This window comes from Pseudochaenichthys georgianus, chromosome 15 (assembly GCF_902827115.2).
Source record: "Pseudochaenichthys georgianus chromosome 15, fPseGeo1.2, whole genome shotgun sequence".
NCBI classification, from domain to species: Eukaryota; Metazoa; Chordata; class Actinopteri; order Perciformes; family Channichthyidae; genus Pseudochaenichthys; species Pseudochaenichthys georgianus.
In genome coordinates, this window is record NC_047517.1 from 3,427,484 (window position 1) to 3,497,404 (window position 69,921).

The window sequence follows — 69,921 nt, forward strand, 5'->3', positions numbered from 1 at the left end:
GTCTGGCTGGATGAGGATGGGAGCAGAGGTGAACAGGGACTTGAGTTTGCGAAAAGCCTCATTAGCCTCAGGGGTCCAGAAGAACTTAATGTTGACAGAGGGGAGTCTTGAGAGGGGTGCAGCAACCTTACTGAAGTTCCTGATGAAGCGGCGGTAAAGGTTGGCGAAGCCCAGAAACCTCTGAAGCTCCCTCCTCATAGTACGGGTTGGCCACTCCACCACAGCCTTGATCTTTCCAGGATCTGCCTCCACTCTGCCTTGCCTGATGATATAGCCTAGGAAGCTGATCCGGTTCTGGTGGAACTCACACTTCTCAGCCTTGACATAGAGCTTGTTCTCCAGCAGTCTCTGAAGCACCAGGCGGACATGGTTCTTGTGTTCCTCCTGGTTCTTGGACAAAATCAGGATGTCGTCTAAGTACACAAAGACAAAGCGGTTAAGGAAATCACGCAGGACATCGTTGACCAGAGCCTGAAATACTGCTGGAGCGTTAGTGAGACCAAAAGGCATGACTAGGTACTCAAAATGACCTAAGGGAGTGTTGAAAGCCGTCTTCCATTCATCCCCTTGACGGATACCGATCAGGTGATAGGCGTTCCTGAGGTCAAGCTTGGTGAACAGGGCTGCCTCATGGAGAGGTTCAAAAGCAGAGGTGAGAAGGTGTAATGGGTACTTGTTCTTAACAGGGATGTTGTTTAACCCACGAAAGTCAATGCAAGGTCGCAGTGACTTATCCTTCTTACCAACTAAGAAGAATCCGGCACCCACGGGGGAGGAGGAAGGACGAATAATCCCAGCAGCCACTGAGTCAGTGATATATAGCTCCATAGCCTCCTTCTCCAGATGGGACAGATTGTAGAGGCGGCTGGTGGGTAGAGGAGCCCCAGGAAACAGATCTATGGAGCAGTCGTAGGGCCGGTGAGGAGGAAGGGAGAGAGCCCTCTCCTTGCTGAAGACCAATCTCAGGTCGTGGTAGGTCGTAGGGACTCCAGTTAAGTCTACAGAAGCGGCAGAGCAGAAGGCAGGGTTTGGGGAGACAGAGACAGGAGGCACGGCAGATAACAGGCAGTTAGCGAGACAGTTCTGATCCCATTCAATGATCTCTCCCTTAGCCCAATCAATGTGTGGGTTGTGGGTGCGAAGCCACGGATAACTCAATACCAGAGGTGTGGAAGGTGCAGAGATTACCTTTAATTGGATGAGCTCTCTGTGGTTGACGGAGGTAATCAATGTCAAAGGAGCTGACTGTGCTGTCACTGAGGAAATATTTGCCCATTAAGTGCATAGGCTGTTAGAGGTTCATCTAAAAGCTCCAGACAGAGTCCCAGCTGTTCAGCTAGCCCCCGGTCCAAAAAACTATCCTCAGCTCCAGAATCAATGAGGGCTTGTCATAGTGTTAACACAGATTTTGGCAGGTATTAAAAAATGACTCAAGGAAGGAGGTAAAGATGATGGCTGTGGACTCGTCAATCTCACTGACGAGCCTCCACGTTTGGGCGTACTGGACAGTTGGCAATGACATGCACGGCGTTGCCACAATACATGCATTGGCCAGCACACATCCGGCGCTGACGCTCCTCCTCCGGAGAGAGTCTAGCACGCCCCAGCTGCATAGCCTCCTCGTGAGAAGAGGTGCGCACGCTGGGCGGCGAGAAAACGAAGGGAGACTTAAACACTGAGGGGACAGGGTAGGCAGAAAAACCGGGCTTACTGTGTGAGACTGGTGGATTCCGCTGTGTCCGCTCAGCTCGGCGCTCCCGCAAACGACAGTCTAGGCGGGACACCAAGGAAATCAGATCTGGGAGATCCGCTGGAACGTCTCGTGCTGCCAAATCATCCCGGAGCTGATCCTTTAATCCTCTCAAAAACACCGCCTTGAGAGCCGCCTCGTCCCAACAAGCCTCTGCAGCGAGTGTGTGAAACTCGATGGAATACTCGGCTACAGTGCGGTTTCCTTGTTGTAAACTGAGCAGCTGACTCTCGGCGGAGCCAGAATAATTGGGATGATCAAAAACAGCAGAAAAACGATCTGAGAAGCATTCAAAACGCAGAGAGTCATAATCCACTGAAGAGCTCAAAGCCTCTGCCCAGGTTAAAGCCTTGCCACGGAGCAAACCCAGAACGTCATTAATCCTGGTAACATCAGCGGCAAACGAAACAGGACGCTGGCGAAAATCTTGTTGCACTGAAAAAGAAATCCCCTGCATTTCTCTACCTCTCCGTGGAATGGCTCAGGGTTGGTGATGGGGAAATCCTGGCGTGGAGTAGGGAAAATAGCTGGATTGGGATTGGCATGAGAAGCTGCAGCCGAGGTAGTTAGAGCTGAGATCTGGCAAGCTAACTCAGAGACATGATGAGCCATGGATTGATTGCTCTCTACTAACGCCTGAATAATCTGGTCGTGTTGACCAAGAAGGGAACCCTGACTAGACGGGGCATGATGGACTGTGGCGGGATCCGCTCCAGTGCCTGCGGGGTTCATTATTGGCCAGTTCTTCTGTTAGGTTTCCCGAGAAGTGACTGGAGATGAGAACCCGCTATGCAAGCACTACAACTGAGACTGTGGTGAAGTGTCAAAAAGGCTTTATTTTGTCCACAACACTGACAAGGAGTTGACGAAGCACACATAGAGGGAAGACGTGGAGCTGGGTTGCTCAGGAGGGGAGGCTGGGCGTGGCAGGCAGAGCGGCTGGAGGGTGTGGATCTGGAACAGGAAGAACAAGCAGGATTAGGAAATGATCTCCCTTCACTAGGAGCATCAGAAAGTCACTAGGAAAAAACACTAGTAGGCCTGGACGATAGTTTACCACTGAAGAATAAACGAAGAACTGGCGAAGTCTGAAGATGGGAACCAGGGTTTTAAGCAGGTGCACGTGAGTAGTGAGATGAGCAGCAGCTGAGGAGGTGAGTTGGCGGGAATCGGAATGTAGGTAGCCACGCCCAGCCAGGGAGACAGACACACAGACAAAACAAACACAGAAAGGGGAAAAAGAAGGAGGAAGTACTGCAGATCCTCACATGTATATAATGAGTGTGCAAATGTATCTAGTATCCTATCCATGTGAACCTGTTTTATTTGTGTGTGGACCTCACATCCTCTAGGGGTGTCCGGGGGCATGCACTCATCTTTACATTTAAGTTAAATGCATCAATCTGGTGGACTCTCCCTCTCCTTATTGTTGAAACAGCTTATAATCTCCGTTAGCTCCAAGCTAGCACCAGATGCTAACAACAAACCCCGTAACTGGTGCTTACTCTCGCTCGCACACTCACACAAAATGCGCTCGTGCCACACACACAGGCGCTGTGTGCTCCTCCGTGCGTAAAGTGGGAGGGACATGTCCCCCCTGTCCCCAGTGGAAATTACGCCCATGTGTGAACATATAAGAAGGTCCATGCAGGGACACATGCTATTTTGATTACCATACTGACCCAGGTATATAGTATTGCAACAAAGACAAAAGCTGCTAAGAATCAAATTTGATGAATGTATTCCACAATAACTAAATATGTACATGTTCTAGGCATTGTAATAGTCACACATTTTCTTTTGTTGAGGCATTTTACTTACTTGAATCTGATAAAACCAGTCCAATAAAACAAAGAGATGTTGCTCGATGAAGATTCGGAAGTTTTGTGAGAATGTATGGCCAGAGTGCGGGACCTATAAACACATTTAATACCCAATAACATTGTGCGGCTGAACAAAAGGACCTTTTGACTATGTAAATGTAGTATTTAACTGACTTTTTTACAACATTACTTAAAGTAATGTTGTAAAATAACAACAGGGGGCCTTACAGGGTTAATGTAAAAACTATATTAAAAGTTGAGTCACTATCCTGATAGTGTTTAGGCCAGAGAAGGCCTTGCTAGAACTTCCGGCCAACCACTGTTCAAAAGATGGACCTTTATTGATCCCACGACGGGGTGTTTTCCACACACACGCACATGCATTTTTACAGGTACAGGCACTTACAAACACACACAGCTACATGTGGACACATGCACATGAGTATCCAGAGTGGAGAGGCAGCCAGTCAGGAAGCAGTTGGTGGTTTGGTGCCTGGCTCAAGGGCACTTCAGTACTTTTTTGGTCTGATCAGGACATGAACCAGCGACCCTTCGATCCAAAGTCCATGCCCCTACAGACTGAACCACTGTAGCCCAAAGCCTAGTTTCCATCTGCACATGACAAGCAAATTAAACACTTTATCTTAATTTAATTTTGTTTAGAAACCAATACATTCCATGGAATGTTTTAACCTAGAATATTCCTGTAATTTTTTAACACATCTGAATACATTTTCACTCAAAGTCTATTTATTGGCTTTTTCCATATCTTTAACTTTCATGATTGCATTCATTAAGATGGAGTTGCTAGCACTGATACCACTATGTGAACCCTCATTCGTCCTGATTGGTCCCAGCTAAAAGTGAAAATGTTTTTGTTCTTGTGTGTCTTTATGTTTTCAGCTGAGTGAAAACTACACATGGGGCCGAGTCAAAGACCTGGTCAGGAAAACAAAGCTGAGGAACCAGAGCAGGCTGGCCCTGATCCCCAGCAGGCTGAAGATGTCCTGCCCACAGCTCTACATGTGAGGACACACTGCACTACACACAAGGCCGGATTTGTACCTCCAGGGGCCCCTGGGCACTGAGAGCTCAGGGCCCCTCAATCCACGTACCAACACGCCTACCCAACATGACCAATATTTTACATTTACATTCAATCTGGCATGTCAATCGCACACCTATTTGTCAAAAAAAAATAATGTATGATGTCCTTTGTTGTTTTATGTTTCATGTGGAACCTATTTGCTGCAGGTCTCCCTTGAAAAAGAGTTCTATGGGCTCAATGGGACCAATCTGGTTAAATAAAGGGTTGAAGCTAGATAGTTCAACCAAAGTAGGTCTAGCCTTTTGCCCTTTCAGTCAAAAATCTCAAGACAAGGATACAATGGATAAGATCTCAAGACAGTGTATGGCTCAAGAAGACCTAGGTAATATCACTCAAAACCTCAGAGCAGCACCCCACTTCAATTGCCAAAATATGACTGGCTGGCTGTACAAGTACACGAGGAGTTATATTTGTCAAAAACATTGAGAGTTACAAAAGTAAAACATGTATTGAAAGTATGTGGTTGCTCAACTAAGTGACCAGTATATGTGATAGAAGATATTATTGTGTGTGTCTGTGTGTGTGTGTGTGTGTGTGTGTGTGTGTGTGTGTGTGTGTGTGTGTGTGTGTGTGTGTGTGTGTGGTGTGTGTGTGTGTGTGTGTGTGTGTGTGTGTGTGTGTGAGAGGGAGAGAGAGAGAGAGTGTGTGTGTGTGTGTGTGTGTGTGAGAGAAAGAGAGTGTGTGTGAGAGAGTGAGTGCGTGTGTGTGAGAGAGAGTGAGTGTATATGAGAGGGTGTGAGTGTGTGTGTGTGTGTGTGTGTGTGTGTGTGTGTGTGTGTGTGTGTGTGTGTGTGTGTGTGTGTGTGTGTGTGTGTGTGTGTGTGTGTGTGTGTGTGTGTGTGTGTGTGTGTGTGTGTTGCGAGCGTGCGTGTCTCTGAGAGGGAGCGCGCCTTCGTGAGTCTGTGTGAGAGAGAGAGAATGAGTGTGTGTGTGTGTGTGTGTGTGTGGTGTGTGTGTGTGTGTGTGTGTGTGTGTGGTGTGTGTGTGTGTGTGTGTGTGGTGTGTGTGTGTGTGTGTGTGTGTGTGTGTGTGTGTGTGTGTGTGAGAGAGTGAGTGTATATGAGAGGGAGAGAGAATTAGTGAGTCTGTGTGAGAGAGAGAGAATGAGTGTGTGTGTGTGTGTGTGTGTGTGTGTGTGTGTGTGTGTGTGTGTGTGTGTGTGTGTGTGTGTGTGTGTGTGTGTGTGTGTGTGTGTGTGTGTGTGTGTGTGTGTGTGTGTGTGTGTGTGTGTGTGTGTGTGTGTGTGTGTGTGTGTGTGTGTGTGTGTGTGTGTGTGTAAGCAATAATAATAATAATAATAGCTTGGATATATATAGCGCCTTTCATGTGACCCAAGGTCGCTTTACAAGGTTGATTCTAGCTTCATGTCGAACAGTAAGTCAACATTTCCCAGAGAGATTTCTTTGAAATCACCAGGTAACGGTAAAAAACATTACATTTATATTGTATTACAAAGTGTTTATTTAATATATCTGGCTAGCTATACCTACTTGCTAACGGTTTAGCTTACCCCGCGATTCAAAGTAACGTCAATGTAGCTGTAATTTATGCTTTGCTTACATGTTCGCATAGCTTGGAAGTTTAATGACATTTACATACCTTGTTTACCTGGCTCAAGTGGTGACTCTGGGGTTGTTGTGCGAGCCACCACTTGAGAATTGTTGTCTTTTTTAAGAAATAATGTTCTTATGTCCATCTTCAAAAACTCTGAGTCCGACTGACAGTTTATTTTAAACATTGTCACAGCTCACAGGGTAGGTACCTGTCAGCCAATAAGACGGATGTTTATTTCCATTCAACTCTCTGGTTGGTCTGGTGTCTTGCCTCTGTTGCATTCACTGAACACGGGAAATTACAATCCTGCCGTCCTCTCTAGTGTCATGATGAGGTTCAGGTAAAGCATGGTTAATGTATTATATTATTGACTCAATAATATAATACATGACTTTGAGAGTAGGCAATCTAGGCATATTAACACAATTAATTAAACATACTTATCACGGCGACGGGGTACTGAGATTTTATTTTTTCATTTATTTATTTTTGCTAGGGGGCCCCTTAGTGGCTGCGGGGCCCTAAGCGTCCGCTTATGTCGCTTAATGGGCCGGGCCGGCTCTGCCTTGAACTGTATGAGATTGAGACGAGCACAGGATGAACTCGTATGAATCCTGTTAAGAGCAGTGTCCCACCAGTGATCACCCAAGTTCACACCTAGCTCAGCCTCCCAGGCAGCCTTGATTTTAGTGGTGTGTGAGCTGTCATCGGTCAGGAGTTTGTTATATATTTTTGAAATAAGTGACTTTTGAAAGGGATCAGAACAAAGAAACTCATCCCATATTTGATTAGGGGGTAGAGAGGGAAAGGATGGAAACAGGGATTTGGTACAGTGTCTAATTTGGAAATAACGAAAAAGGTGAGATGTTGGGAATTTGAATTCACTTTATAAATCAGTAAAACTACGAAAGGTATTATCCTTATAAAGCTCTCTCAAGGCCCTGACACACCAGGCCGAAATCGGCTGTTTTCGTTAGTCGGAGGACGAAGCGTGCCCTGTCGCCCAAACTCAATTTGGTGTGTCCCGCACCATCGGCCGTGAAACGCCTTATTTGGCCTTTCATGGCTGACGCATCGCAATGCGTCGGCCATAGGCAGTCGGCCAAAGAAATCACCACTTCGATCGCTTCCGCCTCTTGAGAGACTGTTGCTTGAGAATGTCCCCGCATGCGCAGTTCGTACGTGCTCGGCTGAAGTCTTTGCGGTGTCTTCCAGTGCAACACATGGCCAAGACGCAGGAGAACAAGGTGACGGCGTCACAGTCGGCGTCGGCGAGTTCTCTGGTAACTGCTTGGTGTGTCAGGGCCTTAAAAGTCCTCAGGCCATTCTCATGCCATACAGAGAAAGTAGGGTCAGATAAGGCAGGTCGGAATAAATGGTTTCCCAATATCGGAGCTAAAGTGGATGCAGAAGTAAACTTAAAATGCCTCCTAAATTGGTACCAGATTTTAAGAGTAGAACTCACAACAGGAATATTTGTATGTCCAGAGAGGTTGGTGGGAATGGAAGAGGGAAGTAGTGCCATTGCGGAGGATGAGCCACAACATTCTGGGTGCCTTTCCATTCCATAAAAAGCCAGAAATATCCTGATCAAGAGTCTTAAAAAGTTGTTTAGGTAGGAATAGAGGGAGACATTGGAAAATAAATAGGTACTTAGGAAGAATGTTCATTTTAACCGTGTTAATTTTACCTACAGTATAAGCGAGCAGAGACAGTTTATTCGTTTATTCACAAATAACCCTCTCTGTAAAATCCTAAATTGTAGGATAGTTTGGCCATTAAAACACTTTTTGATTAGATTTCAAGAGAAGTGTAAATTGTACTTTTAGAATCCACGTCCAGTCGATATGTACGATCTATAGTTTGGTAGATATTACGAAGATGATTTGAGGTATGCGGCAGCCTCCATTTGAAGTTACGGGTTGAAAACAGTATTTCCGGTCTCGACGTTTTCATAATAAAACCAATGATCAAATGATTTAACAGTGATATCTGCAGTACTCATCCACTAAAAAACATCAGTTTATCCTTGTTAATTATACGACATTAATTGGTTTAAATTGTGGACAATGCTTTTGTGTTTTTCCTATAGGTTTTTCTCTTTCGATTCTGAGAGACACCTTTCTTTTTTATAAGGTTTTGATAGGCTAAAACATCCCCGCAATGCATGTCGGGATATGGTGTTTATCCGATATGAAATAGGAAAAACATTTTTTTTAAATAAAATAATACTTTATTCTGAGTGTTCTTGCTTTTCTCCTTGGAAGTCATCACATAACGGCATTGTAATACACGGTTCGACTGCATTAAATATTACATCATCTACTGTAGATATTTATTTATAGAGCCCTGATCAGAAGACCTTTTGACAAACTGCAAGAAATGCCGCCAAAACTGAATACGTGATCATAAATATATTAACAATTAAACAACATCTTCCATTTCATTTCACACAATACGTCTCCTTGCAGTATCAACACTAATTCGGCTGACTTTTATATTTGATCCAATTGGTATATAGGTTATATTTACACCATAACGGTGCACAGCTGATAGAAAGGGATTTTTTTGTAGTTTTTAAAGATATTATTTACTACCTTTCCAACTCCTCATGCAGTTGACTGTTACAGGTCTATACAGGTTCATGGTACAATGCATAAGCTTCAAATCGAGAGACTGAAACTGTATTGTCCTTTACCGTTCTGTTTTCATTTCACAATAAAATTAATAGTCATATTATGTTTGATTTATTATGTTTTATTAACTACACCACTGTTTTTTAATCCGCACCGCCTTGTGGTTAAAGCACGTTATTGAATGTTGTTGTTGAATACGTTTTATTTGATGAAAACATTTAAATATTAAGAGTAGCCTACATACACAATTGAAAATATCAAGAAGATACTGTAGTGATCTCTACAATAAAACACTTTAGTGCAGGACATCCAAAGATATTAACAGGAGGATGTGCAAAACAGACAAACTAATAAGGCTGTATTTAAACATTAAAGATGACTTTAACTTAAAGGTGGGGTAGGTAAGTTTCAGAAACCGGCTCGAGTGCACTCAAATTTGAAAGTACACAGCCGAAAAGAATCCGCCCCTTCCTTCAGACTTCCTTACAGAGCACCTCCTCCAACACACATGAACGCGCACATGACGTCAGCAGACTGGTGAAAGTGGCCGCCTGTCGCTGGCGAGTCATTGAAGTACTGCTGCAGCTGCAATGCACGCCCAATGAGGGCACGAGATACATTTGTGCGTGCACGAGATGGAAGGCTGACAGACAGGGCGGGTTGTACTTTTTACAGCTTCCACAGATGACATTTTTCAATGGAGTTTTTGTCAAAGCACTTAAGATATTCATTGCTATCGGGATGTTAAGAGCATTCCATGGAATATAACAAAAAGTGTATCTCGAGCCAGTTTCTGAAACTTACCTACCCCACCTTTAAGGTCTTCTTTTGAATAAGAAAAAAACGTTGGGGTTATCAACAGATAAATATGAAGTCTGACAAAGTACTTAACGTCCAATATATTGCATAGTTTATTTTGGCACTTGACAATAACCTTCCCTGAATTTGACTCAGGTGTAACTAAAGTCTGATTTAAGGGTTGTTTATATTTCACATCATGAATCAGAATCTGCAAAGTAACAAGTAAAAATACCAGGTTAACCTCTGAATTGTAGTGGAGTAGAACAAAGTAGTATGCTGCTGTAACAAAAACATTTCCCAACTTGGGATCAATAAAGTATATCTTATCTTATCTTAGGATGATCGATGGCTACTGCCATATTTGCAAAATGTGCCTCTGAACCTTGACAAGTGCATGTTTCAGGCTTATCAATGAACAACAGGAGGGGTCACAGACATAAGACCAGCTGTTAAATAAAGCTCTTCTGACCTCAGGTGTCATGTGGGTATATTAATTCACCCATTTATTAGTTATATGTTTTACATTCTATAACACCACTGTGTTTCGTATCCCCTAAACCTCCAGGGTGTACACAGTTTAATACTGGCAACTTCTAATTTTGGGAAATACGAAAACGTCTTATAAAGAGACGTGCCATAGAACATGTTGCAAAACACACAATAGCCATCATGTGTAGTTCTGGGGGGGGAGGGTCTGGAGCCGGGGTCTGGAGCCGGGGTCTGGACCCGTCCAATTCCAGTTTTGGAAAGTCTGCCGTGGTTCCATTCCATTTCAAAGAGCTGTTGACGCTCGGCGTAACCTTGTCTTACTGCCACTCCAACATACAATCACAGGGCTTGATGACTAATCACAGGGTTTATAAAGCAAGGCGGAGGTTGTAGTCCCAAACGATAGCTGGGGATTCTGGGTAGTGTAATGTCTTCGGAAACTGTACTGTCTTAAGTCCGAAAAAACTATTTGTTTCTCTGAATCAAAGGTTAAAAACACAAAAGCATTGTGCACAATTTAAACCAATCAATATTGTGTAATTAACAAGGATAAACTGATGTTTTTTTAGTGGAAGTGTAATCATTTGACAGTGAGGGGAATATATCTGGTTTTATTCAAGGGGCAAACTCTGGGGAAGAGACGGGACGCCAATACGGAAGTGCCACACACTGCAGTTCATATATTGGCCGATAGGCGATGGCTGCAGAAAGGAGACATTTCCATAGACCCCCATGTTAAAATGCCCAATTTTACAGCAGAAAAAAACATGTTTCTCTCCCTGGCTCCATACATTTTATTATCGATATAGTTAGATTCCACCTTCATGATTATGGATCTGTGAGTGAATTGTTTTCTAACGCGACCCTTTTATTTATATTAGGTCTTAACGTTTTTGCATACATTAGGGCGTGGTCACATTGAGTGACGGCTCTGTCAAGTGACTGCTGCTGCTAGCTTCTTGTCTCTCTGCTACCTGCTCCGTGAAGCTACAGGGACTCTGCCTGCTCAGCTCATCCAGGAAACACAACTTGTAGCCGGCCGTGGTTGTTTGTTCTTCATGCTTATATATCGGACTATTGTGACTCGCTCTGCGGTTAAAACAGACGGTGCATGAATGCGGTTTTGCGGTAAGTGAAATTCGAGTGCTTTATTTATGTGTTAATGATTTTAATCAGCTACGTAATGAATGTTAAGGCTTGGGTTAGCATGTAGCGAGTGGTAGCTACATCGGTGCTAACGATGCTAATCATAGCCTCCAAGTTAAAATAATACACTGTAAAACGAAATAGACGTTAAGTGGGATAATACTGTTGAACAAACGGCTTCTGTTTGAGCTTATAAAATAAGGTTACATCCTTGTAACGTAGAGAGATATTTTATTATGTAGGTAGGAACTGTATGCATCGCTAAGGTTAATTTAAATTGGCTATGGTCAAGTATGTTGACAAGTTAACGTTGAAGTAGTGCATGTCAAATCAACCTCACAATAAGATGTGTGTATATTACAATTATTAATGTCATATTTCAAGATGATTACTTAGATATTACAATATGGTTGATTGAGCTGGAGTTCATTATTGAGCTTACACGTTAACGTCACAGTCATCTGAAGAACGAACCCAAACCTTGTTGTTTTTATTAATTGCATTACCAAATGGGTATCAAATAAACAGTAAGCATTGGTAACACAACTTCCAAAGTTACAGTAAAATAAAAAGGACCCTGACTCGGACAATACACAATCCCAACATGTTCAACAGAAGAGAATCAGTTATATTGTTTGTACACATGGTACTTTACATATATATATATTAGTGCTGTCAAAATTATCGCGTTAACGGCGGTAATTAATTTTTTGAATTAATTGCGTTAAAATATTTAACGCATTTAACGCATGTGCAGAATGGCCCGCCCCATACGTGCCACCAGTGGCAGCGCCAGGGTATGGCTGGGGTAGGCTACACCCATACCAAGAAATGGCTTAGCCCCACCATGAAAAATGATGTTAAAGTAAGCAAAATAAAGTCTGCCAACTCGCGCGGAGTAAATTGCACCGACAGCAGTTAGTCAGATTGATTTCAGCAGCCACGGTTTTGAAAACTTTTGTCACGTAGTGATCGTCTTCTCAATAGAACATCTTTGATAACGGCGTGGTGTTGTTGCAGGAAGTCCCGACGGAGAATACTTTTACTGTATTACAGGGGTGCACATAACTGGTACGCAGGTTATGTGCGTAATCTGAAATGCGTACAGTCACTTGTGTCACAAAGCGCATTTGCGTACCGGCGTATTTGTGAAGCTTTTCCAGAAGGCGGTTAGAGCACCGGACGACAGAGTCGGTCTCCATGTGCACAGACAGGCTGCTGTTAACGTCGGTCTGTACAACGGACTTGTGCCAAAACTACGCCAACCGGCTGCGGAGGGAGACTTTCTCCCCCCCCCTTCACTGGAGAACTGCGCTAAAACAGCTGATCACAACCTTCACACTCTGTGGTCACGAAGTACTCCACGAGCCGCCGCCCCCCCCCCCCCCGACTTTCCTGAAGTACTCCCTGATAGAAATCAACACGTAATGAATTAAGACCCCACGGTTTGATGATTGATAGGTGTGTGGGTTGTCTTTCATTTTGACACGCAGAAAAATGTTATAATAAACATAGATACTGTATGTTAAATGGATATATCCGCCTTCTTTCATTTATCTTTCCATTCCCACAACAATATACATAAATAAATGGCATATTTTGGACATAGTTCGAATGGTGATTAATCATGATTAATTAATTTTTAAACTGTGATTAATCTGATTAAAATTTGTAATCGTTTGACAGCCCTAATATATATATATATATATATATATATATATATATATATATCTGTTTGTTTAAGGTGTCCAGGTGATGCAGGCAGGCTGGACCAGAGAGTGAGAGACAGAACTGGACTCCTCACAGCAGTGAACTTCAGCTCAGGTGCAAAGACTCTTTTTTTCATACTGTACAAAGAATCAAGAAAGATATTGGTTTAAATGAATGAAGTATTGACTTTAATACACTGATATACATTCCATTAAACAATACTAAATACTAGATCACCTACACATCAGTGAAGTTGAGGGTTTTTTCCATGCAAAAAGTTACATTTAGATGTTAACAAGCACTATGATTTTGTCAGCTTTCTAATTTAATGTGTTAAAGGCAAAGATATTTAACACAGTGAGAACTGCTACTATTTATCTCTCAATATTGTCTGTAAAAACGTGGTAAAAGTTATTCTTTCAGTGAGACAACAGAGCAAGCTTCTACAGTTGCACTACGTTTTGTAACAGTTAAATATTATTTTGATAATAACATATATTTCAATGTTGATGAACTTCATACTGTTCATTCATAATCTGATTGTCTTTGTAGCTCACTGTTGAAATAAAAAAAAAACATTACAATTACAAAATAATGATATCTACAGCCCCTACACACACAAACACACCGCTTTCATAAATAACACACTTGTTCTGCAATAATATGTTTTATGTGTCCTGTCATTTTTGTTAGGAAAGGACATGCCTGAAAGACACGACATATTCTCCTTCTCTGAGGGTCAAGAAGAGCATCCAAGAGGAACATTAAAAGCTGATGTTATGAGATTTTAAGACCAGTACAGGACATTCACAAAGAAACTACTTTTATTGTAAAAACAGTCAGCTGATCGAATGCACCTATTTCCACATCTACACTCCATCAGCTGATTATTTCTATTTGCCTCGCTTTATGAGCTTCACATCACTTGTGCCTTGTACCGCAGAGTTTGCAACGTCACAAATAAATGGGGCCAATCTTCAGTCAGATGTGAATGTGTAATCTAACATTTTCAGTAAGAATAATGGACAAAAGGAGTGCAAATACAATTTATTGAAATGTGAATCAAAAGTTAATCAAATGTTTTAAATAAAAAGCACATATGGACAGAAGGTGTAAACCTATTAAATGTATAAGTAAACACATTTAGTCAAATAACGTGACAGACTAGGTATCAGCAGAGGAAAGACCCTCAGTCCTCTCCAAACCAACAGACAGGACGTCCATCACACGGAGGTTTCTCCCTCAAGTCTCTGCTGCTCTCTGGACACCACGCTGTCTCAATCCGTCCACACTGAATATGAGAGGGGGGAAATGAAAATAATAAATGCTTTAGACAATAAGAAACATAAAGTTGACTGTTGAGTTGCTCAGTCTTTTTAGATTGTCAATACTATTACTGTATACCTAATATATCAGGTTAAGAGGCACCTTCAAATAAAGATTGGTCTTTAAATACATTTTGTCTTTTGAATTGTTTGTCTAAAGTCAAGGATCTAGAACTGGTACTTAGTTTTAATGATACAGTCTGGTTATTATGCTGTTTGGAGGAGGCCTCACAGGTAAGAGCACTAACTAGCTACCATCACATGTACCTTAGCTTGACTTAAATGTATTAAACGTATAGTTAAGTGATATCAAAATACAAATAACTAATGTCATGCAAACATATTAATAATTGCTTGATTCCAGTGTTGAATCTGTATAAACAGGTAAAGGCACGTCCCCACGAAAACCAAAGAGATCATCGTAGACTTCAGGAGGAATACTACCGACCTCGCTCCCCTCTACATTAACGGCGAGTGTGTGGAGAGGGTCCACACCTTCAAGTTCCTTGGCGTCCTCATCACCAACAACCTTTCCTGGAAGGACAACACCACAGCTGTCATCAAGAAGGCCCAGCAGCGTCTGCACTTCCTGATGGTGCTCAGGAAGAACAACTTGGCCACTAAGCTGCTGGTGACCTCCTACCGCTCTGCCATCGAGAGCCTATTGACATACTGCATCACAGTGCGGTACGCCAGCTGCACTGAGGCCGACAGGATGAGGCTTCAGAGAGTCGTAAAAGCAGCACAGAGGATCATCGGCTGCCCTTTCCCCTCCCTGATGGACATTTACACCTCCCGCTGCCTCAGTAGAGCAAACGACATTATCAAGGACAGCTCACACCCCGGCTTTCACCTGTTCAACCTGCTGCCCTCCGGCAGGCGCTACAGGTGTATCACATCCAAAACAAACAGACTCAAAGACAGTTTTTTCCCAAGAGCCATCATTGCTCTTAACACCTGAAATCATGTGAATCAATGCGACTCTGTACATATATACATATATATCATTACTATTATTGTTATTATAAATACACACTATTATTATTTATTACATTACAGATTTTATTTTTATACTCCTGGACATAATTACTGCACTTTATTCCTTATTCCTAAGTATGTATGCTGCGTGCATTTTGTTGTCTTATGTTGTGATGTTTTGTTTTTGTTTTGATGGCACCCTAGAAAGGGAGAAGCATTTATTATTATCTCATTGTACATGACATTATGACATTAAACGATTCTATTCTATTCTATCTTTATATGATCATTATAGTTATAAAAAAATAAGAGAATAAAGTAAACAGCTATAAAATACTATATGACAGTAAAAGTTGTTATTAATAAAGAAGAATACAGTTTGAAAGGGGAGTGATTTGTAATATTCATAAAGAAAAATAAATCTGCTTCCAGTTCTGTTTCATGTGGGTGTTGAGAGATGTATCCATAGATCTCCTCATGTTGCTCCCAAAGTGCACCAGATTGATGCTTTTAATTTCAACATTTAAAAAAAAATCTTCCCGGGGGAGCATGCCCCCCGGACCCCCCTAGAGGAGGTTAGGTCCCCCCCACTTAAATCATGTTCACATGGATAGGAAACTAAATACATTTGCACACATCTTGTGTCCATATCTTTATGTTTTGGTGGTCACGCCACACCGTGCACGTGCATGCATACGCGAGTCATGGTGAGATATCTGGATTAAGAGGTTGCTTTTTCTTTGCACAGAATGAAATGAATGGGCTGGGATTTTAGTTTTTTTAAGCAGAGGTCAATAATTTGTACGGTCCTCTGAGGATATTGTAAACATTGAAATGGCCCTTGAGAAGAAAAAGGTTCCCCACCCCTGGTCTATGTCATGGCGAATACAGTCGCTGCTATATGTCTGTATGACGTTGTTGTGAGTGTGGACGGAGCAGCTACAGGTTAGTTTAGCCTGGTCGATCCGATTCCGATAGGATTTACATGGAGATACGGCCCTCCCCCTCTCCTGTATGGGATTAGTTTTGTATCTTAAAGATAAAGCAACACTTTCTCAGAATAAAGCAAAACTATGAGTTTAAAAGAAAACAAAACCAAATCAAGCTAATTAAAATACATTTAAAAAATAAAACTATAAGTTGCAAACAAATCATTTGTGTAATCATGTAAACTACGAGTATTTTTTCTTTGTTTTAACATAGGTTTTTGTTTGCAGTTCTTGTTTCTTCTTTCTCAATGATCAAACTTTTGCTCTCGCTGCAGCTCTCTTTTGCACTCCCTCATTTTTTGTTTGAGATTTTGACCCAAACATCCCAGGTGGGCGGAACTTTCAGGGGTGTGTCCCCATTGGCTACTCAGTTTTTGAGTGACAGGCCACTACACCACAGATCATACAGTGCAACTCATGCAGCAAACTCCGGAGTCCACTCGGCCACGTTAGTGTCGGTGTCTCCTGGGGAGTCTTCATGAACATATCGGACTTATCTTATGGATTGCAGTGCATTATACTTGTGATGTGTAGTTCATACTTTATTCCAACTTTAAATATTTTAATACCTGAACACACTGCTGCTGTTAAATAATTTCCCAATTTGGGATTGATAAAGTGTCTGTCTATTTATTTTATAGATTAAAAAAACACATCTATGTATTTTTAAGCTAAAGGTGATACACAATATAAACTGTATACTATTATTTTTCAAAGACATGTTACATTTCAAAAGCATATATTGCTATGTTTAGCACAACAATTAAAGACTGCTTTAATTTAACAAATTCTACAATATAAAAGTGGCAGATTTGCTTTATTAAACAGACCAGACCTAGGCTGCATACCAACACAATTAGGAACATGCTCACATCTTACTATGTTGGTCTGAAGAGCTGAAGCATTCATAAGCCGCTTTCACACCGCAGGATTTGCAGTACTTTAGTGCCGGCACTAAAGTACCACTAAAGTACCACGGCACTAAATCCGCCAGGGGGCTAGTGCCAATCGTATAAAGCCCATCCGCTGTATGAGGCGTTTGTTTACTTTCCGACCTCAGACATGATGGAGTTCATAAGGGTAATTTACAAATAAAATACCCCATTATAACAATGGACTTTATCTTTATGTATTTATTATATATTACCCCCTCAGGCTGATTTTGGAAAAGGACATCAACCCTTGTTTGGTGTTTTTCCCTTATTTATCTAAAACAAATGACATGATAAATTACTTGTGTTTATGTGTGTAAGACTTGTGTTTCTGATAAATTGCTCTGCTCTCACATTCTTCTATTCTGCACATTTGGGGTGGGACACAATAAATAAAGCTTCGCCAGTTTGTTTGTTTTATTGCACAGTCAAGACATAACAATAACGGCATCATGCTGTTCCAGGTGTGTCGTATGCATGTACATTGAAGTTAAATAACAGTGTGAAATGTAAAATAAAGTGTAAGTAGTTTCAAAACAATGTAACAGTGGCAATATATATATCAGCAGACACGCCTTAGTGCAAGTTAGGTGTCAGTATTAAAAAACAGTGGCAATATATATATATATAATAACAATAGAAAATCGTTACCACTCTTATTATTGTGGTCTTTAATTTTTTTATAGTCCTGCCTGAGTTTCTTTATTTTTACCCGGCATCCGTGTGCACTGTGCACGATTCCCAGCTCAAGTAGCGAACATCGCTCAAAACATTTGGAGTTGGGAACTGCTTTCTGTAGAAGCTGCTGCATCCCGTCCTTGGAGTAAATTGCCAGAAGCATCGACACTTCCTCATCATTCCACCGCTCCGGTGTTGTAGTACGTGTGGTCATAACTGCTTTAAAGTACAAAAAAACTACTCGCTCAGGTGTGGATGTGGTTTTGTAGCGAGGAAAAAAATGGCTGCCTAACAAAACAAATTCAGAGTCTAACGGGGCGTGGTTTGCAATTCGCCCAGCCAATAGAAATAGAATAGAAATTGGCACTCTTTTATCACCAGGTTTGTACCACCTCTCTAGCAGGGACTAAAAAGTACCAAAAGAGTTCCAAAAGAGTTCCCGGCACTGAGTAGTCCCGGCGGTGTGAACGCGACATTATTGGTACTAACGGAACTAAAGAACTAAAGTACCGGTTTTATACGCAATGGATAAAACCGGTGTTGTTTCAATCTACACTTTTATTTACTATAAAATGTAAAAATTCGACATACTATTCCTAGCCTGAGGAAGATATGAATAATCAACAGATTTGAATGGAATCTCTAACATTTTCATGTAGAATAAAGACAAAAGAGTGATTATACAAATTACATTTATTGAAATTTGAACCAGAAGATGAAGTCTCAAAGAATGTTTTAAATAAAAGGACATAAAACAAAAAGGTGGATAATAATAAAATCTATATATTATGTAAAGATATTTGGTCAAATGAAAGCAAGTGATAACAGTAACGCCAGCATGGATGAAGCTGGTGCAGGTCTTTCTTCATACCCCCCTCCGAGCTGTCCCCTCAGAGGAAGTGGAAAACGGGATAAGACTCTGGACGCCACGCTGTCTCAATGATCCACACTGTTAATATGAGAGGAAAATAAATGTTTTAGGAAATGAAAAATATGAAGTTAACAAATAAAACATAGCTCATGGACGGTAGGTTTTCCTACAAAGTTAACTCAGCCTCCATTGATTTTCATATCAAATTAGCATGTTAATAAAATAAGCTATCATGGCTTATACTTGCATATCTAAACAGAATCATGAAAACCTGTTGGTAGAGTCAGGCACACGAGTCAGTTTGAGTGTGTGCGCCGGTGTCTGAACGCTCACTCACTGCTAGCTATGTAGCTAACTGTTACTTAGCTTGCATTGTTATAGATCTAAAGGTAGCACAAGCTAACTTTCATAGCACAGCTTTACTTCTCACTTACCACAATAAAGAAACAGACCGTATAGTACAGCACAAACAACACAAATGGTCAATACTTATATATATTTTCACTTGTAGTATTATAATAATTGAAATGCTGGTTCTTCTGGGGGTGTTCTATCCACGCTCAGGCAGCCACCGCACCGCAGCTGCCTGCACAATCGCAAGAGCGCAAAAGAGAGTGCTGCAGCGATATGGGCATAGATATGTCTCATAATTATTTGTGTGAACATAACAAAAATTGTGTGTAAATATGTGATTTGGAAATGTAAAACACCATCCACAAATGCATTTAAAAGATTTGCAAACTCACAAATAAATGTGCAACTGTAAAACAGATCTGCAAATACGCTAAATATTTTCACAAATAAAAAAAAGATCTGTGATGATCTCTTTAACATTGACAACTTTCGATCAGGCATTTGTGAATCCATTTTGTATTTGCCGACCAAAAATGCGCTTGCGGATCTCAAATCTCTGCTCGTGGATATCACAATTCTATCCAATCCAACTTTATTTATATAGCACTTTAAAAACCTTCAGACCAAAGTGCTGTACAGAGATATAAACTCACACAACATAATATAAATACATTTAAAATACAAGATACAAACACAAAACAAACCAGAATAAACTTAATAATTAAAAAATAAATAACAGCCATATAATAAAAACAATAGACCACTGAAAGCAAATAAAAGCAACAATCTACTTGTTTCTGAATGCCAAGGAGAAGAGGTGGGTTTTAAGACGGGATTTAAAAGCAGTCAGTGTGGGAGCCTGTCTGATGAGCAAGGGCAGGTCGTTCCACAGTTTAGGGGCGGCAGCAGAGAAAGCACGGTCCCCTCTGCACTTAGACTTTGTTTTTGGCACCCTCAGGAGCAACTGATCAGCTGACCTGAGAGTGCGAGTTGGCGTGTAGCTGTGTAACAGCTCAGAGAGGTAGGGCGGGGCCAGGCCATTGAGGGCTTTAAAAGTAAATAAAAGAGTTTTAAAATGAATCCTCAAATGAACGGGCAGCCAGTGGAGCGAAGATAAAATGGGGGAAATGTGCTCGTATTTGCGTGTGCCAGTTAGTAGCCGTGCTGCTGCATTTTGCACCATCTGCAGGCGAGCAAGGGAGCATGCATTTATCCCCATATATAGTGCATTACAATAATCCAAGCGGGAGGTGACGAAGGCATGGATTACCGTTTCAAAGAGGTCACTATTTAAAAAAGGCTTTATTTTGGCTAGCTGCCTGAGGTGGAAGAAGCTGTTTTTAACAACTGCCTTGATCTGGCTGTCAAGCTTGAGTTCAGGGTCCATCTTTATCCCAAGATTTGTGATGGTAGGCCTGGTGGAGTGGCCCAGGGATCCTAGGTCTATAGGAGTGGTCCGAGGGGCACCAAAAACCATCACTTCGGTTTTGTCATCATTTAATTTAAAAAAGTTGCATGACATCCAGGATTGAATGTCTTCAAGGCAGTTTAACAGCGGTTTAATTGAATATGAGTCGTTCTTTTTAAGTGACACATATATTTGGCAATCGTCTGCATAGCAATGGAAAGCGATACCATGCTTCCTAAGAATGGACCCAAGAGGGAGCAAATTTAATTTAATTTCAAACCTTTATTTAACCAGATTGGTCCCATTGAGATCATAGATCTCTTTTTCAAGGGAGACAAGGGAAGAACAACAGGGGGTCTAACACTGAGCCCTGTGGAACCCCACAAAGGAGAGGAGCAGACGAGGACTCAGAGTCCCCAAGGCTGACGCAGAAAGTCCTACCAGTCAGATACGACCTAAACCCACTGCTCCAAACGAGCTATCAGGATCTCATGGTCCACTGTATCAAAAGCAGCCGTTAGATCAAGGAGTAAAAGGATAATGCATTCACCTGAGTCTGTTGCTAAAGGGATATCATTACAAACTCTTAAAAGAGCTGATTCCGTGCTGGGCAAGGTTTTAAAACCAGATTGGAAGACCTCGAGTACCTTGTGCTCTTCCAGAAAAGCGAGAAGTTGACTGTATACAATCTTCTCTAGGATTTTGGACATAAAAGGTCATTTGGAAATGAGCCTAAAGTTTGCAAGAACTGTGGGATCCAGACTAGCTTTCTTACAACGGCATGTTTCCAATTTTCTGGAATAACCCCTGTGAGCAGACTGCTGTTAAAAACATCAAGAACAAAAGGTCCTATAGTGGGGAATGCCTCTTTAAAAAATCGAGGAGGGACAGGGTCGATTGGAGAACCAGAGGGGTTTATTTTGGAGACAATCTCCTGCACAGAGGACAGAGTCATAGGCTCAAAACGGTCAAAAACAGCAAAGCAGGGGGCAGAGACAGAGGTGTCTTTTGATGGAGCAGTGATTTGAGTCCTAGTTGAAGTGACTTTATTAATACAAAATTGAAGAAAATGTTCACAGACTGCAGGGGAGGTCTCCACACAGGTAGTCTGAGGGGCATTAAGAGCTGAATCTTTTGTCTGAAATAGTACACGAGGTTTGTGACAGTTTAAAAGAATGATGTCAGAGAAATGTTTTCTTTTTGCCTCTTTTACAGTTTTCTGATAGAGACGCCAAATCTGCCTCAGCATTTGAAAAGACACTTGTAGTTTGTCCTTATTCCATCTTCTTTCAGCTCTACAGCATTCACGTCGGGCAGCCCGAGTCGTGACATTTAGCCAAGGCTCGGATTTAGTTTTGGGTTGCCTTGTTTTTAATGGAGCCACAGTGTCCATAGCAGCTTTACATGTGGAGTGAAACCATAAACTAAGCTCCTCCGTAGTGTTATACATAGGCTCATGGATAACACCGTTTTTATGATTAAACACGGCCGAAAACGGACCAGCAGTGGAAGTGTTAATGATACGAGATAGCCGGGCAGCAGCGTGCGGTTTGACAGTAGTACAGGCAAGTGTAACATCAAATAAAACAGGCATATGATCTGAGAAAACAGCGTCACATATCTCCAAGTTAAGAACAGGCAAACCATATGATAAAACAATATCAAGTGTGTGTCCGCGTTCTTGCGTGGGGCCAGATACACACTGAGCAAGACTAAAAGAGTCAATGAGGTTTAAAAAATCCTTTACCATAGGTTTCTCAGGACAACACACATGAATATTAAAATCCCCAACAATAAGGACACGGTCATATTGCGGCATAATTTCAGCCAGAAAGTCAGAGAAATTATTTAGGAATTCCTTATTGTATTTAGGAGGTCTATAGACCACCGCACACAGCACTGTGTGAGAGCGGCCGAGCTCCAACACGCTCAGTTCAAAGCTACAAGGAGAGATTGACAGCGATAGTTGCTGACATTTAAAATCACTCCAAAAGACTGTAGCTACTCCTCCGCCTCGGCCCGAAGTCCGTGGAGAGTTAAAATAGCAGCAATCTGGAGGTAAAAGTTCGGTAAAGGCGCTGGACTCACCAGTACCGAGCCATGTCTCAGTGACGAAGAGGAAATCCAGTCCTTTTGAAGTGAAGAACTCCTTAATGACAAAAGTCTTGTTTGTCAATGATCTGGCGTTTATGATGCCAAACCTGGCAGGAGCCAGTGAGTCCGCGGCGTTTGAGGTCCAGGGAGCCCGACAAATACACAGCAGGTTATTCAGATTCACCCCGCGCCTGCAGGGACGAGGGGAGCAGGGCCCGCGGCCGGGATGGAAAGCTTCATCCGGGCCGATGACAGGTACCAACCAGGCATCGACAGGGTCCAGATAGCGACGATGAAGAGACAGGCGAGGCACGGCGAGGTATTCAGTCCTTGAGATAGGACAAGCTGAAAATGCCTTCATCCTCACCAGTCGACCACCGCGTTTTCCGCGGTGGCGTTTACGGCGGGTAGTTGGAGCCGGGGTGCGGCACAGGTAAGCTGGTACTCCCAATAAGAACGGGTGGAGCGTTTTATGTCCGCGATCCGAATTCACAGGATTTAATGCCGAAAAACGAAGATCCAGAAGTGTTTGGCAATCGTATACATTAAATGTTATAATATTCATTGTGTCCTTTCTACTATATATGCATATATTCATTACATTACATTATATTACATTGCATTTAGCTGAGGCTTTTATCCAAAGCGACTTACAATAAGTGCGTTCGACCAACAAAATACAAACTTGAAGAAAACAGAATCATATAAGTACATCAGGCTTCATAGAGCAAAAACATTTCAAGTGCTACTCAACTGGCTTTAGATAAGCCAGCCCTTTATTAGTATATAAGTGCTTTGTTAATAGTTATATCGCTCGAAGTGGAGTCGAAAGAGATGAGTTTTCAGTCTGGAAGGTGTGTAAGCTTTCTGCTGTCCTGATGTCAATGGGGAGCTCATTCCACTATTTTGGAGCCAGGATAGCAAACCCACGTGTTTTTGCTGATGGGAACTTGGGTCCCCTTCGCAGCGATGGTGCAGCGAGCCGTTTGGTTGATGCAGAGCGGAGTGCACGTGCTGGGGTGTACGGTTTAACCATGTCCTGGATGTAGGAAGGGCCAGACCCATTCGCAGCATGGTACGCAAGTACCATTGTCTTGAAGTGGATTCTAGCAGTTATCGGAAGCCAGTGAAGGGAGCGGAGGAGCGGCGTGGTGTGGGAGAATTTAGGAAGGTTGAAGACCAGGCGAGCAGCTGCATTCTGGATGAGCTGCAGAGGTCGGATGGCACATGCAGGTAGACCAGCCAGGAGGGAGTTGCAGTAGTCTAGTGAGATGACGAGAGCCTGGACCAGAACCTGCGTCGCTTTCTGGGTCAGCTGGGGACGTATCCTCCTGATGTTGTAAAGCGTGTATCTGCAGCAGCGGGTTGGAGCAGCGATGTTTGCAGTGAAGGACAGGTTGTTATCTAGGGTCACACCCAGATACCTTGCAGTCTGAGTCGGGGAAACAACAGAGGGGCCGATGTTGATTGTTAGGTCAAGAGTGGGACAATCTTTTCCCGGAAGGAAAAGCAGTTCAGTCTTGTCAAGGTTGAGCTTGAGGTGATGATCAGACATCCACTGAGAGATGTCAGCTAGACAAGCAGAGATGCGTGCGACGACCTGGGTCTCTGAGCGGGGAAAGGACAGAATTAATTGTGTGTCGTCAGCGTAGCAGTGGTATGAAAAACCATGCGGGCTAATGACAGATCCGAGCGAGTTTGTGTACAAGGAGAAGAGGAGGGGACCAAGAACAGAGCCCTGAGGGACCCCTGTAGTTAATTGACAAGGGTCGGACTCGGACCCTCTCCAAGTAACCCTGTAGGTGCGGTCTTTGAGGTATGAGGTGAGGAGGGAAAGTGCAGAGCCTGAAACTCCAAGTTCTTGGAGAGTGCAAAGGAGGATCTGATGATTCACCGTGTTGAATGCAGCAGACAGGTCCAAAAGGATGAGGACAGAGGAGAGGGAGGCTGCTTTAGCAGTGTGCAGTTCCTCAGTGACAGCAAGGAGGGCAGTTTCTGTGGAGTGACCTGCCTTGAAACCAGACTGGTGTGGATCCAGAAGGTTGTTCTGATGGAGATAACAGGAGAGTTGTCTAAAGACGGCGCGTTCAAGTGTTTTAGACAGGAACGGGAGGAGAGAGACCGGCCTGTAGTTTATAACATCTGACACGTTGAGAGTGGGTTTCTTTAGGAGAGGGTTTACTCTTGCCTCCTTGAGACTGTTTGGAAAGTGACCAGAAGTTAGAGAAGTGTTGATGAAATGGGTGAGAAACGGTAGAATATCAGGAGCGATAGTCTGAAGGAGGTTTGAAGGGATAGGGTCCAGAGGACAGGTGGTAGGGCGGGCAGAGGTAATGAGGGTAAGAACCTCACTTGGAGAGAGAGGGGAAAAGGAGGTCAGTGTGTGGGTGAAAGGAGGGTCTGGTGATCCAGCGGTGAGTAAAGGTGAGTCAGAAAAAGAAGAGCGAATATCATCAACCTTTTTTTCAAAGTGGTTAACAAAGTCGCTTGACAGAAGTGAGGAGGGGCTTTGGGGGGGGGGGGGGGGTCCAGGAAGGTGGAGAAGATGGAAAATAGTTTTTTGGGATTGGAATAGGAAGATTGGATCTTATCTTGAAAGAAAGTGCTTTTTGCCTGAGAGATCGAAGGAGAGAAAGAGGAGAGGAGAGCCTGATAGGTTAGGAGGTCGTCACGGTGTTTGGATTTCCACCATTTGCGCTCTGCTGCCCGAAGGACGGTTCTATTAGCATGCAGTGCGTCATTTAGCCAGGGAGCAGGAGGGGACTGACGAGCCTGCCGAGATGTGAGAGGACAGAGAGAGTCCAGAGAGGATGAGAGAGTAGAGAGGAGAGTTTCCGCAGCAGAGTTTGGAGGCAGGAGTTGGAACGAGTCAGAGGAAGGGAGGGCTGAGAGCACCGATGAGGCAAGGGTAGAGGGGGAGAGGGAACGAAGGTTACGGCGGACAGGTGCAGGATGAGAAGAGATTAGTTTGTTATGTTTGGAAATGGGTAGAGAGAATGAAATGAAGAAGTGATCGGATGTGTGGAGCGGGTTTACAGAGAGGTTAGAAGTAGTGCAGTTCCTTGAGAATATGAGATCAAGGACATTGCCAGCTTTATGAGTTGGTGGGGATGGAGACAGTGAGACAGCAAAGGCGGTTAACAGAGATGTTAGTTCGTCTATCTTCCCCGTCTGGAGGTTGAAGTCTCCGAGAAGTACAGCGGGAGGGCCAGTTTCAGGGATGAGAGGAGATGATCTAATTCCTCCAAGAAGTCTCCCAAGGCGCCTGGTGGACGGTAGAGAACAGCAAGGGTTCATTGTATAGGATGAGACGGCATGGAATTCAAAGGTGGAAGGAGTGAAGTTAGGTAGCCTGAAGAGGGAAAAGCTCCATTTGGGAGAGAGCAGGAGACCAGTGCCACCTCCTCTGCCAGTGGGTCTGAGTGTATGGGAGAAGGAATATGCTGTGGAGAGAGCTGCTGGGGTGGATGTGTTGGATGGAGTAATCCAGGTCTCAGTGAGAGCAAGGAAATCCAGAGACTGCAGGGAAGCGTAGCCAGAGATGAAGTCAGCCTTAGGAACAGCTGACTGGCAGTTCCACAGGCCGCCTGAAACTAGATGTTGGATCTCAGTGGAGCACGTGGGATAGACGAGAGCAGGCCGGTTATATCGATTACTAGATGAATTTTGACAGGAATCTGACATAAAGTCACGTGTTAGCTGGTTTAAAACACTGATATTCAAAATGCCTCACACATGGACCAATGATCAAGAAACACGTTCCACCTGACCAATCACCTGATAGCATCATTGTTTGCTCATCAATCAGGATGTTAGCACTATAAAAAGACCACAGGGGAGTACTTTTTTACAGCAACAATGGAAGCCAACATGGAAGCAAGAGCAAGCTGGGCTGAGAGTGAGAGGAGGAGGAGGAGGAGGAGGAGGAGGAGGAGGAGGAGGAGGAGGAGGAGGAGGAGGAGGAGGAGGAGGAGGAGGTAGAGCTGGAGGGAGAGGACTTGGACAAAGAAGAATACTCTCTAATGAAATCCGGGTCACTTTGGTTGACATCAACCATGGTGTGACGATGAGAGAGGCTGGACAGAGGGTTCAGCCTAATCTAAGCCGATGTACTGTCACCTCTGTAATCCGGACACTTAGACTTGAAAACAGGGTAGTTACCGGTTTGTAACTCTGCATAATTCATGATATCTCAGAGCTTATATCTTTTGTGTGAAACGTATTTACTTCATTACTGTAATTGAATTGTTGGCATGTTGCAGACTATAACTGTACAAACATCCTGCACAATGCACTGTGGTAAACTTACTTTGATGCAACACAGACACTGACCAACCACTATCTTTGTTGTTTATCTGAAGGACTGAGAAAAAGAGGTGCCGGTGGAGGGCTAAGGATTATTAATGAGGCACTGGAAGCAGCAGTTGCAAACTTAGTTTTGGCAAGCACTGCCATCACACTTAGAGATCCGAAGCCACATCACAAGGAACAACACCATTTTCAACCACATCAGGCAAGTCAGCCTGTCCACATTGGCCCGTGTTCTCCAGCGTAACCAGGTTCAGATGAAGCAGCTATACAGGGTGCCCTTTGAGATACATTCTGAAAGGGTGAAAGATCTGAGACATCAATATACGGATGTAAGTACAACATTGACTTGACCATTGATTCAGTAATCCACACATAGCACAGCATTTGTTTTGTACTTGTCTAAACCACTTTGATTGATTTTACTGTTATTTTTGTTTTCAGAGAGTACTGGAGATGGATGCTGATGTCATCAGGCATGAATTAATTTGTATTGACGAGGCTGGCTTCAACCTCACAAAGACCAGGAGAAGGGGTAGGAACATTATTGGTCACAGAGCCATCATAGATGTCCCTGGCCAATGTGGTGGCAACATCACAAAGTGTGCTGCGATCACACAAAATGGTGTCCTCCACCGCCATGCCCACCTTGGTCCATATACCACAGCCCACATGCTCACATTTCTGGACAGACTGCACCACATTTTGACCCAGGCTGACCATGTTCATCGTGCAGAGCAGCCTAGATATGTTGTGGTATGGGACAATGTCAGCTTCCATCGTGCTGTCTTAGTCCAAAACTGGTTTGTTGAGCACCAACAATTCTGCCGACAATATCTTCCACCCTACTCTCCATTTCTCAATCCAATTGAAGAGTTCTTCTCGGCATGGCGGTGGAAGGTGTATGACCGTCGGCCCTATGAGCGCATGCCTCTTCTGCAGGCAATGGAGGAGGCATGTGATGACGTGAATGTGAATGCTGGACACGTCACTCAAGACGCTTCTTCACGCGTTGCTTAGCCAGGGAAAACATCGCCTGTGATGTGGAGGAGGTGCTGTGGCCAGACCCTGCATGGCGGCGAGATGCAGCCTAAGCATTTTTTCCTTTCCTTTGTTTTTTGCTCAAAATATTTTCTGTATATTTGTTTACTCTGAGTTTTCTTTCTATCCACTGTATTTGACAGAAGCATCATTTTTGTTTTGCGTTACGGAAACAACTGTAACTATGTGCTGAGATACATGTTGCAAAATATTACTTTTTAATAAAATATGATTTTTTTCAACAACTCATTTGTATTTCTTCATTTACTGTATTTCTGTAAACTCAAGCAGTCTTTCTCTGCAGAACCCTCTCTGTACAGAGCACAGCCCATAACAGATGAGAGTGCTTTAGAGTATGCTCAGCAGTGTGTAGCTGGGTGGTCAAGCAATCTAGTGTTATGAATGAAGTTATATTTGGTGCAAAAGTTTGCATTTGGTAAGTGTTTATGTCGTTTTGAGTGCAGTTCTTCACTTAGCAGGAGAAATGAGGTGCTTTGCACTTTGGGTGTGGTTTGGAGAATTGTGTTCAGTGTTTTGACAAAATGAGCCCTGTTGTCAAAAAATGTGTTTTAGCAATTGAAACAATCTGAAATAGGTTCACTGTCATAAATCATTTCAAATTAAGTTCAATAATTAGCGGATGGGAAATGACAGGACGCTGTGTAGTGTGGGCACAAACAACACCAGTCTGTGGGATTGGCAAACACCCTAAAACAATGTTATCTTCCTCTCAATGTACATGACATCTCCCCCAGACGCCTTCCATTGCTGACCCTCAGATGAATGTTTCAGGTCAGCAGAGGTTTCATCTCCTCTGCTGCTGTGTGAAGGAGCTTTGCCCTACACTTACACTCATTACTTGTTGAATTGTTCAATAATAACTTTATGAAATAGTATTCTTGAGCAAGCAGACCGCTCACCGATGGAGATGTTTATACTAATTCTGGATCAAATTACTTTCGCAATATATATGTTACACTGCTAGCCACAGAACATATACAGCACGAGCTTCATTTAAAATGACTGTATTCTGAAAGAAAGAGGAGTTTCAATAATGGATCCAGCAATAAATCAAATGTTTTTATTGCTACTCCATGAATAATTAATACGAAGGCTATTGATCTCATAAAAGGTCTGGAACATATTTTGTGTTAAAAGACATCATGAAATTCATCATTGCATCTTGTTTTCAGTTCAAACCATCTCAATCTGTTTTCAAACTTCCTGACAACGCCCCAACTTTAGTGTTCCATGTTTTTTTGGCCCCGAAAACCACTCTTGCGGCTTTCACACCAGCGCTTTTCAGTTTCTAGCTCCAAGCGGGAGCTTTTCTGGTTCAGCTCCGGTTTCCCTTTTCAGCCCCCGCTCTGTGCACAGCTGCCCCTGCTGCGTCATGACGTCACCGTTTACATCGCTGATTTGCCCCCCAACGGCAGCCATTACGGCAGCTCACAACAACAACAACAACAACTGCGTCGGGTCGATGATCGTGTTGCTTTTAATCACACGAAGCCAGAATAAATTGAATAACGACTTCTCCAACCTTATACTTTGCTCCAGAGTGCCGTGGTTCATTGTTTATTAATGTGTTTCTGCAGCATTTACCGACCGCTGCAGTGCTGGCTGCTCTTCCACGGAGTGTATTCTCCCGTTAGCTCCCGGTTAGCTCACACTGCAGCGGCCGCTCTAAAGTATGCACTGTCCGACTCACACAAGCAGCTGATGCATATCCCCAGTTCCCTTAGCCTAAGTGAATGTGTGTCAGTCTGAATTGACACTGTTTGGTATCACAACGCTGTTATGAAAGTTTCTCTGGTATAAAACGGGTGATGTTGGCATAGCAACCGAAGCTAAACTGACTACTTGCATCCGATAGTTGCAATAATACAAAACAACACGTCTGCCTCTCTCCACAATGATCGATAACAGTGAACGGATGGTCAAAGTAAGGCACAAATAAACAGAATCACACGAAGCCTGGTTAGTGTTGCCTGACTTTATAAAGTGTGTTTATAGGCACTACTGCTTGTAGGCAGGCATAACATGACCCATGTTCAGGGGAGGTGGGTTTAGTTTCCTGCACGCCTCGACGTAAGAGAGACGTAAGCGACGTCGCCTCTTAGCTCCAAAGCTCTTGCCTCTGGACCGACAATTTTTTGGAGCTGGAAATGAAGCGGACTCCGGAGCTAAGAGCCGGTGCAGCTCCGGTGTGAACAGGAAAACCCGGCGCTTTTCAGGCTCCAGCTCCGAGCCGGAGCTGGAGCCTGAAAAGGCGCTGGTGTGAAAGGGGCATGTGAGAGCTGTGGTTGTTTCTCCTGTTTGTTGAACCACATCTGGAACAACAGAAGGAATGCAAGTGATTTGACTGCAGTGTTTACAATTGTAAACACAATTGTAAACACAAGTGAAAGCCACTTTTTTGTTTGCGTGTGACCTGTAAGGGATGAAAGGAACTATCACTTTCATTTTGCCTGGTGGAGGTGGGGGGGTCTTACTGTGGATGAACTGTGGCTTGTCTTTATTTAAGAGGGTTTACAGTGCTGGAATCTGAAGGCAGGTTGGGGGCTGTTGGTCTTCAGCCTCTCCCACTGTCCTGACCGGGGCTTGGCACGCACCCAGGTGGACAGAGGGGGGGGGATAAATCAGGCCTACGGTATGCCTGGAGGAGTGGGAGAATTACACCCTGGATTTAAGTTGAGGCCCGGAGAGATATGGCCAGAGTCCAGCATTCACTAGAACCCCTGGTCCTGCTCAGACCTGCACGCCTGCACACTGCTGCGCTCTGACTGTGGGAATATTGGACAATGGATGTTTTTGATACTCCCAGGCTGAGATGTTTCCACTAGAGCTACATGAACCAGAAGCTCACACTAACATCTGTCTCTTCATCGTTACAGGCCGGACCTGGACCCAGTGGAGCCTGCTGGCACAAATAGAAACTCCATGATTTCCCTGGTTCACCACAGCCAATTGGATTTCCCTTGGCTACAATAAACATCCAGGTAGTGTGGACTTCTTCTGTAATTATTCTCTAAAGCAGTGTTTTTCAAAGGGGGGGCCGCCAGGGGGGTCACGCAAAGTTTGAGGGAAAAGGGATTTTTTTTTAAAAGTTACATTTTAGATTTTTTTTAAGATGTTATTAATAACTGTATATCTATCAATCTATGTGTCCTTTGATGCCAATCTTTTAATATTTTTGTTTTTGAATCACACGACCGCCCTTCAAGCCAATCAGAATCGAGCTGCCGCTACTGAGAGTGAAACTGCTCAGCTTTTGGAGCAAGTGAGAGCGAGTGAATGCTTCGCTCTGCAGCTGGATGAGAGCACGGATGGAGCACATGGCGCAGAGTTGCTTGCATTCATCAGATTTATTTCAGAAGGCAACTTTGTTGAGGAAATATTATTTTGCAAAGCACTGGAAGGTAGGACCACAGGAAGAGACATTTCCAAGTTTTAGATGAGGACATCATCTCAAACGGTCAGACTGGTCTCGCTGTGTGGTGTGTGCTCAGAGGGGGCAGAGGGGCTGTGACCGGCAGAGAAGGCGGAGTGACAGCTTTGATCAGGCAGAAGGCCCCACATGTAGTGGCAACACACTGCATGCTCCATCGCGAGGCACTTGTACACATCATTTAAACAAAAAAAATGTGAACAGGGGGGTCCCCGCCAGAGGATAATGCTATATGGGGTCCTTGGCATGGCAACGTTTGGGAACCCCTGCTCTAAAGCACAGAGGAAGAAGTGCTATCAGGCTTTGGTTTGAGACTTTTGTGTTATTGCAATATCTGACTTTCATGTAGTTTCATTTCACCAGTACCTGCACATCACAGTGTATATGGCTAGATTATTGATGAGTACTGAGACATGATTTCAGGTTGGCCTCAAGGAAGATCTAGCAAACTGTGACATGTCTCAGGATGGAAAGCAGAAAGGACCGTGGATATTGACAAGTGTTGGGAATAACAATTGAGGAAGTCCTGAATCTGACCAACCTCTAGAGGAGTTTAGGTAAGAAACAAGAAATGCCTAAACTTTCCGTAACAACAGTTTCAAATCAGCATGTTTTGCACAAAAATGTAAAGAATAATAAAAAAAGTAATCGTTTTTATAACCTATTTTTGTATTTAGATCTGATGTTTATAAGTTGCACATTTTTTGCAACAGTCCCTGTAAATATAAATAACTTTATAATCAAGTGTAGTTACCGTTTTCTAGATTAAAACGGGTACATGATCCGAAGTAAATCAAATACGAGGTAACATGAAGTTGTTCACGTCTGTATGTCGATATTTAATGTTTATCTTGTTGTGCAGTTTATCAGTGAATGTTGGAACTATTTGTACACAGCGTGTTTCCTGACAGATTAGGTCAGGTGATGCAGACTCTCTGTTGGAGGGCATAACCCACTCCCCCTCTTCACCTATTGGCTTGGAACGGCACTTAATGTGGCGGACCCTCCACTCCAACGTGCATATGGAGCAGAAGTCTGTACCGTTAGGGTGGCAGTCTGGAAATGGGCCTATATATTTTCTGGCGATGGTGCCCCGGAGGATCCCCCAGAAAGAGCTGGTCAACGTTTCTGGAGAGGGACTACCATTTTTATCCTGCATGGTGGACACGTCCGGCAGTGGCTCAGTCAGTAGGGGGTGGACTCAAGCCTCCGATCAGACCTAAATATGGAGTGTGGACTGGTACTTGGAGAGGTCCCAGTTCACCTCCTGCCCTGCCATGATGCCCTTGAGCAAGGCACCGGACATCCCCCCACTCCCATTGCTCCCCGGGCGCTGCCCACTGCTCCTGGTACGAGACTCCTGGTACTAGGGTGGGTTGAATGCAGAGAATACATGTCGCTGTGTGCTCTGCATGTGTGACCATTAAAGAGGTTTCATCCCTCCCCCAATATGTCACATATGTGGTTATTGTCTGGTAACTGAACCCCTCCACTCAACATGTGTTTGATCGATGGAGCTTCAGTGGTTTTATAACTGCTATGTGGGAAACCTTTTCTGAACTCTCATCTCTCTCAAATCAGGTCCGGTTGGTCTCACATGCGGTCCGCGGAAGAGGAGGACACCGTGAAGGTACACAGAGAGGAAGATGTGAAGAAGAGAAAGAAGGTCACGAAGAAGAAAGAATGGAACGGACTCTGGTGTTTAGATGATGCTGCAGAATGTAAGGGAGAATGAGAGTGTCAATGTTAAACAAATGAATTGTATATTGCAGTGTACATGACAGATATAGGTGATGTTCTCATGGCGATAGGATGGGGCTAACATTATCTACCGTGTGACATATTTGGACTGCATTATATTTACTGTGTAAACACTATTTACTAAAATCTGTACAACTCCAACTGTTATGAAACTCAAACATTGTATTAATGTGCTATATGATGTTGTAAATATGTGATATACAAACCGCTTTGTCCAGTGTGTAAGTAATGTTCCATAACCAGACTGCATGCGGAAATAAAGTGTATGAAGATTTCGGGGGAGAAATACACGTCTCCAGTGTCAGCCCATAAACCCTGACACTAGGAGCTACATAGAAACATCACGTCTTGATATGACTAGAAACCGTACTTTCCAAGAGGTACGTTTGATGACATGCAGAGCCGTGTTGAATGTGTTACGTGCTGTGATTGATCTTTGCCACTTCAGTTCTCCATGAGTTAAAGTCCCACAGAGGACAGCGAGTAATGCTACTGTAGGTTGATTTCACATGAATGCTTGAGCTCCGGTATGCTTCAAATGCAGTTCTTGTCTGACCATCTAACTCAGGGGGTTCCAAACTACGGCCCGGGGGGCAACTGCGGCCCGTTGTGCATTTTGAAATGGCCCTCAGCTAATTCTTAAAGTAAAATGGAATATGGCCCACACCTGAAACGTGTGCTTGGCTTATATTGTACTTCTTAAATATAAATGTAAAGACATAATTACACAGTAGTATTCATGTGTTTATAAGCAAACTTTTCAAATAAATGCAGTTAAAGTTAAAACATGTTGTAACAAATCCCCAAAGAGCCCAATAACCTATTTGCATAACAAGCTTGAAATATACCCTCCTATTTCCACTTAGTATAAGCAGTCTGAGGCTTCTGCTTTAAGGGCTGAGCTCTTTGTAACAACATAAATGAAACCCTCTGGAGAGCTGTGATAGGCTGTTTTTTTTCTTATAGCATATTCAAGTATCGAGAATAATTGACCTACGTTTGATTGATTTTGATAACTTATAACTTCACTTATGAGGCGATACACCTCACCTCTCGTGAGGGGCCCAGCCCATCATGTGGTTTTCTGTATGTAGCCATCAGTGTAAAACGTTTGGACACCCTAGATCTAACTGGATCTGAACCCCCGTGATGAAGCTAGAATTGAGGCATCTGAAACCAACAGGCCAACAACAAAGCAGGAACATACAAAATACTTTGTAGTGTAATACTTTTGTAGTGTTCCTAACATTCAGAAAATATAGAAATACTTTAGATTTTACAAATTAGGATGAGATCTAGTACTGTCTGTTACTGATGGAGGAGTCAGTGCTGACAGTTGTGCATGGGCGGAGACAGCCACCAGAACTATGGGGTTATTGTTGTGCCTCTATCCTGAGCACGCAATGGAACATTTTGAGCATAGAAAATGTTATTGAGCGCGCAATTGAAAATGTTTGAGCACAGAAAAATATATTTTGAAGAGAAATATATATATATATATATATATATATATATTATAATAATAATAATACATGGGACTTTTATAGCGCTTTTCATGAAACTCAAAGACGCTTATATATAATTCCTACGCTTATATATAATTCCTATTAAGCTTTTTGAAATCCATGACAAACAACACGGCCTTGTTTTCGCTCAATTAAATTACATCAGTTTAGAAGTTTTATGAGGCAAAATGAAATAAATAAAAGATAAGAACTGAACCCATCAATTGGCTTGAAAGTATGATTCCTATCAAAACTGAAGAACAACCTAATTAAATCACATTTTCACTTGAAAGCCACACATTAATATTCTGTTGAAAACATCAGCTCCCCTAAACTAAAAGTTATCTTTATTTTCCTGTTTGCTTTTCTCTCTATACTCTCAAAGGTGAAACTCTTCAGCTCAGTTAGTGCCGTCCAGAGAAACGTTTGCCATTGACAATCTTAAGGCTTAATGCAACAATGTGCCCCATAGCAAACAGTCTCAACACTTCAAAAGCCAACCCAGCGTATATAGTTGTTGAAACATCATTTACTAGCTCAGTGCTGTTTTACACAGTTTTTTCAGGTGTCCATTTTTAATATTAATTGTTTTGTCTTTTTAAAAAACAAATCCTGTAACTGACTTTCAGGATTCAAAGCAAGGCAAGACAAGTTTATTTATGGAGCACTTTTCTGTACGCGACAATTCAAAGTGCTTTACAAAACAAATGAAAATACTTTTTAGGAATACATACATTAAAAACACATTATATAATGGCATTTTACAACAGGCATTACAAAGCAAAGATAATAAAATAATAAAAATAAACACCACAGGTATACATGTTTAAAAAGCATACTGTAGTTCGAATATGATCATCTCAATTAAAGAGATAGGCAAAGAGATATGTTTTTAGTCTCGATTTAAAAATAGTAAGCGTTTCTGCGGACGTGCATGATTTGGGTAGTTTGTTCCAGAGTGTCGGGGCATAATAGCTAAATGCTGCCTCTCCATGTTTTGTTGTTACTCTCGGAGCCGATAGCAGACCCGTCCCAGAAGACCTGAGGCACCTTGATGGCTCGTAATTATGTAGGAGTTCAACAATATACTTTGGTCCTAAACCATGTAATGATTTAAAAACTAGCAGTAGTACTTTAAAATCAATTATTTGGCCAACTGGAAGCCAATGTAAAGATTTCAGAACCGGACTGATGTGATCCACTCTTTTAGTGTTAGTGAGGACATGAGCAGCAGCGTTCTGAATCAGCTGCAGCTTTCTGATGGATTTTTTGTCAGCCCTGTGAAGACACTATTGCAGTAGTCGAGTCTACTGAAAATAAAAGCATGGACAAGCTTTTCTAAGTCCTGTTGTGACATTAGTTTTTTAAAAAGCAAAGCAACCTTAATAAAAAATAAAAACACTCTTGGCAGTTTGCAAGATAACTGTCTCAGACCGTCATAGCACAATGGATGACCAAACATAATTATAAAAAGCAATAAGGACCAGATACATTATATTTTGGCAGCAAACTTAGTTAGGAGAGAAACAAGTAAGTAGTAGCAGCTTTATTGTTTTGGACACACTAGTTTAGTTTCTAAGACACCAACAGTTCAAATTCCACCATCAGATGTGTTATGCTTCAGTAACACTGAAGAGTATAATAGTGTACACTAGGTATAAACAAGGTTTTCACTGTATCCTTTAAGTGTTGGATCAGGCAGGTAAAGAAGGGATGTATTTTGCATTTTATAAAAACAAACAGTTTTTATGTAATTTATATCTGATGCCTGACATCCTACAGTTAAACAACTGTAGGATGTCAGGCAACTGTTTATGTTTTGTTATGTTCCAGTATGAATATTGCATCAATATCCACATTTATTTTTCAAATTAAAGTTAAATCAAAAATAACCTTTGAATGTGTGGTGTATTTTGGTTTGCAGCGTTTATTTGACTCATGTGGCCTGTGGAGTAATAATACCATCAGGGGGAAACTGGTACCTGAAGATGTGCCCTAGACCTAGAGCAAGGCACTATTGCACCTGTGCCGTAAACATGACTATATCCCATCCCCACGCAAACACTCAAGCACACAATAACCTTCAGAAAACTAAAATCTCCCTCAGCACTCGAAGCCTGCATTACCTGTAAGATGTCCGCCTTCCCTCCCCCGCCGACTGACAATCCTTCTCTTCCCTCTCCTCCTGTCTTAATGAACTGGCTCTCACCAAAACCAAAAAGGTCTCCTTCACACACTCAGCTCCCAGGTACACCCCGAACTCCGCCAAATGAAATCACGCAAACACTAACTGGAAGGCCTGCACAAGAAAACCACAGTTAATCTCCATGCATACACCCACTACTTACAACAGTATGATAATGCACTCAAAGAAGCCCGGTCCAACTACTACTCAACTGATACACTCCGGCTCCAGCAACCCCAAGGCTTGGTTCTCCACCATCAGCACACCCTGTGACAACGCCACCTCATCCTTCTCACACACTGTAACTCCTTTCTCTCATTCTTTCAATCCAAAATCGACAATATTTACAATGTCCTCATCAGCAGCCCTCCCCACCTCCCCTCCTGGCTCCCCCCCTTCGCTTCACAGCCCATTTCTGAGTTCTCCCCTGTGACCCAAATGCAGCTGTCCACCCTCGATGCCGGAATGAACTCCATCTGCAGGATCCCCAGTGGCGACTCGTCATTAGAGGCAGGTGCCCCACCTAGTGTCAGCAGAAAGTAATTAAAATAATAATTCAAAAAATATGCAAAAAAAGATATCTTAAAATATATTTTAAGATCATGTTTAGTCATCTGGTTCATCTTTACATTGTTGTTTTAGTCTGCATTCTTGTAATTAGTGTCTACAGTGTGCCTATTCAGCCGTGTTGAGCGATGAGGGGCAAGCGTATAGCCATTCAAATCAGTAAAAGGGAAAGAAAATGAATGAAGTTGACCGTCTACTGCAGCTTTGGTAAGTTCATTGTATTGTCATATATTTTGTTGATCTTCTGTGTTTTGCCTATAGGCTATTGCTCCGCTGGATCGATTGATATTGTGACCTCTGTGATGAGTGTCTGTGTTTTCCTTATATTTACAGTCTATGGTATTTTAATGATAAAGCATTACGGTTGTTGTTATTGTTAAGTATTGCTTTATGATGGTGCCCTTTACTCCATGTATTAAGGTGCACTACAATAAGACATCCCCACGCTGTGTACGTAAATGTATGCGCTCACAGTGTTGCTCCGTGTTCTTCATTCACGGCTTCCGACAGTAGGTCATTTGACACCCCCCCCCTCTCTCTATCGGAACCATGGATAGCCTACAGCTATTTGTTTACATGTTCAAAAAAGCACCAGAAGCTTATATATACAAATCTAAGTTGTTCGTGCCCCACTAGTTTTGTACATATAAAAATGCCACTGAGGACCCCATTCCATCAACGTTTGTCAAGGAATGCCTCCCTGCTATCTCCCGACTCATAACCACAATCATTAACTTCTCCCTCAGCACTGGATCAGTCCCATCTTAAATCTCCCCTTATTACCAAAACCCTTGAACGTGTTGTAGCTTCCCAACTCAAATCCCACCTCAGCTCTTACAACGACCTCCTCCTCTCCTCAGAGTCCGGCAACCCTTACATCTTCGTCCTCCTCGACCTCACATCAGCGTTCCACACCATCAACCACACCATCCTGCTGTCCCGCCTGGAATCATCACTCAACATCACCGACACTGCACTCTCCTGGCTGAAATCCTACCTCACCAACAGACAACAGTTCATCCATATCAATAACTGCACTTCCTCCACCGCCCCTCTGTCCCAAGGCGTCCCCCAGGGTTCGGTGCTTGGTCCCCTCCTTTTCATCTTCTACATGCTACATCTTGGCAAATCATCTGTCGATACAGCCTTCATTTCCACTGCTACACTGATGACATCCAAATGTACATCTCCACAAAAGCCATCACCTCAACAACCCACTCCACTCTCACCAACTGTCTCTCAGAAATCAAATCCTGGATACAAAAAAACTACCTTCAACTGAACACGACAAATCAGACATCTCTGCTGCAGAAACCCTAATCCATGCATTCATCACTTCAAGAATGGAATACTGTAAAAGCATCCTGTATGACTCATCATCCAACATCTTCAACAAACTCCAACACATCCAGTGGTGGACCTTCTTGGGATTATAACAATTTTTTCTGGTAATTTAATCGCCTTTTTGAGGGCCTTCTCATTCAAGAAAGTTGAGATTTTTTGCACACATGCCAAAATGCATACAGGTCTCATAATTGGTGCAAGCAAGCATAATGGCTCTATAGTGCCCCCTAACAAGCAGCCACACGTCGTACTTTTACCTACAAGTCTGGAATTCAGTAGACATATATAGAATGGTGAGACAGTACACACAATTAAAGCTCACCTATTATGCTATATTTGAACAATATATTATAGGGCCATATCTATACAAAACATGTCTCTGAAGTGTTTTGCTCAAAATACCAAACAGACCACCCATTGTAGTTTAACCCACTCAAATAATGCAGTGAGTAAATAACGCTTTCACCGTGTAATAAACAGCAGCTCCCACTTGGGACAGTGCTGGGGCAGCAGAGTCTGCATGTAAGGGATAGAGGAAGAGCAGTGTTAATTAGGCTCAATGAGTGGCAGCTTACGAAGCAGAAAGTTAACTGAATACGATTACAAGTGTTTGTGAGTTTTTTTCGTGTATCTTCGTTGTTTTGTTGAAAGTTTTTGTTTTTTGAACGTAGTGCCCCCTCCCCCCCCAAACAGCCTTTGCTGTCTGGGGGATTCCCCCTGTACTCTGTTTTTTTTTCGTATCGATAGATTTAACAGCATCTATATCTGGAATGAACAAGACTACTGTGATACGGAACATGGACAACGGAAAAGCGAGTGAAAAAACGAACGGAAAGAATGATAATGAACAACGATAAAGAACAAGGACAAAACAAGAAAACGAGGGGATCGGTTATCTGAAATAACTATGAGGAACCTCCTAGGGAGGATGAAAAATAATGGAGGGGCTGAGGGTGAACGGGGTGATGGTACACGCACAGGACCTCTTGAATAACGATCTGACTGTCTTGTTCCTTAATCTGCCGATATATGTACCAGATAGGGTGATATTAAAGAGACTTGGGGAGTGGGGGGTTGAGCCCATTTCTGCCATCAAAAAAAGAGTGTGGCCGGGCACGGAAATCGCAGACGGCACTAGATTTGTAAGAGTCAGGGTTAATGACAAGGTCCGCTCCCTCCCTTATTCCACGAAGTTGGATACAGTGAGGGCGGCGGAGTACTTCAGAGTTCTGGACAATCGCCAGGTGCCTGTCTGCAAGTTGTGTATCAAGCCCGGTCACATTTTCAAAGAGTGCCCGGAATTGAAGTGCTTTAAGTGTGGCGAGACAGGACACTATGCCAGAGAGTGCAGGTTTGGGGCGGAGAGAGAGGAGGAAGACAAGGACGAGGAGGACGAGGAAGACGGAGAAGAGGCGGAGGGAGTGAAGAAAAGACCCTTTGAGGAGGTCAGTGATGGAGATGAAGGAGTGGTGGAGGAGTGGCAGGAGGTGAGGATGGAGCCAAAAGAAGTGCCAAGCAGAGCAGTGGAGAAGCCGATGGGAGGAGCGGAGGCGCCGATGGGAGCAGCGGCGGGGGAAGGAAGTGCCAGAGTCCTGGAGAGGTGGAAAACATCTCGGAGGCTTCAGAGATGGAGGAGGGAGAGCCTGATGTGGGGGAGGATCCTATGGGTACCATGGTCTTCGGGGGCTCTAGTGGAAAGCCGAGGGGCAGAGGAGAGGCAGAGATGAGGAGAAGAGGACCTCATCAGAGAACGCCAGGCTGAAACGCAAAGCGGACAAGGAGAGGGAGACAGAGAAAAGGAGAGCGAGTTCAACAGGAGGGGAGGTCGGGAAAGACATTAGCTGAAGGTATATCCAAAAGACTGTTATATTAATAACGTTCCTTTTAATGGCTACTACTGTATTTCCTCCTTTAATGGCAATGGTCTCAAAAGTAAGATCAAAAGAGACCGGGCGGTGAGGCCAGTATCATATGTCTGCAGGAAACACATTGGAATGTTCTTCTGAAAGGTAGGATAACATTCTCTAAAAACATTCTTAAAGGCAATGCCTTTCTTTGAAACATCTATCCAACCGCAAACAAGCCAAACTTAAAAACATGCTACAGTTCAGCAAACAGATATTGTATTGTAATGGTTAATATTTACGTGGATAAACCATGAAAAGTTGTGGCTTTAACCAAATCTGTATAAACATGTTGCTATAGAGTGCCACAGTGACGTGTCCTAAAACCCGGAAGTAAACTCCTTCCGGTTACTTGTATAATTTTCTAATCATAAATCTATCGATCATAAATCTATCGATTAGATTTATGATTCGAAAATTATAAAAGTAGGGAAGACATGTGGATATTATCCGGCTGAACAAAACGTGATCCGTCTCTTAAATTTGTGTCAACCACAGACCTCATTTCCAGCTATTTTCCAAAATCCTATGGAGAAATTGCATGCGCAGCTTACTTCCGTGTTTTAGGACGCGCCACTGTGGCACTCTATACTTGACAGATATATTATATATTATTGTTTCATAAAATAACAAGCTAACATATAATTCAAGGTGTCCTGATAAGACAATAAAATAGCTATATGCAACGTGTGTGAAGCAGAAAGAGAGAGGTGACGGAGACACGCAGCTCTACATGATCACCGCCGCAGCTCCTCCCGTTGTGAGGGACCGTTGAGCGGAGCAACACACACACACACACACACAATTCCAAGTTAGACCTAACACACTTAACTATTTTATCTACCTCTGGACCAAGCTAAACTAGTTATAAATATGTTTATTCTTCACTGTCGGGTCACTCATTACCGGATTAGCGAGCTGCATGAGTCTGAAACTGACCGAGGGGAGAGAGGAAAAGAGAGCTTCCATTTCTCCCGTGTTATTATCCAAAGTGAATCTAAACTTTTGAATGATGTACTTCATCTACTACAAGTAGTTAGTTTGAATGTAATCATGATGTTGTATTGCTTGATAGGAGCATCCCTAGTAAACGCCCTAGCACCCCCGCAATCCCCCCCCAGTTAACCGTTGGTCATTTTGAAAGTAGCTCGCAAGCTGAAAAACGTTGAGAACCACTGCCCTATACAAATTCCTAGTATGGGTGAAGCATGTACATGGCCAATACAGATTTTAAATCTTGAATATATCCCAAGAAACTAAACCATTCTGAAACCCACATGCACATTTTCGCTCTTGCAACGACTGAATTCACTTGCTAGCTGACCTAGCTAGCTACACTAACTAAGAGGGGGAAAACGGCCAAAGTGGCTAGTTAGGTTTAGCCTCTAATAAACGTTATACATACATATAGGTACATTTGAACATTCAACTTGGAAAAAAGCAATTATTAACTCAGCTTTTGTAATTGTTCACAATTTCCACCGCACCGCGCAGGCTCAGTTTACAATTATTTCCATGAGGTGAGGGAGGATGCTGGATGCACGGGTTGACACACACAATTGTGCAGGGGCAGTGTTCTCCGCATGTGCAAAAGCTGAGCAAACTCATCATTCTGAATTGAGTGTACCCACGCCTAGGGTTGGGTCTCTTTGAATTTCCGCGATTCTGATTCCGATTCCGATTCTACTTTTCGATTCCGGTTCTTAACGGTTCTCAATTCCGATTCTTTGAGGGGCAGGGTAAAAAAAATGATACATGCTTCTTCCACCAAAAAAATTACATTTCTTCGAGATACTTTTACACAGGTTAGTTTACAGTAATATTCACATTAATCAGTCTGTTTATATTCACTGCTATGTAACTGTAACCTGAGAACCACTGAAGCTACAATAGTCAGGGTTCTTACACCTTTTCCAAAGTCAAATTCAAGCACTTTTCAAGCATTTTCAAGGTGCATTTTCCAGCTTTTCAAGCATCTTACAGCTGTTGTAAATTACATATTTATATACACATACTCAAATGATTATTTCCCTACCTCACATTAAATCAGATGTTCTTTATGCTATAAACAACCAAATGTGTAATTCATGATAGCCTTCTACACGAGGATGAAAAATTAATAATACGTTTATTTTTAAAACTCTACATCTTGGACGACAAACACATGTTGTTTCCACCTTAACATTAACTATGGTAATATCCATACTACAATGGTGAAATCAATACTCTAGATTGGAATACTTTCTTTGGCTTGGTTCTAGCTCTACCTTTAACATTTTCCATTCAAATAAATTCTGCTTTCTATATTGTAACAAATTAAATCTTCCCCAAATTCTCACATGAATAAGAATCTCTAAAAGAATAATTTGTTTATATGATGAAAAGATTGAATAATATGTTCTACCCTCAGTGTGTTTTTAGGATTATTTTCTAATAAGTGTGTTTATGTGTAAACTCACTCACTCCCGTGTTCCTTCTCTCCCCCTCTGGTCATCTAGCCACGACCCCCTCACATTCTGCTGGACCATGCCAACTCCTCCGTCCTGTCTTCTCCTCCGTCCACCTTCTCCTCAGTCCATCCACTCTTGGATCCTCCCGCTGTAACTCTTTCCAGTGGCCCAACTGCTTTGCATTTCAACTCCTCCTTTACAGTCTCTTCGCTGTTTCATGGAGGGCATATTCCGCTCTCATGTTCCACACTCTGCTCTTATGCCAAATCTCGTGGCTCAGTTTGGAACTTCGTGTCCTGTCTGAGGGACCGATGAGAGTTTGCCTCTTTGTCAGCATACTGGTTTGGTTCTGGATGCCTCAGGTGGAGATGGTTCTGGATGCCTCAGGTCGTTGTTGGTTCAGCTCGGGTTCTCTGTCTGTTTGATGGAGGAGTCTCCTGTGGTGAGGTCATTTGTCTGAAGATGGGGTCGTAGCATTTTATGACAGGCAGAGAGAGAGAGAGAGAGAGAGAGAGAGAGAGAGAGAGAGAGAGAGAGAGAGATCTCAGGCCGCATTACCTATAGTTAATTCTAACACACTGAGGTAAAATAAATCCAATCCTTTCCACTCCATTTTCCTAATCTTACTATCTGTCTTAGATGTTAAATGCCATCTAAACCCAATTAATGTCTACTAATGGTTGTGCCATATCCCTCAACATTGTTTTCACCCACTGTAATATGTTTACTCCAAATAACTCTTTCAGGAAACCATCTTCTTCCATGAACTGAAATACCTAGATGTTTCAAGGACCCCATATTTCACACACTATAAAAGAATGTCCCCATATTTTCTCCATCATTTTAAATCTCACTGTTATTTAGAACATAAGTAACTTTTGTGACTGGAAATATTATATCTGCAATGTCGCCACAATCTTCTGGGGAATTTTGTTCATAGAGTTTGTACGTACAAAGCTGTACTTGTGGGTTAGTAGCCTGTTTCTACTGTAATCATTTTCAATAATTGTGCTCAGGTCACTGATCGGTTGTCCATAAACTTAACAGGGGGTGTTTCTGGTACAGACTAAAACATGGATCCAGTGTATTTGGAGATTCCCCTAATCTGTAAATCCCCATCACTTACATATCCCAATCACTTAAACCCATCTCATCATTTGATACAAGAACTGCATATATGGGGGGTGAATCATCTTGATTGTAACCGCCTCACCTTTGGGACCGAGTATTTATAACTCCTCCTCTTGTTGCTCAGCTGATCTTTTGGCTCTGGGGATAAGTGAAAGTCTCTGAAACACAGCTGGAGTTTTGTTAGTGATGTGAGCATTATCTATGAGGGAACTAATGGATCAATGTCTTACTTGATATTGTACTCCCCATCCAACCAGAAAGGTTCCACGTGTAATGAGCACAATCAACAATGCTATTCTGACTCTTATCCCTAGGGGACCCCACAATTGCTTTGGCTTTGTTCTTGACATCATTTCTATTTTCTCCCTGGTTGTGTCAGTTACCAAATTTAAATAATGAGTACTACAATAACATATACAAAAATTGGACTCTTTTTCAGATGTAAAACAAAAAATAGGTTTTCACTTTAGTGTACAATCTATAAAAATCTACAGACAATTCGTCTTTTGAGCTGTTTCTATCTGTATCTTATTTCTATGTATTGTTTTGTTCCAGCTCTGCCAAATCAGTCCTAACTCCCAATAATGTTCTGGAAGTTGCCAGTGAAGGGTGACAATGTGTGAGGTGGTGTCAATTTGGTCCTTTTTCTTTACCTTTAAACCGGAGCGCATGTGAAGTTCATTACAACTTCTCACTGTTCTGTCCACCGGGGTCAGCTCACTGTCTTTTGTGAACTTTCACCCTCACCCAATCACCTGGCCGAACAGGAGTCTCTTCTGGTGTCTCGTCTGGTATCTCTGTAGCTTTCCTAGCCTGTGTAGACAAAACTTGGATAATATTACTCAGAGTTCTGACATATTCATCACTTCTATTCGTCTAATATCCAAAACTAGACCACTCCCTCCTTGGAGAAGGCCCAAGCTTTGGCATACCTTTTGTCGTTATGAGACCTATTATTAACTACAACGTCACTGAAATCAACATATCTGTATAATCATGACACTCCCTCCTTTGAGCATAACATGCTCAATTAATATTGCAATGATTACCCTATTCTGAACAGGACATGTAAAACCCATAACGTTGCACAAAATAAATATAACTTCTCCGTGTACCCATAAGGTGTACAAAAAATATCGTATGATGTATGGCTTTCTGATGGTATAAATGCATCTTTACTAAAATCTGCCATTAGCAAAAAAGAAATGGTTTACTTGTTGCAACAATGGCTTTTGTCCTGGTATTATGCATCATTGTTGCTGTGAAAAACAATACCCCTGGTGTCGCTAATGCGTCTCAATAATTCTAGGATTAGAGCATTGTTTGATACTGCTGAACAAAGATATGATAAAATAATATTTCGCTAAACTAGAGGGAAAATACGAACTATTCTCACAGAGGGTGACATGCATGAAGGGCTGGTGCCCCTCACTCAAAATGAGATATTGCCTTACGCACTACATTATAAATCAGTAAAGTCACTCAAGAATAAATAAATAAAAACTGATTCTTGAAACTGTTGTAAAAACCCTACAACTTCTTCATCCAAGCTCTCAATCAGTGTTATGTTATTTAATCTGCAGCTCATTGCCTTAAAACAGATACTTCAGACTGATTATAAAATTGTGTTTATGAGAAAAAATGTAATCTGACTCCATAAATCACATCATTGTTTGACTAAAAAACGACACTACCACTAACAATAAATGAAGTTCCCCTTTAAACACAGCCCCGGTCTTCTGACGGGGTCTATCTATGTACAGGCTGGAAAAGGTTGGGCCAGTCTCTGTTGCTCCGTCACTGTTCTCCCGCTAACAGTCACTCTCTAGTTCTGCTGGGTTCTTGTTGACTTCTTCACTGGTTTGAGACAAGCGACCCTATCGGACACCTCCCTTTGTAGCCAGACTTCACCACAGCAGAATCGAGTTTCTGTTTTTTGGTCTCAACAGCTCCACGTCAGGTGTATCGCCGCCCCTTGAACTGCAGTCGGTGTAAACAGGAGGACTTGGTAAGGATCCTCCGTCTTGGGCGAGTACTAGGTTTCCGTCTTCATATTTTTGGGTGGAAACCCGTTGTCTTGACCTCACTAGCTGTGTGGACACAATAGTTTTCTGTGTGGGGGAACAACATCACTCGTAATCTCTTTCCTTCTCATAATTACAAAAATAGTCTGCTAAATATTCTATTCTGTGGATGCTTTATGTGTAAATGCAAATGCTACTCTCGATTTTGTTTTACATTAAACATTAAACCTCTCCCTCCTGTGGTGACAGATATGGCTCAATGTAGCTGGATTTCAAAATACCCTTGTGCTGAAGATGCATCACCTGGTGGTCTGGCCCTCTGAGCTTCCTCATTGTTGTGGTTGATACCAGGGTGTCAGTGGCATTTGGGTCATGTTTGGCACCCCCGTTCATCTTTGACATCCCTGGGACCCCCTGCTTCTGTCGTAATCATGGAAACCTCCCCCGGGGTATCTGCATGGAGGGCCATTGTTTGGTGCATGTGGTGGGTGTTTCATTTGTTGTTGTGGACAATCTCTAGCCCAATGGCCCATTTGGCTGCAATGGTAACTGACACGATGGACTCACAAGAACTCAGATGCACGATTCTTTCTTGACTTCAGAACTATCTTTTAATATAAAAAAGACTTCTCAAAGTACAAAGGTATCTAGGATCTACTAGGACACTCAAAAGTTCACTAGGCTCGACTAGGTTGCTCAAAGTTACACGAGGAAATACAGACATGGACTTAGTGTTGAGACAAGACGAACCGACAAAAGACAACAGAAAAACAGGGCTACATATACACAACAGTTAATGAGGCACAGGTGCAAACAATCCAGAACAGGAGATCACTATCAAGCTGACAAGTGACACACCACCACAGGAAGTGATGACACCTGAAACGAGAGGACAGAGTCTACATCAAAATAAAACTGCAAGGCCACCAGAATAAACACAAAACAATAAGCTCACAGACTAACGCTGAAACCTTACAGTACCCCCCCTCTTACGGACGGCTCCAGACGTCCCTGAAGCCTGAGACTGTTCTCTATCAAAGTCAGATATAAGGGTCTTGTCCACAATGAAGCTGCCTGGGATCCAGCACCTCTCCTCTAATCCGTACCCTACCCAGTCGACCAGGAACTGTCTACCTCTGCCCCTCTTCCTTTCAGACAGTATTTTGTCCACAGTGTATACTTGACCCCCGTCGACAATCCGGGGAGGTGGAGGGGGCGTGGAGGCGGGGACCAGTCTGCTCTCTTTGACTGGTTTCAACTTGCTGACATGAAACGTGGGGTGGACCTTGATGGACTTTGGAAGACATAAACGGACAGCAACAGGGTTAATCACTTTGGCTATGGGAAACGGACCAACGAACCGGGGAGCCAGCTTCCTGGAGGCGACATGGAGAGGAAGATCCTTGGTAGATAGCCACACTCGTTGTCCGGCCTGGTACTTGGGGGCTGGACGTCGTTTCCGGTCGGCCAATACCTTCATGCGAACGGCACTCCTCTGCAACATATGGCGAACTCCCGCCCAGACCCGACGGCAGCGGCGAACCAGAGCATGGGCTCATGGTACGGTGACCTCCTTCTCGAGCTCCGGAAACAATGGAGGTTGGTATCCATGGACACATTGAAACGGGGAGATACCAGTGGCTGATGTGGGTAAAGTGTTGTGCGCATACTCCACCCAAATCAGATTCTTACTCCAGGTGGTAGGTTTCTCGGACGCTAGACATCTCAAACAGGTCTCCAAATCCTGATTCATCCTCTCCGCTTGTCCATTCGACTGTGGGTGGTATCCGGAGGTCAGACTAACAGTGGCTTGGATTAGGTGACAAAACTCCTTCCAAAAACGTGACACGAACTGAGGGCCTCGGTCTGAAACGACATCACTGGGGAAACCATGGATCCTGAACACATGGGACAACATGGCCTCTGCTGTTTCTTTGGCATTAGGTAACTTGGGCATGGCGACAAAGTGTGCCATTTTAGAAAAACGATCAATCACAGTGAGTATGGTGGTATTACCTGCCGATGTTGGTAATCCCGTCACAAAATCCAACGCAATGTGAGACCATGGTCTGTTGGGAATGGGCAGAGGTTGGAGAAGACCTGCCGCAGCTTGCCGAGAAGTTTTGTTCCTGGCGCACACAGGGCACGCCGCCACATATTCTGCAACATCCTTCCACATCCCCGGCCACCAGAATCTGTGTCTCACCATGAACAGGGTCCTTTTGTTTCCAGGATGACAGGTAAGTACAGACGTATGGGCCCAATGAACAACTTGAGATCGAAGTTGCTCCGGCACAAACAAGCGATTCTGAGGACACCCTCTTGGGACAGAATTTCCAACGTTTGCCTGTTTGACCTTGGCTTCAATGGGCCAGGTCACCCTCCCTATCACTCGGTCTGGCCGCAGAATGGGGTCTGGACTCTTGGGGGATGGCTCAGGATCAAACATCCTGGAGAGTGCATCAGGCTTTCCATTCTGCGAACCAGATCGATATGACAGAGTGAACCTAAATCTGTTAAAGAACAAAGCCCATCTGGCCTGCCTAGAGTTCAGACGTTTGACCTTCCTGATGTATTGCAGGTTTTTATGATCCGTCCAGACCAGGAAATCCTGCTCCGCTCCCTCCAACCAGTGCCGCCACTCCTCCAAAGCAATCTTCACCGCCAACAGTTCCCGATTTTCCACGTCGTAATTCCTCTCAGCAGAAGATAGCTTACGGGAGAGATATGCACATGGATGAAGCTTATTGTCCCCCGCTGACCTCTGAGACAGTATAGCTCCAACGCCGTCGTTGGAGGCGTCCACTTCCACCACAAACTGTCGGTGGCGATCAGGTACCGTCAGGATGGGAGCTGTGGTGAACCTCCTCTTCAGTTCCAGGAAAGATTTCTCTGCCTGTGGATTCCACACAAACTGAACATGGGGAGAGGTAAGGGCATGGAGAGGAGAGGCAATAGCACTGAAATTGCGTATGAACCGTCTGTAAAAGTTAGCAAACCCCAGGAATTGCTGAACCTTCTTTCTAGAGTCTGGCATGGGCCAATTAGCCACGTCACTGACCTTAGCTGGGTCCATTTCCACCTTGTTAGGGGAAATCACAAAGCCCAAAAATGCCACAGAGTTCACATGAAACTCGCATTTTTCGGCCTTTACAAACAAATGGTTAGCCAGGAGTCTCTGAAGAACAAGGTGAACATGGTTAACATGAGTTTTCTTATCTGGGGAAAAGATGAGAATATCATCGAGATACACAAAACAGAAAACATTCAGGAAATCTCGTAACACATCATTAATGAGGGCTTGGAAAACAGCAGGTGCATTGCAAAGTCCAAAAGGCATTAACAAATATTCATAATGTCCCGTAGGTGTATTGAAACTCGTTTTCCACTCATCCCCCTCCCGGATGCGCACAAGATGATATGCATTCCTTAAGTCAAGCTTGGTGAATATCTTGGCTCCCTGTAACAGATCGAATGCCGTAGAGATGAGTGGAAGGGGATATCTGTTCTTAACTGTGATCTGATTAAGTGGACTGTAATGAATACAGGGCCTTAATGAACCGTCCTTTTTCCCTACAAAAAAGAAACCTGCTGCTGCTGGGGATGATGATGGCCGAATCAAGCCAGCTTTGAGTGATGATCCGATATACTCTTCCATGGCCTCCCTTTCAGGACCAGAGAGAGAATACAACCGTCCTTTGGGGATAGTAGAGCCCGAGAGAAGGTCTATGGGGCAATCATACGGTCTATGGGGAGGCAAGGAAGTAGCTCGTGTCTTGTTAAACACCTCCTTAATGTCAAGGTAACACTCTGGCACTTTGGATAAGTCAGGAAAGTCAGAATGTTTAGAAGAAGTGACACTGTCCCTATCTGACGCCTGTTTAAAGTTCCAAGATCTGGGCGGTCCACTCGAAACTGTATGAGAGGCTAAACATGAACGAGAGCACTCACTCCCCCACCCCTTAACCTTTCCTGTAAGCCAGTCCATGAGAGGGTTATGTTTAACAAGCCACAGGTAACCCAAAATGAGAGGCTGTTGAGCTGAGTTAAATAAATGAAAGCTAATACGCTCACGGTGCTCCTGATCTATGACAATTTCTATGGGTTCCGTGCGATGAGTAACTGTACATAACAGGCGGCCATCCAACGCGCTAGCCTCTAATGGCTGATCTAAAAGGACAATGTTTAAGTTCAACTCTTTAGCCAGCTCCCAGTCTAACAAGCTCTCATCAGCCCCAGAATCAATTAATGCATCCTGAGTCACAGTCTTATCCTTCAGTTTCATTTGTACCTGAGTCAGTCTTCTCGAGGAAGGGTTGAAAGAAGTCACTCGGCTCACCAGCGTCCCTCGGCTCACCAGCGTCCCTCTTCCCGCTGATGAGCCTGATCTTTTGCCCGACAGGCTGCCAGAACATGACCCTGCTGGCCGCAGTAGAAACACAGCCGCTCCCGTAGGCAGCGCTGACGTTCCTCCGGAGTGAGTTTGGCTCTTCCGAGCTGCATCTGTTCCTCCGCGGCGCTAGGGGGCGCTGGTCGCTCTGGAGACGAAGTCCGGGTATTACTCCGCCAAGCGTAGTGTTCCCTCTGTAACTCCCGTCCAGAGATGAGGTCGTTACTAAAAAAAAGTAATATATTACATATTACATATTACTTTAAAAAAAAGTAATATATTACACTACTTCGTTACTATCTACATAAAGTAATTTGTTACTTTACTCGCAGGGCCGGCCCGCCCCTCCCTACAGGCAGATCACGCAGACTGCTAAAGTTTCAAATGTTCTCTTTAGTTCAGTTTCCATTGTCGCATAAGACTGATCCAGATAGCTCTTGAATGTTTTCCTATCTGACCATGGCTGTCCTCTGTCTCCTGCTATCTGACCGTGGCTGTCCTCTGTCTCCTGCTATCTGACCGTGGCTGTCCTCTGTCTCCTGCTATCTGTATATTTTGCGCAGTCTATCTCTGCTCACGCTGTTGCGTCAGCGTGTTCTCCTGCGTGTTGGCCATGTGTTGCACTGGAGCCAGACTTCAGCCGAGCACGTACGAACTGCGCATGCGTGAGTGGCAATAACTCTCCTTACCAGCAGGCAGCGGTAGTGTGTATTCGTCATTCAAAACAAGCAACAACCGGAAAACAGAGAAGAAGAACTACGTGTGTGTGTGTGTGATATAAATAAACAACAGCTGTGTGCGTTAGCTTCACCTAGCATGTGTTCTTTGCAGGTGTTTGTTGAGGTTTGATTATGACTGATTTTAGAAAGTAACGAAGTAACGCGTGTCGGGGCAATGTTAGTAACTGTAGTGTGATTACTGGATTATAAAAGTAGCGCGTTACACTACTCCGTTACCGACAAAGTAATATTATTACAGTAACGCGTTACAAAGTAACGCGTTACACCCAACTCTGCTCCCGTCCGAACAGTGGAATGAAAGCTGTTTTCTCCCGACGTCTCTCTGCTAGACGTTGGTCCACCCGGATAGCCATGGCGATGAGCGAATCCAATTCTACAGGCAACTCTAATGGAGCTAACTGATCCTTTATGGGATCCGCTAATCCATGCAGAAACGCATCAAAAAGAGCCGCTGAGTTCCATCCACTCTCCGCTGCCAGGGTCCGGAATTCGATCGCGTAATCCGCCACTCTCCTCTGCCGTTGTTTGATGTTCACCAGGGCTCTCGCTGACTCTCTCCCGGGTACTGTCTGGTCAAAAATGTTTTTCATAGAATCCATGAATACCCTTAACGACTGGCAAACAGGCGAGTCTCGGGCCCATTCAGCTGTTGCCCAGGCTCCTGCTCTTCCCGTCAAGTGAGATACTATGAAAGCTACCTTAGCTTGATCCGTTGGAAATGCTGCGGGCTGATGTTTGAAATGGAGATCGCACTGTATCAGGAATGGACGACAGTTTCCAGAATCCCCGGAGAACTTCTCCGGTGAAGCGAGGCGGAGTGAAGACGATGGCATGGGTATTTGAACAGGGATCTCAGCAAACCCGACCTCCGCTGGACCGGAAAACTCTGCCGCAGGAACAGCAGGACGTGCCTCAAGGTGCGTATGTATGTCACGCATCTTTTCCGCCAGGTGATTTATTTCCGTTGTCACTGTTGACTGGAAGTGTTGCTGACGGGCATTTAAGTCCTGAACCCCCTGGTTCATTGTTGTCAGCTGTTCCTCATGTTGATGCAGGCGTGTTCCTTGCGCCTGCAAAGCCGTCTTTAACACGGTGGAATCGGCTGAGTCCATCTTGTTTGGTCGGTTCGTTCTGACACGATGGACTCACAAGAACTTAGATGCACGATTCTTTCTTGACTTCAGAACTATCTTTTAATATAAAAAAGACTTCTCAAAGTACAAAGGTATCTAGGATCTACTAGGACACTCAAAGGTTCACTAGGCTCGACTAGGTTGCTCAAAGTTTACACGAGGAAATACAGACATGGACTTAGTGTTGAGACAAGACGAACCGACAAAAGACAACAGAAAAACAGGGCTACATATACACAACAGTTAATGAGGCACAGGTGCAAACAATCCAGAACAGGAGATCACTATCAAGCTGACAAGTGACACACCACCACAGGAAGTGATGACACCTGAAACGAGAGGACAGAGTCAACATCAAAATAAAACTGCAAGGCCACCAGAATAAACACAAAACAATAAGCTCACAGACTCTAACGCTGAAACCTTACAGTAACATCCCTCAAACCGTTAACGTCTTCTGCCTGTGCCTCCTTGGAAACCTCCTGGTTGTTGGTTCTGCTTCTGATTCTCTGGCACTATCTGAGATGTAACTGTTTGAGGTGTCTGCCCTGCATTCTCTGGTTCTTCCTGAGCTTGAATTGTTGGAGGTGTCTGCCCTGCCTTCTCTGTAAGTTTCCTCTCCCTTCTCCTTGTCTTGTTCCTACAAGCTACGGTGTCTTTTGTTTTTTCTGCTATGTCTTCCCTCACTGGCAGGTCTGCTACTCGGACCACATTTATGATGTGTGCCAATAGGCTGGCATATTCCAGATGAAGTATCAGACTTGTAAGTCTTATAAATCTTTCTTCAGCTTCCCTCCATATAGTTAGCTGTTGTAGGCATTGTTCGTGCTCATAGTTGTAGGCATAGTTCGTACTGCTCTTCTATGGGCTTTTGTTGGTCCAGGTTGATCATCTGCTGGAATCAGTCCTCTTGTTTGCCATTGTTCCAACAGTTTCTCTATTTGGTTCCATGTCTTCTGTCTTTTAATTGGAAAGGTTAAAGCATCTGATCTGATTTTTACCCTTTCCTTGATATCTGCAGTTGAGCCTGACTCTGCTTCTGGTCTCAACTTAGTTTCTTTCGGTGACATGCTCTCTTCCTATTCGAATGAATATTATTAAGTTATCAAAGATTGAAACACTAATCCTCCGACTAGCACCTTCGTTCCTGATAAATAATATCCTATGTCATCCGAACTTAACTTTAAATCTGGGGGTTTTTTTAGTTGTTAAAAAAATGTTTTTATTTTTTTTATTAAATCTTTTTTTAAAGTTATAGATTTTTTTTTTTTTTTATGACAAAGTTTTTTGTAAAATATTAAAGTAAATTAAAAGATACAAATTATGCAATTTTTAAAAAAAATCTGAAATGTTAAAATTAAAATTGTACAGTGAAATCTGGTGAAAATCTAAATCTACTGTGTACTCCCTGGAAGAAGAGATCTTGTATCTTAATGGGACATTCCTGGATAAATAAAGGATAAATAAAATAAAAAATACAGTGCAAATATCATAATTTGTGTTAGCTTCAATACATTGGTGTTTGAATATTCTACAGTCTAGTTTGCTTTTAATTAGAAACCACTTTGCAATTCTATCTTGGCGATTTGCGCATTCATAACACTTACAATCAAGCTTCAAAATGTTATAGTATCTTTGTAATAATTCTGTATTACCAGCAGAGTGCGCTGTTGTAATTTCCAGCTCAATCCACTAGGGATAGCTGTTGCAAAACTGACCTCTTTTTAACAAGAAGAAGCTTATTTCCTTAATAATGGGAAGAAAATTAGAATATGGTTAAACAACACAGCCCTTAACCACCAAAACACATTTGCAAACAAGAATATTCAAAAAGAAACCCAATACACACCTGAAAACAAGAATATCTCAAAAGAAACCCAATACACACTTGCAAGCAGAAATACTTCCAAAACCAGACTCCTACAAATACCAAACTTCCCACGGTAAGATAACCTGTCTATTTTATAGTTCCAACTCTGCCAAGAAATATGATTTGTCCTTCTCAATATGGAGTGCCTAGCCTCATGTGAGTGCGACTGAGTGTATAAAAACAAACAGAGTACTTTCAATTAGCATTTCACGAAATGGCGACTGCCGTGTGGCTTATTTTCAGCATGAGGGCAAGACAAGATGGCAACTGATTTTCCAACCTTTAACCTGAAGAACAAAGGGATTTGAAAACACAACTCGTGTCTCTCACAGGGGAGTTTAAATAATGGCGGGGTGCAATCTTGTCAAGAAAATTCAACACAAAACAACACTGCAGTTTAAAATAACATTTCTATCTAGTTTACTATTAACAAATGGGCTTTTTCTTATTGATATCATCACTTAAAGTTAGGAACCCTTACGCATAAGCTATAAACCTATCTGCGTAATATTTGACTTTATAGTCCACTATTGGTCAACTGCTGCCATTTAGACACGTTAGGTGGGAGTAATATGGAAACCTATCAGCGACTATTAAATGACCGTCGTCAATTTAACGTAATGCTGCTGAAACCCCAAATACCATATTCCACCCGCAATATCTTGGTTGAAAATAAAACAGTTATGACCACTGATAAAGGCTTACACCTTAGTCAAGCCTTTCCTCAAAAAGGACTTTTTTAAAACAGTTCTCAACTGTTTTCGACTAGCACTGTCTTCAGTTACTCAACCCTAAGTTGATTCGCTATGCCTTGTTGGTTTTCAATTACTTGGTCCTTAACCAATTCGCTATGTCCCATAGATCTTAACAATAATCGTTAAATGGACTTATATATCCTTACGTCATAGGCTAACTAACTACTAACGTAACAAGAGACACCTACATGAAAACACAACAAGACACCTACCCGAAGTACAATGGCCACACACACAAATTAATAGCATGCAGGGTTAAATGTAAGAAAAAGAAGACATTTGAACTCACCCTGCCTGTGACAAAGCAACGCCCCAAGGTATATAATTCTTATTGTTATAAATTTGGTTGTTTTAACATTAAATGCACAGCTATTTTCAGGATCCGCTGGCCTCCATCAGACACACACATTTAACATTGTCCTGCATAAACTATGAGGAATTCGACTTAACAGGTTTCCTCTTAACAAGTCTTTCGAGCTCGTTGTGTGTCGAACGGACGGCGCGTCCCCGTCAAACAGCTGGTTCTTTGTCTCTCCCGGTCCAACGAAGATCACGTCAGCGGGTCGCCAGATTGTAAACCGTGATCGTTTTCTCGAGGAGAGAAGCTTAAAAAGGAGACTAAATGGAGTCTCTGAGAAGGTTAAAAATTGGTACTTTAATTAATAAAAAGCGTAGTAATGTTACAAACAGGATATTGTCCAGTCAGGAGAGAAAGGCTGCAGCTTCCTCTCCCAGGTGCTGGCCGTGCAGAAGAGAGCTCACAAGCATTCGTCCTTCCCGCTTGCTGGCTGTTTGCTCCTCCTCTCTGGGAGCTGTAGTGACGTAGGGGACTTCCCCCCTCGTTCTCCTGTGTCCGATATCGCGTTAAACAGAGGATTTTGACATTTTAAATTCATTGCTTACTTCCACATGCCTTTTCTCCTCCTTATCTCTTTCGTAACTTTATATGTAATACATGTTAACGGCGTCAATAGCCACTTTAAAGGAATGGTATGCTCATGACACTCATTTTTAAATAATTATCATCCGATAAAACAGACCAGTCTCTGCCAGTCTTTCTTTTTTTTTTTTTAATCCGATGAAATTATCAGTGATTTTAAACTGATTATATACCGAAATAACATCAAGACTGTGGGCGCCGCCATTTTCCGGACGTGACGTAAACACGTTGATCTCCATGTTATTTACTGTAGTTTCTCTCATCAAATATGCCTCACTGTATCGCGAAATATTGCCACAATTCTGATAGGAACAATCCACGGAATGCTTAGTTCCATCTGTTGCCAAAAGGTAAGCGTAAGAAGTACATTCGGAGGCAGTGGCTAGCGAAATGTGGCCGGCCCGAACCGAAAGATTCACAGGCTCATGTATGCAGCGAACATTTCAAATTTCCGGACGACTACTCTGAGAGTATGATAAAACATAACATGGGATTTATGGAACAACCATTACTTAATGGAGATGCAGTACCATCGGTCTTTCTGGTGTCATCACCGACCAGGACACCTCTGCAAGTGTGAAGGGACGGAGGAGCAGAAGTAGTGCTCGGAGTAAGAATAAGGTATGTTATAGCGCATTTCCATTGCAGCGGCTAGCCCCGTTTTAACGTCCTTTAGCGTCCAGGCCAGGACAGTTTTTGGTGGCCTTTCCATATAGCGTAGTACCGGCTAGTGTGTATTTCCCCCCAGTTTTTTCCGGCCCCATAAAATCGTGATTCTATGGCCAGGGACAACGAAGCTGAGTATGCTAAACTAGAGAGGGAATCGCTAGCAAGGGTGGTACTACATGCATACATATAGTATCTTATATCATCTTCCTATTATACACACATGCATTTCCAAACATTTGGACTACCTATGTTGCAAATGTATTATCTCTTCAATTTACACACGGCATCTATTGCACGTCTGTCCGTCCTGGGAGAGGGATCCCTCCTCTGCTGCTCTCCCTGAGGTTTCTCCCATGTTCCCTTTAAACTGTGGGTTTTCTTCGGAAGTTTTTCCTTGTACGATGTGAGGGTCTAAGGACAGAGGGTGTCGTAGTGTCATACTGATATGTATGGCTGAATTCCCCCATCCAATCTCTTCACATTGGTCAAAACTTCTTCCTCTGCTGACGAGTCCGAACTCAAATACTCCGCCATGTTTCCGTGTGTTGACAAAGTGAACGCATGGATGACGTCACGACCATCACGTGACTACTGAAAATGGCAAAAATGGCGGCGGCCAGACGGAATATAAAGGTTTTGATAAAAAAGAGCTATAAAATCATTATTTACCGGGGAATATCGCTGATTTCTTCAGGGTATGGTTTAAACATAATGTTTCACTAAATACTGAAGTTTTGATTAATTATCTAATGAGTGGACCATTCCTTTAATGATACTAATGGACGGTAGTCCCAGATGTCGTCATGAAGGATTTTCAGAATAAAAGCTTGGTATTGAGAACTTCCGTTTTTTTCCAGAATAAAATAGCATTTAAACTGACGGTATGTTTAAGGTACATTATGCCATAAAACATTGATTTTAATTTCTAACAAGACCCACTGAGATAACTTAGACTAAAGTGAACTATCTAAACACTCAGAGTTCTTTACCTCACTGAGCTGAAGTTATCAGCCTCAGTCTGACTGGAGAGGACTCTCCCTCCACATCATTGTAGAAACATCTTCTTCTTCCGTTAGAGCAGCTAGCACCAGATGCTAATAACAACAGCGCGTACCGGTGCACCCTCCCTTTCTCCCTCGCTCGCTCCCACGCTCACTCGCACTTTGGCTGTGAGCTGCGGGTGCCAGATAAGCCAACATCCCCCATTTTCATCACTTACAGCGCCCATCGTACAGGGCAAATGAAAAGTGTAACCGGGATGAAAAGGGTGTTACATTTACTTAATTATGAATGTGGTTACATCAAGGCCGAAAATTAGGATGAGCAAACATTTTTTTTTCCCTCCCAGAGCTGTCAACGCAGCGCCTCCACAGATCTGGCGCCCTAGGCGAACATCTATAATGCCAGTGCGACGGGCCGGCCCTGGTCTCAGGTTACGCTGTAGGAAGTGTAGGTACAACCATAGATATATACAGTGTTGGGAAAGTTCACTTTCTACATGAACTAGTTCAGTTCACAGTTCACACATTTTAAAATGAACTAGTTCAGTTCATAGTTCATAATTCAAAATGTTGAACTAAAGTTCATGGTTTCAAACTAATTTATAGTTCATAGTTATTTTTTCAATACGTTGCTGCAAGCTATTATTTGTCTCCTGTACGATGTTAATGGGATTTGGGTGGTAGTGGATCTGTGTTGGCTCTCTTTTTTATTCGCCACTCGCACATACCGTGAAAGGCTAGTCGTGTGCTTATTCTCAATGTGCCGTTTAAGGTTTGTTGTCGATGTACGGACTTGCTTTTTCAAACCGGGCGGACACAGTTTACAGGAAAACGTTTGATTTTTTCCGTCTGAGTCAGTACTGACTTTAACGTAAAACTCTTTTAAATGCTCATACGCCGACGCCGTAGACGTAGAGTCTCACTCTGAGCGAGTGCTGCTGCAGCTGCTCTCGGCTTCATCCATACTAATTCATTCATTCATTCAATGCTCGCCGGTTCTGCGGTTCCACATTGTTTGTTGTGAGGAGTCTGATAATATATTTAGCATATTTATATTTTAGTGCGACAGCCAGGGGTGACAGGCGCGTACGCGTCACAGGCAGCTTGCTGTTGCCAGATTGGGTGGTTTTCCGCATTATTTTGAAGCCTGTTTACGGTGTGTTTTAACTGGGTTTTCGGCTGAAAGGCATATGAAATCTGGCACACTTTTGAACGCAGTTATAATACAGTGCTGAGAATGAACGCACTTTTGAACGCCGTTATACAGCGCTGAGAATGAACGCGTTCTCAATTACGTTCATCTAGCGGAAATACAGTACGTTCAGTTCACGTTCGCCCAAAATATGAACGCGTTCATGAACGATCGTTCATGAACGATCGTTCATTGAACGCGTTCAGGTACATCACTGGATATATATATATATAAACCTATGATATAAACATGTGTTTATATATATATATCTAAAGGTACAGGGTACAATGCTACATTTCCCACCGCAGTCATACAATAGGCTACGGAGAGCGGCGAGAAACATTTCCTCAGGCATCGAAAAGCGGAACCGAAATTCACATTTCTAAATGATGCCGTTGGAATCGAAATGTTGGAACCGGTTCCGAACTGGAACCGGTTCTCTGTACCCAACCCTACCCACGCCCGTCCCCACGCCGCACAGCGACCCAACTTTCTATGGCTGGCGGCTGTTTTCTTCATTCGCCACAACGCCTACCGCGCCCCTTACGAGGGCCAGTTCCGTAGCCCTCGCCCTCGTTGGGCCTGTTAGAAATTAAAATAAATATTTAATGATAAAACATGATTAAACATACAGTAATTTTATAACTGTTTTATTGTGAAAATACTTCCGGTTAGCTTTCACCTGTGGTTAAAGTTTATTTTGAAAAGCTATTCTGGAAGGGATCTCCGAAATACCAACAGTAGCTTGACTTCAGGTGTTACGGAAAACACGATTTACAGCCGTTAAAATGTATTAACTAAAAAGTCATGAAAGAGATAAGGAGGAGAAAAGGCGTGTGGAAGTAAGCAATGAATGTAAATGTCGAAATCGTCTGTTATGTGCGATATCGGACATTGGTGAAAGGAGGGCGTAAGATTACGTCAGAGCCCCAGAGAGGAGGAGCAAAGGGGGATGCAGGCAGGCGGGAAGAACGCATGTGTGTCGGGCACTTCTCCACGGCGGCGACTGCGAGAGGAAGCTGCAGCCTTTCTCTCCTCACTACCTTCTGTCTGATTCATTACCACGCCATTTTAATTAAAATACCCATTTGAAACTTATGCCAAATTGGTCTCATTTGTCCTAAGCTTCTCTCCTGGACACGAGAATAACGAATACCCTAATAGGCCCCTGCCCTCTCCTGCGGCCTCCTTCCGACGGCCTGTTATATGGCACGGCCCTCGCCTGCGGCCCCACCCTCCTCGGCCTCTGTGGTGCTTCCTCCTGGACGCGAGGATTGTGTCCATGTTTGAATTCTGGGGGGGCTTGTGGAGTGATCACTGTTTATCATAATTCACTCATGGAACTATAGGTTGGGGGTATTGTTCCGCACGGACACACATGTTGACTGTACCTGTGCCTTTCTCTTCTTCCCTTCTCTTCCCGGACTTCAACCGGACAACATGTGGTTTTCTGCTGCTCAATAAAACCAACTTTGCACCTTCGATGCATCGCCTCTGACTCCCTTTTCTCGGCACCACAGTAGCTACTTAATGCTATCTGTTAATTTAGCAATTATTAGCTAACGTCGCATTAGGATTTCAAACGAATGCTTTGGTCAACGAGCAGTACGGATTTATATTACTGTCTTTAAGAGGCTGATGCACTCACTTTTTAACCAAGCCACGCTCCAAAGTTATGCTAAATGTTAGCAAGGCAAAAACGGCCATGCTTTTTAATGTCAATGCCGTTGTTGCTGCTGCAGATTGCTGCTGCAGCTTGGCGTCAGATGACCGTAGTGCCTCCGCTGTGGCTCAAGTTCTGTGGTGAGTATGTATTTTATCTGTAAATTACAGGATTAGAAGTGTGTTCACCTAAAGTTCTATTAAGAAGAAAAAAACGGTTTACTAATGTAGTTATCTGTGTGTTTGATGCTGCAGCTCACCACCAGCCCGAACACTGACGTTTTTTTGGTGAGTATAACTGTTAGGGCTGGGTATCGTTTAACAGAATTATGATATTAGTAGGCTACCCTTAAAACCTGTTGAGCCCGATTGCCCCCGCCGCGGCGGTGCAGATGCAACATCTTACAAGTGTTATGACCGGCTCGTAGGCCACAACGGAAAGATAACAAGACGTACACGAGTTTCCAAAAGCCACGGCACATTTATCTTGAGTCGTGGCTGTGGTCCTGGATCATAGGTCCTGGATGGATATCCTCGTGGATTGATCTTCCTATTATACACACATGCATTTCCGAACATTTGGACTACCTATGTTGCAAATGTATTATCTTTTCAATTTACACACGGCATCTAGTGCACGTCTGTCCGTCCTGGGAGAGGAATCCCTCCTCTGTTGCTCTCCCTGAGGTTTCTCCCATTTTCCCTTTAAACTGGGTTTTCTTCGGAAGTTTTTCCTTGTACGATGTGAGGGTCTAAGGACAGAGGGTGTCGTATTGTCATACTGATATTCTGTACACACTGTGAAGACCACTGAGACAAATGTAACATTTGTGATATTGGGCTATATAAATAAACATTGATTGATTATTGCGGTTGTTCAATATAATGCACAAGATGGATGGACGAGGGGAGAGGATCGCCGTGTCACTCCTCCTGCGGCCGGCTTGGAGAGAGTCAGGGCCGCCCTGTGACTCCGGGCAGCTGGGCTTAATAGCACCTCGGCTCCGGCCAGGTGTCCGCGATCGCGCTGATTGGCCTTTTCAGCTCCACCCCACCGTAAGACCTGTAACACACAGGTCTGCACTCAGGCTCTGGGGCCGTCACACAAGAAACAGCGTCTGAGGGCTTCTTAACATTTAACTATGAATGTGTCATACCCACTTAACGGGAGGAAACTCAGCTAACTGACAATATTAACCATTTTTACCTAAACAAAACAGAATTCCAACACCAAGCTCTAAATCACCACTTGGCGAAACGTGCTAACGGGGCTAACGGCTGAAATGATTACTGATAATCCATCATTACTTTTATTGGCAATAAACGGCTCAGCATGGTTAGCAGTCTGGTGTGTCATGTAAGAAATTAAAATCAATGCTTAATGATGTAATTTAGTTTAAACTGTTGGAGCATGTTGTAGCTGAGACGTTTTTATAACCCACCTCGGCTCCACGTGTCGTTTTGGCAAGCTGCTTAAAATCATAACAGGAAGGAAATCAGAAGACACCAGGATACCAGTTAAACAATAATCTGTTTTAATTATAAAAGGTAATAATCCAATGCAATACAATACAATATAATATATATAATGTAAGGAGTACTCCTGCCCTGGTTCGCGTGCTGCTTAGATCCTTCGGTCTTGGCAGCCAGAGAAGAGAGAGCGAACACACGAACACAGACAGCAAACATAGAGTCTGGGGAGATTCTCCTCCCACAGAGCCCATCCTGCAGCATTCCAGAAACTCCAGTCGTGTCTAAAGAATATTCCCTTGCTCACAAAGATATATACAAAGGTTTAATTTCTCATATTCCCAGCTCCTGGTTACACCGACTGCTTATTATTAATACAAAGTAATTAAACACACACATCTACTATTCAAGATATGTAGACTTCCCTGACATGATGGGAGATTTTAAGAATAATGTTTCCTCCCCCCCTCTCTAGTCTTCTGTCATGAAAAAGCTGCTTCTATTTCCTATAGAGTAATTAAACATGTTTAAGCCAACTACTCCAGCATGTTTGTAGCAATTTAGTCCACACATTTATGAAAGAATAAAGCAGAGAAGTCAATAGAACACAAACCCAGGTATTGTTTGAGCAGTATTCACATAGCTGCTCAAATATCCTTATCCTGCATATCTTTAACACACACACACACATCTTTATTATTAACAGAAGTTGATTGTTCTTTTTATAAGGGCTTCTGTGAACTACCTTTCACCTCGAAGTCCGCGTTTACTGGAATGAATGCATTCATTGACAATTCAGACTGACTATTGTCTCTCTTAACTGTGTGACTCAATTCTCAAGGCCTGCAGGATGCGCATTATTAACTTAAGAAGAATTTAACCATTATATCTGGGGAAAATGTCCCTCGCAGTTCCCTTGTTAATTTGCAAAGATCATTGATGATTAACCAAGACCCTCATGGCCCCTAACTGCAACAAGACTTTCTGAAAAACACTTAACGGGTAATCTTTTCACTCAAAACATAACTCACAAGTAATTCTGCATTTTACCTACTCACAAATAGCCAAAAAACACCCTTTTGATTACACATAAAAGTGGAAGAAAAAGACTATTGCGCTAATCTACTTTTAAGAAAAAGGGAACATTGTTTTTGAATATATAAAAAAACCTCTATATTTTAAGAGGGAAAATGTACTTTGTTCCTTCAACTATTAACACACAGGAATGTATAACACCACACATATATTAGGGATAACATGATGCAACACACCTCTTATATATGGGTGACATTAAAATTTAAAATGAATATACCAAAAATAGGCTGTATCAAATTTTCTGCACAATACTTTACATCAATTCCCACAATTACCACCCAATGGCGGTGGAGGAAGGTTCACCTCTGCTTCACGCGTCCCTTGATGACTGATGAGCTAGTACATTTTACAAAAGAAGGAACTCAAAGCACCAGGATAGAGGTTAAACAATAATCTGTTTTAATGGTAAAAGCAACAATACAATACAGAGCACTCTGCAATAGTACCAAATACAGAGCGCTCCGGGCTCAATTCTTACCACCGTGTATACTTACCACGACGACAGCCAGTCAGGAAAAGAGCGCCGAGCATGAGAATATCATAATATTTATACACACAAGTGGGGAGGAGTTGTTACGGTTACTTCTCCCTAGCTATTTGTTATTGGCAAATTCCATTCTGGGCGAGCTAACTAGTGAGTTGGCAGTTCTCCATTGGCCAGTTTCACTTCTGGGCGAGCCCTAGACCGTGAGCTGGTAGTTCTCCATTGGCCAGTTTCACTTCTGGGCGGGACCCTAGGCAATGAGTCAGCTGCCGACTCCGTCTGATTCGCTCCCTGTCCTTACAGTGTGTGTGTCTAAATAAGGATGTTTCCTGCCATGCAAACTGCTCCTACTTCAGACAGAGTAATTAAGCACACACATATATGTAAGCCAACCAACAAAGGTCAACTGCCCCCACATCCCAAGGCCCCCTCTGAACTTCCTATAAACCCCGAAGTCAGCTCACTTAACATGAATACATATATTGATAATTCAGAAGCACCATTATCCCTCTAACTGTGTGACTCAATAACACACATCTTCTCATGGCCTCTTTAGGAGTCTTGCAGGATATGAATTAACCAATTAACTAACGTCTGCACAGTAGCGCACATATATATTCCCCTATGAAGCTTACGCACCAACATTTTTATTGTTTCTTAGCTAATGCATGCTGGATATGAACCACTAATCAACAAGACTTTAATTGTATTAGGTCTGAGGAAGCCCCTCTCTTGGAGTTCCTCTGACCTCTAAAGTCAACAGATATTGTTTTAAACTGTATTAAAGTAAACAGGTATTATCTTGAACTGTATTGAAGTAAACATGTATTATTTTGGACTGTTTTAAGTAATCCTATATATATATATAACCTTCTCACTTACACTCAATGACCCAGATACCCTGCTACACACACATACACCTCCTCCCACCAGCACACACACATATTCTTTTCAAGGTTCAATCTGGGCCAATATAATCTCAGGCACCAATATATCTGTGTATAATGTTTGATTGTTTAGGAAAGAATAGAGTTTGTGTGAAATATTCCTTGGGAAAGTAAAGGAGTGAACTCAGGTGCAAGATAAAAAGTGACTCTGTCCTTGTTTACTTCCAAAGCTCTCACGCTCTGTTCAGAAGAAAAATACTTTTTCCCAGAACTCTGATTTGCTGTATTGGGCCCGACCCAAAGTGAATCCAACCAGTAAATAACACCTAGGGGAGTGAGCAGCCAACACAACTCCTCCCCACAGACTCTCTGATTCGCTTAGGAGTAAAATGGGACGGAAGAGCCGACACAACTCCGCCCCAAATATGTCTATGTATACTGTTGTTGATTCATGCAAAATGCCCCCTGTTTCTCACTGGCTGGTCCCGATATCTGTATCGCACGGCAGTAGAACTGGGAGTCCAGAGTACTCTGTAACTTGTATTGGTGTTTTTTACCATTAAAATCAGATTATTGTTATAACTTTTATTGCAGTGTTTTGAACTCCTTCTCTTATTAATCTGACCAGGCTCATCTAACGGATGGCGCGGAGCGGAGGTGGGCTTTAAGCCACCACCACTGTGTTTGCTCCTACACCTCTTACCAATTCAATTAACATGGGTACATCTGCTGTTAATTTGCAAAGACCATTGATAATTAGCAAAGTGACTCCCGGGCCTTTTTTACTGACTTTCTGAAAAATACTCATCCACGGGTAATCATTTTACTCAAGGCAGAAATCACAGGTTGTACTGTACCTCACCTACTCACAAATAGCCAAAAAAACACCTTTTGATTATACAGCAGTTGTGGAAGAAAAGACAATTTGCGCTAATCTACTTCTACTAAAAATGGGACATCATTATAGGAATATTTAATATAAAAAAACCTCTATATTTAAGAGGAAAAAATTGCCTTATCCATCCCAAGTTTTAACACACATGAATATATATAAAAACACACATATATTAGATGACAGTAAAAATGAATATACCAGAAATACGCTATACTAAACTTTCTGCTTAATACGTTATTTTAAAACTTCAAAACATACAGTAATCTTATAACTGTTTTATTGTGAAAAAAATTCCGGTTAGCATTCGCCTGTGGTTAAAGTTTGTTTTGAAAAGCTATTCCGGAAGAGATCTCCGAAATACCAACAGAAAGCTTGACTTCCGGTTTTTACCAAAAAACACGATTACTGCCGTTAAAATGCATTAAATAAAAAGTCATGAAAGAGACAACCTGGTCTCACCAGAATGCGTGACTCCACCACGACTCCTTAACACCGCATTGCGTGGTGGAGTCACGAACTTTGCTACATTTACGTGTCTGCACCACGCAAACAACCCCAATGTAAAGTGAATGAGGCTCTTTTGTCGTGGTGCCCACACTCATTTCTACAACGTCCAGCAGTGGGCTTTTATTCTATAAAACGTTTTTAAAATCTACTTTATAGCTTGTAGTAACTCACGGGAGGCTTCTTTTATTTTATTTGTATTCATAATAATTTGTATTTTTCGTCAGAATGTATTATGGTAACCTGTCTCCTAGAAATGACGTTCCCACACAACTAAACTACATTCTCAATGACGTTTAGCTACACTGAAAAAAGTGCAACGACTGTGTCATTTAATCAAAGTACATTTTTAAATTGGTCTAATTAAGAATCATGGTTTCCGTTTTTGACATGATTTTTTTCGTTTGCCCAGAAGCAAAACACACCCCCCCCTGAAATAACTTTAAAACAATATTCAACCTAAATCGTTATTTTCACTTCCAAGCATGTCACCTGACCACGTGACGTACAAAGCAAGGTGACTTCAAGATTTGCTGCAGCCACCATTACACCGCTACCCACTGTCTGTGAGAGTGTCTGACCCAAAAACACTTTTAAATAAGGTAAGGATTTGAAATGGTTCCTTTTTTTGTTTTAAACTATATTTAAATGTTTATCCATTTAGTGTCGTGTCAAAATAAACAACTAATTTACCATCTGTCTTTGTATTTAGCTATGTGTTAGCTAGCAACGTTTAACCACGTGTAACCATTTTTTAAGGATGGCTTAACCAGATAACTTTCATACATTTATCATGCAAGTGGCGATTTTTTGTTGTGTCGGTTTGACTAGTGAAAAGTTTAAATAGTAGCAAATGTTATATTGGTTTCATTTAAGGTATTTTATATGGGGCTATATAGCCCCATATAAAATACCTTATGCAAGTTTAGCTACGTGCTAGCTAGTTTTTAAGCTGTTAAACCAGGTCATTTTCAATGCGTGTTCCACTCATAAAAAAACCCGCAGCATATTAAATACACTAACAGCCCAGCCAGCGTTAGAGATGTTTATACTTTTGGAGAGCCATTATTAAAGCTCCGGGACCGCTATAGTTATGTGGCTGATGGTGTATCTCTGCTCTGCAGCAACCTGTACTCGGACCACGCCGCTCCGGCGAGGGGACTGTAAACAGTGGGGAGGGGGAAACAACCCGAATCTCCTTGTAACACGCTGCCCGTCTTGTTGACCATGCTTTGAGGGTGAGGGTGTGTGATTTATGCTGGGTTAAGATTGTTTAAATACACCTTGTTTATTTATTATTATTATTTCCTTTGTGTTTACAGGTTTGCTGTTTCCACTGAAGGTCATATGCTGTATGCTGATTTGGGAAGTTCCAAAATGAACTGCAAGTAGTTTTCATTTACGTTTAAAAATGATTGAAAACCCCAAAATGGAGACTTACGGCCCGTCACGGCAGCGTGCGTTGAAGCCAGGGTTCGAGTTATGTGGGAGCCAACGGACGCAGTGAAATCATACATCTGTGTGGGTCGCTAATACATTACCAACAACCATTATTTTTATCAAAAATAATGCATGTGTCAATGTAATGAGTATTATTTATGCTAACGAGGTGAATAGCCTAACTCATTTGTGATGTATTTGGTTAAGGCTACAGGAGAGTTTTTTAAAACAAGTCAAAGTGATCTTGATTTACTTTTATTTATTTTTTACATAAGTGCAAATTGGTTGCATGATTTACTCAATTAATTGTATTAATTTATTGATGTATTTATTTTTAATTAAACAAATATTGTATTTTATAAAACAGAATAGGTTGATGCATATTTTAAAGACATCCCAATAAATGTTAAGGTCTTTTGAAGAGAATATTCCTGTCTTTATGTGAACTGAGCTAAACAAAGTGTTATAAGTCAAATGTAATTTGTTTACAGTAAACAAAACACAGTATTGTATTGATGTACATTAAAGTGTTTGCTTTGTAATAAAATAACATATGTTAAGCTATAATAAAAAATATAATTTTTTTTCACAAACTTAAAAACTCTACTTAGATCTAATATAAATATGAGGTTAGTCCAAAAGGAAAAATGAAGTTATAACAAAGTAATAAATGTTGTGTGGTCTTCAGAATGAATCATGTTATTATTTAGTGTGAATGTAAATATATATATTAGACAGAAGCAATATTTTTCACTTAACTCAACTTAATTTGTTTAGGTTGAAAAATCAAGTTGGAATAAACAAAAATAATTAGCTGTAACAAATTAGCGAAAATGTTTTAAGTTAGTCCAAAGTATACATTTTTTCAGTGTGGAAACGTATTTTCTCCCACGTTACGTTCGTTATGAACGTATCTCAAATATGTTTATTTTCTACATATCTTCTAGAAACATATTTTCTCCCACGTTACGTTTCTTATGAACGTATCTTAAATACATTTATTTTGTACATATCTTTGCCATTTAATGCCTTGCTTATAATAATGATAATAGTCATTTATAAATATCATGTTAGAGCACACATTTGAAATCAGTAGGCGAGGCTGTAATTTCGCCAGCTGTTACTCTCATGAGCGAGGCAGAAAATAATAGTTTTAACATGCCAAAAAGCTGCTGTGTTGTTTATTGCACCTCAAACATTAAAACAAATCCAGAGTTACGTGCTTCTGTACTTCCTCTAAGAAGAAAGGACAGTAACAGAAGATCTCTGTGACGCCAGATGTGGTGTTGTTAATGCGATATGATATCCGAAAAAAAATCAGTTGACACTACATTACCCATAATCCCCAGCTATCGTTTGGGACTACAGTCCCGTTGACAAACCCTGTGATTAATCTTCAAGCTCTGGGATTGGATGTTGGAGTGGCAGTGCGCCAAGGTTACGCATAGCATCAAGCTCTTTGAAATGGAACGAAACCACGGCAGACTATTCAAAACTGGACTCGAACGCCCCCCCAGAAATACACATGCTGGGTGTTTCGCAACATGTTCTCTATGGCACGTCTCTACTGGGAATTGTAGTTTTAAAAGATGTTTTCGTTTTTCCCAAAATTAGAAGTTGACAGTATTAAACTGTGTACAGCCCTTGAGGTTTAGGCGATAGGAAACACATTGGTGTGTACAAATGTAAAACATGTAATTACTAGATGGGTGAAAATCGCTTGTATCCATAATGGGCAGCATTAATATATACCCACATGACAGCTCATTGTTACTTTGTAATTCTACTCCACTACAATTCAGAGGTTAACCTGGTATTTTTACTCACCACATTTATTTTAGTTACTTTGCAGATTCTGATTAATGATGTGAAATATAAACAACCCTTAAAGCAGACTTTAGTTACAGTTGAGTAAAATTCAGGGAAAGGTGATTGTCAAGTGCCAACAATCAGGAGAGATATTTGATTGTTGGTGCTTCATAAGACTAAACATTTATCTGCAGATCTCTAAAGTATATTAATTACTCGTTATTCTCTACTAATAGTTAATTTAAAAACTGTATATAATTGCTATTTTGCACATCCCTTTCAAGATTTCAAGATTTTCTAAGGTTTATTGACATATCATATACACAACTACGGTGTAGTTATGCAATGAATGAAAAACTTGGGTCACAGGTTCCTCAACAGTGCATTACAAGACATCTATCAATATGTGTGTATACCTCCACCATTAAACTGTCAAATTCTGCACATTTCTTATACTATCTACATACATAAGAGTATAATTATTGTGTATAATATCATTTAAGATAAGTGCTTCAACATAGTTAACATTGCAGGAAAGCAATATATTAGACGTTAAGTACTTTGTCAGGCTTAATATGTATCTGTAGATAGATACCCCCAAAGCTTTTTTCTCATTTGAAAGAAGACCTTAACCTAAAGTATTCTTTTATATGTTAATAAAGGTTAAT

The 69,921-nt window shown here is 42.4% G+C and overlaps 1 long non-coding RNA gene across 3 annotated transcripts; it reads left to right on the top strand.

Moving 5' to 3' along the window:
• Window positions 1-4,480: 4,480 nt before the first annotated feature.
• Window positions 4,481-34,756, top strand: LOC117460062 (uncharacterized). Of its 3 annotated transcripts, none has more exons than XR_011644486.1 (4): window positions 4,481-4,598; window positions 30,893-30,997; window positions 31,223-32,795; window positions 33,028-34,756. It is a non-coding gene; the product is annotated as an uncharacterized lncRNA (long non-coding RNA). The 3 variants fall into 3 exon arrangements; XR_011644485.1 differs by having other exon boundaries at window positions 31,223-32,817; window positions 33,028-34,755; XR_004553590.2 differs by lacking the exons at window positions 30,893-30,997; window positions 31,223-32,795; window positions 33,028-34,756 and adding exons at window positions 13,052-13,131; window positions 13,711-14,715.
• Window positions 34,757-69,921: the final 35,165 nt, after the last annotated feature.